Here is a 52,229-nt window from a genome sequence, read left to right on the forward strand (position 1 = left end):
GATTTTATTTGGTTTGGAAAAAAAAAAACGAAAGGCATGTTTGTTTTCGAAAAAAAATTTTCATATCGTGTGTATGTTTTTTGTGGGCCCGCGTGGTCACGTTGTTACGTTAGTCGCGGCGGGTTCGCTCGGCAGATGTAAGGGCGGTGCTCCATCATACCCTATCGGAAATTGGGGTGTGACACGATCGGGCCTTCTTGTTCTGATCTTGATCCACCCTCTCCTCATTTTTCCACCTCTCTTGTTGTTCAGCAAACCCAACCAGAGATGAGAAAGTGCAAGTAGGAGACATAGCCACGCAAAGACACGCACTTGATACGTGGTGCCAAGCCTTTCACTAAACGAGTCAACTTATGCTTTTCAGTCGGAATCATATATAAAGCATACTTTGACAGACGGGTGAACTCCAAACTATACTCACAAACTGACTTGTTACCCTGCTCTAGCTTTTCAAACTTTGTAGCCATAGCAATTCTTTCCTCATCAGACAAAAACCTTTCCATGAATGCCTCTTCAAATTCAGCCCAGGTCGGAGCTAAACCAGCGTTACCCCTCTTAGATTCCCACATCTCAAACCATACGTGAGCAACATCCTTCAACTGATAAGAAGTAAGCCTTACAGCTTTGGAATCCCGGGCATCCATTGCCCTCAATGCCTTAAAGGTCTCATCTAAAAAGTGTTGGGGGTCATCCATCTCTCGTGACCCCAAAGAACTCGCGGTGACTTCAAGTCAAGGAATTGCTTAAGTACGCATCTCCTCCACCGTGAGGTCCCCCTCCACACTGGCCCCCGAGCAAAGAACTAATGCAATAAATTTGAATAGCCGTTTGCATAGTACCAATCTCAGGTACACCCGCAATAGGAACAGCAGGAGCAGGCGGTGCTGGAGGTGGTGCTTGATTTCTAGCATCATTTCCATTACCAACATTCGCGCCCCCAAGATTTCAGTTAACTCCCATGGGACGTCCTCCATTACCATTTTTGGATCGCGTCAGAGCCATTTCTTCAAGGCACGAATTAACAAGCAAATTAGAACGATCCTAAAAAGACTTTAAGCTCTACAGCACAATCTAGAATCAAGAAGAATAGGAAACACCTATAAATGTCTTGGGAGTTTCTCGGTCATGCAGGTGATCAGGCTGCACAAGGAAAACTCCACTAGACATAGCTCTACAGACACTGACCATAATCCTAGGACGTATAAATCGAGGCTCTGATACCAAGCTTGTTACGCTCCAAAACTCACCCTAGACGTGCCGGCGTCCGACATCATGAACAACATCGGAAAAACCTAAACGACACAATAATAACACTTGAACCCGCCAAGTTCAACATTCGCCTCTAACAGTTTATAAAATAAAGGTAAACAAATTATGCATATATGAATTAAATCAGCGGAAGTCTTTAGTAATCAATACTTGTCAAACATAACGACGCGCCTGACAGTTAATCAATAACTCAACAACTACCCACAAGAATGTATATTATGGAGCTTCTAAGATAAAGAAATAATAGTTTGACTCATCGGGACGCAGCCCAAAAACTAATAATGAATGAACGAATAAATAGGGTGTCCCACGAATGACCGTGTGGGCTCATCAAATCAGCAACAACAACAAGTCCTTCCTAAGCGCCTGAAGTATCAAGAACCTGCTCTTCTCCGTTACCTAACATACCATAAAAAACAATAATGGTATGCCTGAGTACTTCGTACTCAGTGAGTGCCTCGGGGACAACAAGTAATATGAAAATAAATTATAATAATACATAAAGAAATCAGTCCTGAAAAGATAGTATAAAAACAGTTATTCCACTTTGTGATTCTTAATATCATTTGTTAAACAGTTTACAAGCCATTTCAAGATCCCAGCTTCCATTATGCTTTAAATCGATCAGGCATAAATACCAGTTCCATAATAAAGATGGATATCACTATCGTTCATATAGGCCCAGCTCAATATCAACAACACTGCGCAATACACCAGAATATGGATTCACGATGGCAACTCTTCCTCCCGAATAGCAAGGCCATTAATACAGCCTAGGTAGTAAACCCGGAAGTGGCCACTCTTCCTCCCGAATGGCAAGGCAATTAATACACTAGGATTCATAGTGGCTACTCTTCCTCCTGAATAGAAAGGTAAACACAACAACAAAGTCCATGGTATAGAAGCCGATTCATAATGCATTTGTAAGGTAGCCACATCATTAATTGTCAGCAAGGTTCATTATGCCATATCGAAAGAATAAGTCATTCCAATCAATGTTTTGAAAACATATAACTTCTTTACAAAATATTTCTATATCTCAATTCATCAATGAGAATGTCATTACCAACTCTTAACCATCATTATTAAGCATCTCTCATAGAGGAAAGCATTCATAATATCTTATACATATATAGGGTTTGTTACAATCTAGGTTTAATGTGGGTTTGTCTCCTCACACACATTAACCACCATTTAGACATGAATTAGAGTTCAAGAAACATGAAAAAATTACTTTTCCTTTCATTCATTAAAGAATCTTGAATAAAATTTATATTTCCAACAATAGTTTCAAAAAGTGATTTTTATTCATAATAAGTTTTCAAAAAAGAGACATACAAATCACCTTTATAGTCAAAAATGATTTTAAAAGAGACATACCTTAATTCCCGCTCAAGCGTACTTCCCACAATACAAAAATTATTCTACAATATTTTTAGATAGGAGAGGTTAGAACGCTAACCTATTTCCACCCATAAACCCTACTCTTTTTTTTTTTAAGTTAAATACCACTAAGAAACTTAGTGGATATGTTTTATTAATAAAAGCAAAGTACAATAAAAACAAATTTCCGACAAAACCAAATGAAAGCAGCAAACAATATAAAGAAAGGGATCGGGTTTCCTAAATAAACCCAAGAATCTCGGTCAAAGAAAGCATCTTAGATGCAACTTAGCTGCACTCCGCCTCTAGAATGAAAGATCGGCACACTTGGAGAGTTTTTTTTTTTTTGACGTTCATCTTCAATTGACTTGGCTTTTCCTCTCTATCTGAAGAAATCCTCGACCTCTTCATCTTCTTCATCAAGCTGATGTAACCTGTAAGTTGTCGCCTTTTTCGCTCCATTTCCTTAACTGAATGTTCCAACAAATGATGTATGCTTCAAGTGTTGTTGTAATTAGATTTAAACTGCCCTGTTTGAGTGATCTTCTTACTTATCCCCGTGGTTAATATCATGTAGAAGCACCTCAAGCTCTCACCAGTACTATGAATCTTAACCAAAATGAGTATCTCTCAAGAATTAGAAGAAATAAATCACTAATTGAAGCAGTAATTTCCAAATCCCAATCAACTCTTGCGCAAACTAAAACTTCAAACAGTTGCTGCTAGGACGACTATTTAGTAAGCTTTGCCATATATTGATAGCTATCCAATAGATTGGTTTGAGTTGATACTACACAATGAATTTCTGTCAACATACAGCAGATTGCTTACCAAAAAGTGTCCTTGTCCCTTAATCAATCTTGTTCCCTCCTCCGAATATTCCTATTCCTTAAATTAGGAACTTGAGCCTTATCAAGGTTTAAAATTGTTCTTCCTGCAGAGGGCAAGTCAGAAAAAGAATGGAAAGAAACTTCACCTGCAAAATCAAAAGCATAGTTAGTTAAAAGATCTGCCACGGTGTTGCCCTCCCTGAAAATATGTTGAATAAGCACATTGGCTGTGCTTATCAGCTTTCTGATTTTCTCCACTTCCACAATGATGCACCAAGGTGTTTCCCAAGTCCCCTCCACTACCTTCTTCATCAATAATGAATCAGTTTCCATAAACCCTACTTACCAATGAAAGCTAGGGTTTTCATGACTAGAACGTGTTCTTGAACACTTCATAAATCAATCATGGATTCTAATCCCATAGGACAACCTACACTAGTCTAAACCCTGTCAATAACATCACAAAAGTCAAGGATCATACCTTATTGAAGGAATATTAACTTCTACCAAACGTCCCTTGCTCCTCTCTTTCTTGGGTTTCAAGAATCTAGGGCTTGTGGAAGATGAACTAGTGCTAATTTGATGTTAGATTGATGTTGAAATGATGGGAATTGATCAAGAACATACCTTATATCTTTTGGGGATGTTTTAGGGTTGTTTCCTCTCAGTAAGTCGGCCAAAACGAAGTGCGAATGAATATAACCAAGTTAGGCCTTTATAAAATTCGAGAAAAATCGCTTCAGGCGTAAAATGGCCTGGTGCGTTGCCTGGTGCGTCGCCCAGGACGCCGCACACAGTGTATCCATTTCTGCGGCATCAAAATTTTGAGTTTGCTGAAAATTTGGCCTGGGGGGCCGCCTAGGGCACCGCGCACACCTAATTTTCGCACTGCACAGATGATGCTCAGTAAAATGGGCATAACTCCTAGTACAGAGCTCTGTTGGAGCTGGGCAACCTACCATTGGAAAGGTATTTTAAAGATCTCCGACGTTCATTAGGAAGTGTTCCCAAATTCCCAACCTATTGTCATGAAACTGGCTTAGAAGTCAGACCTACCAAAACTTAGGCGAATTTAAGAGCCCTTAAGATCTTCAATTATTGGTTTGACTTCAAAACGACCATCTTTTACCCGAATTCATCAAGAATGGATTCATATAGGTATAATATAATCTTAACACTAGATTTTTACATATTCACACCTAGTTAGAGTTTACGAGGCATTACAATAGTGTTCTGAGAGAAAAGAGAAAAAAAGGAAAGGGAAGCCAATGGTACTCTGAAATAGGTTTAGGGTTATTGTCCTATGAATGAAATCGTTCGAGGAAAGGATGAGGGTTAAGACGAAAGGAGGAACAAGGTTTGGTTGTGAATTATTAATGGACTGACTTTATACGTATGTCAGGACAGCAACAGATGGAATTGTATCCCCGGTGAGTTACACCGTAAAGGTCCCAGGGAGAGATTACTGAGAAAGATGAGCCAAGAGAGAGCGAAGTTGGGGACGATGTGGCATAGGGAGTATAGGGCGGTTATGAGCTACATCAATGGAAATGGTGACATACAGGACGGTCTCTGGGTATTGATAGAAGTAATGAAAGAAACATTGAGGTAAAGACAATTCCCTCATGGTTTAATAGCCACGGCGACACATTGGTAACCAAAAAGAGACCATCACAGAAGTAGTCTTCGATTTTTCGAGGCAACGTGGCTGCCGAAATCTTAAGAATGAGATAATACAAGATATAGGCCATAGAATGGAAGACGGGCGGAGAATTCAACATGGCATTTGTACAACAATAAGGTGGGTTATGAGTTAGAGTTAAAGCATGGGCATATGACAGAAGAGCGGTTTTAGCATCAAGAAGATACATCACGTGAGCCTTGCAGCTTCAGTTCAGGCGCAATATAGACAAGGATAAAACGGTATTTCCATACAATAGAAGCTCACGTGAATGATTTCACAGCGAAGAGATACAGGCGATGAGAGTAAGATTTGGATTAAAGGGAGAAGTGAATGGTGGACTAAGATGGGAAGTCAAGTGGAATAGCCACCGCAAGCAAGACACATAGATGCAAAGTTCCAATGTCACATAACGATTGGGGAAGCATTGCACAAGGAAAGCCTTGAAGGCAAAAATAATTGACTCAGAATTTGGTAATGTCTTGCTAATAGAAGGATGCGAAGTTAACAGGAGAAGAGGATTGAAATGGAGACGAACTATTTGAAAGCATGTGAATACTTAACGGTAGCAACCTACAATGAAGAGGAACAAATATGTATGATCGTTGGAAGAGAAAGTGTATGGGTGATACGAGAATTCCAAGCTTAAAGTACACAAACACGAAGGAATGAAGGCCGCATCGCGAGGTAAATACAGTAAGATGGATTTAAATGAGAAACTGAAAGCGAGAGGTGGTGGTGAAGGAAATAATAGGGAGTAAACTTGTGTAAGACAATTTCGTGACACTAGTCAAGAATGAGGATGAACCTAAAGCTGAGATGGAGGTTGCAATTGTAAAGAATCATATAAACTATCTATGGAAAAAATTTCAGGCTAAAATGCTTGGTTCCCTACCGGCACCTGAAGATCGATGCATTCCGAGAGATCTGGGAAAGATAGGTTCCCCATTCTGAGATGGGTAAGCGAATAGAGCTCGTTTTCTAACTTTCCAAGGAATGCTAGAAGCATGTATGTTAGACCTTTAAAGACCTGTCAAGATGATTTGGAAATGATATATCCAGATAGCCGTATGAAGCTTACAAGAATGGGAGAGTATCGAATTAGTGGAATGTGGAAATTTCATCTTGAAGCCAAATTTAGAAATATCATTAAAAGACTTTGAGAGGATTTCTTACTGCACTCCAAATGGTTCTGGGCTAGTGAAAGAAGAACAAAAAATATAAGCTTGACGAAGGTATTATGAGGGGGGGCAGAAGTAAAAGAGGTGCAATTGGAAGCGTAAGAAGATATGAAGTCCAAATACTAGTACTTATTTCCACCCCCAGCAGAAGTGCAAGATGAGACGCCATTATCCCCAGGTATGTAATGTTCTTTCAATGCTTTTAGGTCGCGTGTGGCCATGTCTTCTTGCTATTATTATTGTAGCCCTGTGAGGCGATGTTACTTTGGGTTGTTGTGACAGGATGATAGTGCCATATTACAGGGGAAACTCTGGCTAAATTTTTATAGAATCCCCAAGAACATAACATTCGAGGACGAATGTTCCCAAGGGAGGGAGAGTGTTACACCTCAAAATTTCGGGTTGTTGTGCGGTGAATAGACTAATACAAGTCAAGGTGTATATGATGCCTTACAAGTAAGAAGGGATACTTAGTGATTCTAATTAAGATTCCAAAGCCATTTGAGGCGAGAGAAGAAAGCTCGTTGGACAAAGTTAAGGTAGAAAGTGCCTTACCCCGTGTACAAACGTATCAGCAGGTATTCCAGGCAATTTACGGGGTTAGAAGCTGAACGAATCAAATCGACGCAATCGGAACGGATTCAAGAAATTCTGCAGACATCAGTCACTGTCGACGGACCGTCACTGTGCACCGTTAATATGTTTCTGCAGTCGGTGATCTGCAGGGGCAATTTGACGGAGCAAGTCGACAGACCGTCGAAACTTCAATGGATCGTCGACCCGCTCGTCGAACCACCTCTCTGGAATATTCCAGTCCGCCTATAAATAGACAACCCTTGTTCATAATTTTCAGATTTCACCTTCTCTACAAGTCTTGAAGACTCTAGAATATTCTCCATATCATGTTAGTACATATCCAAGAGAAAGCAAGGATTAATTAGCTTAAGTGTATGGGTGCTCACTAGGGTTAATGGAAGCTAGAAATTCCTTTGGAATTGAAGTTGAGCTTTTCTCCAAGTGGAGTTTGTTCATCTAAAGACCATTCCTATGAGATCAAAGGTGAGTTTCACATTTAATTCATGTTACTAAGAATATTGAGTAGTTGAAAGACTTGGATTATGGAGGAAAGTAGAGTATGAAGTTCAAATCTGAAAATAGTGGTATTCTTGAACATTAACTTGACTTGAATTATAGTTCTTCACATGTTACGAGTACAATCTTGTGGTGAATAATACAAATGATGTTAAAGGAGTATTATATGAGAATGAACATGGTATTATGTCATGGTTATGGTTATGGGTGACATTGGAAGGGCATTGTAAGAATTGAAAAATGTTTAACTTGAAGAAGTTTATTGATTATGATGTCTTGGGTGTTGTTAATGATATTTGGGAGTTGTTGATTATATGGAGAAAGTTGTAGGAACAAAGGAAATGCTGCCCAATTTTCGTAACCTTTTAGTGGCTTTAGTCTAGATTTAAGCATGTTCTCAATGAGCTAATTTTGTATGGATTCTCTTGAATGTAGAATCGCGAGCTTGGAAGGAGAACTCCTAGTCATTAAGATGACATAAAGGTATGTAAGTCTAGTCCCCTTCTTTCAAAGGCATGACTTCTATATTATGATTTCTTTTCCATACTCCTATGACCTTCTTACATTCCAAAAGATGAGACTTAAAGATTCTTAAGAGTTTCTTATGAGATATGTTCTATGATAGTGATGATGACAATGATGCTTTCACGAGCTTGATAATCCTATGTTTATGATTTCATTGATGTTATTCCTTGTTGTTGCCTCACATCATGATATTAGTTCTTTCAAGGCAAGGCGTAGCGATGATGATTGTGCCATAACATAATCGGCGGTTCCCGACCTTACGTCACTCCGATATGATTGTAGCTTTGATTGGGCTCATATGTATGCTTATTTTTATATATGATTACACCGCGCCTATACGGCCAGGCAGCACCACTACGCTGGGCATAGTGGGCGGCTTACAAATAATGATAATAACACCGTGTCTATATGGCACGGGCAGCACCACTAGTGGGCGGCGCGAGATGACTATCCCGGATGCGGTCTAATGATGACATATGACTCAGATAGCTTACTTATATTTGTATATATGTGTTATCATCTGGTTTTAAAGGTAAAAGTGAACATGCATGATTCTGCCTCAAGAGGCAAGCAGTTACAGTTATCTTTTCTTCTTATGCTTTCTATATTTCCTTATTATGTTACCATATATGCCTTACATGCTCAGTGCATTGTTCTTACTGACGTCATTTTTTTTTGGACGCTGTGTTCATGCCCACAGGTAGACAGGGAGATGGTGCAGACGCTTAGGAGCTTACTCAGCAGTTGTACAGGAGCACCCCACTACTCCGGAGGTGCAACCTATTGGTATATTCTTTTGTGTACATATTTGGGGCATGGCGGGGTCCTGTCCGGTCCTTATGACTTCAGTATTCCGGTTAGAGGCTCGTAGATACTTATGTGTGGCTAATAGATGTTATGAGACTTCTTTAGCCTATACTTTGCACATCGTTTTGTAGCATTATGGGCCTATGCATGCACCCATGTTTTGGGAGATATTTGGAGATTATTTCATGATGAGTCTGGTTTTGAGAATGATGTATGTTCAGGCTGAGTATGATAGACAGCATGATGAGTGGCGCTCGGTAGTCAGCTCCGGGTACCCGTCATGGCCTACTAGTTGGGTCGTGACACTACTCCCCGAACTTGTAAGTCTACAATCAAGATAACATAGGCCTCAATTAGACTATTTACCTCGTTTACTAACCATTTTTAAACACAAATAAAGCTTAACGAATTATGGACAACATTTCCCTTGTAAGCTTACAACCCTTCAACTTCCCATTCCATCCAACATCAACCCCATTATCCACAACAACCATGACAACACTTACATATCAAAATATACTCAAATCCGTTCCCAATCATCTTCTCAAAACGACCCCATAGTCACTATTTTACCCTTCAACAACTTACCACTTTCATAACTACCTTCTTTTTACTTAAAACCACTAACACTCTTAGTAATTAACTTAAGTACAAAGGTAGAAATCATTTACATACCTTGAGGGGTCTAAGATTCCAAGGATTAGCTTCAACTTCAACTTCCCAAGCTTCACAACTTTTATGAAACCCTAGGAGCAACCTTCTTCTTCACAAGCTCGGGTTTTACGGGGCTCGGATCTTACCAAATCTCTAGTATTATGATAGAAAAATATTGGGAGTAAATATACTAGGGTTTTCTCTGACTTGGAAGAGAGAAAATGAGAAATAAAGTCCTGGGGTCATATATTTATACTTGGAACTAAAAAGCTCCAGCGGTGAGGTTCGACGAGCGGGTCGACTACCCGTTGACGTGTCGACGGTACGTCTACTTGCTCCGTCGACCTGCGCCTGCAGATTCAAGGCTGCAAAAACATAACAACGCCGCAGAACGACGTTTCATCGACATGTCGACGGCCCGTCGACGATGACTGGTGTCTGCAGATTTTCCTGAATCAGTTCAGGTTGCGTCGATACAATTCGTTCAACTTCTAATCCTGTAAATTGCCAGGAATACCTACTGGTACCCTTGTACACGGGGTAAGATACTTTCTATCTCCAAAACTCGGGCTCAGGTCTCTATTCCAAAGGCATACCCGACTAGGAAACCATAGGTTCTCCTACGATGAAAACGAGAGGCATAACAGTTTGATATGGAGGAAAATCCAATTATCCTATGTTTGGTTGGTCAAAATTTCTTGGAAAACATTTTCTATAAGAAAACAAATTCCTTGAAAATGAGGAAATTGAGTTCCTTAATGGAAGTAGGGAAAACAAGTTTCACAAGTAACATTACAAGTTCATTGTCTCCTGCCTACCCACCCAACACCCCCAACCCCTACCCCTCGACCTTCTCATACCCCGCCACTCCCGAACCCCCTTTCCCCACCCCATACACCACCCAAACTACCCCCACCCCACCACCTACACAATCCCTACACCCCCACTACCCCCAGCCCACACCACCACTTAACCACCCCCTCCTACCCTAACCCCGCTACCTCCCTCCTCATCCCTATAACTATCTACCCCACCCCTACCCCTATCACCACCTATCCCCAGCCCCTACCTTGCACCTACCTCCCCACCCCTATAACCACCTACCCTATCACCACCCATCCCCAACCAGTACCTCTCACCTCCCTCCCCACCCCTATAACCACCTCCACCAACCCCTACCCCTATCACCACCTACCCCCAACCCCTACCTCTCACCTGTCTCCCCACTCCTATAACCACCTACCCTAACCCCTTCCTCTCACCTCCCTACCATACACACCCCTCCCCCCCCTCCCTTTCCTCTCAACTTTGCAAAACTAAGCACTTTGTCAAAGTAGTTACTTTCAAAAATAATAACTTCACAAAAGTAATCACTTCACAAAAGTAGTCAATTAAGAAAATAGTTACCGTTTGAAAGTAGATAAAAAAAATAGTCAATTGAAAGTACCCAATGTTCATAAATAGTCATTTTGTGAAAGTAGTTACTTTTAGAAGCTAACTACTTTGCAAAAGTAGCCATTTTTTAAAATAGCCTCTTTGTGAAGTATTAAAATAACCATTTTTGCAATGTGTCCTTTCTAAGATAGTGGCCAATTTTGTAAAGTAACCATTTTTTAAAAGTGACACAAAATGGCTACTTTTGTAAAGTGGTCATTTTTTGAAAATGACAAAAAGTTGCTATTTTGTAAATTTGCATTTTCGATCGTTTTGCAAGAAATATATTTTTTCAAAAATAGGCATTTTTACATCACTTTCAAAAAATTGGCAACTTTACAAAAATAGCCATTTTGTGTCACTTCTTTAAAATGGCTAGTTTACAAACGTAGTCACTTTTTTAAGTTGTCTTTCAAAGTGCAAAGTAGTCATTTTTGTGGTTGTCTTAAAAAAAGGCCACTTTGTGAAAGTAGCAGCTTTTTCAAAATGCCCGGGGTGGGGGGAGGAGGGAGGGGGGTTAGGAAGTGAGAGGTAGTGAGTGGGGGGTTGGAGGGGTATTTTCGTCAAACCAAACACTAGAAAATGTTTTTCATCCATAGGAAAATCACTTGTTTTCCAAGAAATCATTTTCTAAGAAAACATTTTCCATCATACCAAACAGACCCATAGGTGAAGTTATTTTACTTGAATTACAACTTATACTGCAAAATTTGTAGGTCTCTTGGAACTTTTGCTAACGGGCAAAAAGAGAAGATAAATTATCCGTTACTCCATCTTTCAAAATTTCTAGCTCCATGCCGTTGATATTCTACTAAAATAGTATTTTGATTTCTCCGCTCATATATTTAGATCAACTTTTTTTGGGATACATTTAGCATTTCTAAATGTAAATGCTAATACATTAGGATCAAGTTAAACAATCTTAAAACTAAACTGGAAATGCAATGATTCCTATACTAGTTAAAGCTAGTTACAGGAAATAAGCAACATCTTAGCGAAGCCTCCACACACCTCTTGTACTACATAATACAAACTGAGTCAAAGATGAGCACCAAACCAAACGAACAATAGCGAAAAGAAAAATGAAAGGGTGGATGCTCGGAAATTATTTCATTTCCCAGAAAGCAGATAGTAAGAGAATTAACAAGTAAACACAAGAAACAGTGTACATATGAGAGATATGATTAGATTAAATCTGATCAGCCAGGGAGATGAGGTACTCATAACTATCCAAGTGATAACTAGACTCCCTTGAGCAATGCTGCTTCTTAATAATTAATCATCTTCGAGATGTTGTTACAAGTGTCAAAGGTAGTCAGCTTTGATGGATCAAACTCGAAATTTTCAACCACCTTCTTATCTCTCTCCACGATTTCTAGGATTGATCAAGGTGAACCGAATTGCTGATGTTGTTACAAGTGTCAAAGGTAGTCAGCTTTGATGGATCAAACTCGAAATTTTCAACCACCTTCTTATCTCTCTCCACGATTTCTAGGATTGGTCAAGGTGAACCGAATTGCTGCTGAATGCATACAATCTTGAAAACCAACATAAAAAGGTGTTATATCCCGTGTTTTTGCACATTCGGGAAATTTGGACATAATTGTGATTTGTAAGAATAAGGCCAATGATTTGATTTTATGTGGTGTGTATGTTGTTACTTATGGAAATATTGACACGAGAACATCGGACAAGGCCTAAGGGCAAGTTTGGAATTTTGGAAATTAGTCCCGGAAATTTCTAAAATAGGATCCATGATGAATTGGGCCAAAAAAAAATAAGGGAAATGAGGCCCAAAGTATGGGGTGTGGCCGGCCAAGGCTACATGGCCCATGGCTCACATGGAATTAAATTCCATGTGATTAAATAAGATGGCCACCACATCATTCTTCATAATTCCTAGAACTTTCAAGAAAAAAAAAAGAAGAAGACCTTGGAGAGCAAGAGCCACTCCATTCGGCCACAAAAAAAAAAGAAATTTTTTTTCTAGTTCTTCAACTTTGATCCAAAAATCTCTTCCTTCTTGAATTCTTGATAAGTTCAAGACGCTCTCCGACGTGGTATAATTAGTTTAGCCAAAGAACCACGTTTGCGACAAGTTGGAATTTGAAGAAAAAGGTAAGAATTCTATGTTTTTGTGTTATGGAATGAGTATATGTGTTATGGTGATTAGAGTTGCATGAAAATCATGGAATTGTTGTGTGTGTATGGTGTACAAGCGTGTGTGTGTGTGTGTGTTATGGCCGTGTGGTGCCATAAAGTGAAGGAGATGGATTGAATTTATTTAGTGTATTAATTGTGTTCTTGTGTTCTTGTGGAGTAAATGGAAGGAGAATGGTTTAAGTTGGCATGAAAAATCTATTGTTAGGTTGTTGTAGGAATTATATGATTTTATTCTAGTTTTATGTTAACACGGAAATGAAATTGTTAAAGATTAAAAGTTTTGGATGCATTATGGCTTTGGTGGAAAGTTTGCATATATGGTATATTTTGCGAATATTTTGTAGAAATGATATGAAGTGTTTCCAAATCGTATTCGAATGGTTGTGGATTGGTAAATAAATATGAGAATGTTGACATGAAGTTGGAAAGGTGAAGTCGGAATGAAAGCTATAACAATATGGTGGAAAGAAGATTAGTTGTGTTATATTGTGATTTGTAGTGACTATTATCGTGTTGTTGGTATTGTTGTGGATGTTGTTGTTAATATTATGGCCGGGTTAACTCCCGGGATGTTGAATTTATAGGGGAAATGCTCGCCGAAATTTCGTAGGCAAGTATGGATTTAAACTTGAGTTCTTAAAAGCTTGTAACTCACCTTTGGTAACTATGACCAATCGAGATTTTGGTAGAAACGGGAGTGGAGCTCGTACGAGCGTAAGACGCGAACAAGGTATGTAAAGCCTACCTTTCCTTCCTTTGGCATGTCCTAGTCATACTAGGCGAAGATCGGAACCTCGAGAATAGTTCTCGCTCTTGGAAATCCGAGTTTGATTTTGCATACTATTCATTCAAATAATTGAACTAAAATCCTTATCTTTGGTCAAAAGAATGCTTAAACCTTGTAACGGTTGCCAATGTATCCGAATCGCTCCGAACCTTTATGGATGGCTTTAGGGAGCCTAATCTTTGTAATTCATGTTCGCCGCCTCGACTTGACCCGAGGTGGGCCCACGTCCCGAGACTCTTGTACCGCTCCATCCGACTTATTTTGGTACAATAATTAAAGGATGCTTGTTGAACTACTTCATTATGTTCTATAGTATACTTTGTCAGTATTACAACGTTACTAATATAATCATTACTTCGGTTTTCCAAAATAGCTTCTCGGAAACGCGTTTGTGGTTCACCAATGATTTTTTTTAAAAGAACTAGTTTTGTACAAGAAACATAAAATTGATTTCTTTCTAAAACCACTCCGAAGGGGGTGCGATGGCCTCGCCTATGCCTAAGTGTGTGCTATGGCCTTGGTTTGTATCCGAGCGAGCCATGGCTCCCGGGCACCGATCACCGAGTGTGCTATGGCCTCGGCCACGTCTGGGCGCGCTATGGCCTTGGCTTATGTCTGAGTGTGCTATTTTTCAAAACCACTCCGCAAGGGATGCGAGGTTTTACTATTTTATTTCATTTACTATTTATGTTTACCTTACCATTACTAATATGCCCGAAGGGGCCATTGTTGATATCGAGCCGAAGCGGCCGCCCGAAGGGGCCATGATTAATATCGAGCCGGAAGCGCCGCCCGGGGGGCTATCATTATTTCGCCGAAGCGCGCGTGTGATGTATTGTATTACTCCCTTAAAAGAAGAGTTCTAGATTACATTACTTACCTTGAAAACGTTAGTTGATTGCGGTTATTTATTTAAAGCCCGTTTTAGGCTCGTGTATTTATTTATGTTTTTTTTTTCTCAAGCGAAGGTCACAGTGTATTGGGTTGATTGTGATTTCTTCCCTCCTAAATTGCGCAAAGGCTATTATCTATCCTCGCTTTACATATTCGCACATATTCCGTACCGACCCCCTTTTCTTGGGTCGTTTTCACGCCCGTTTGTACAGGGACACGATTCGGCCGATCCACCGCTTAGGGGATTCGGGGCTTAGGAGTCGGACAACTCCACTCGTTCCGAGGTCGTTCCTATTTTGGTATAATTTTGTGTATATATTCGCAAGTTGTACTTTTAGACGCCCGCGAAGCCGTAGGTGTTACGGATAATGGATACCGTTTGGTTTTGTGGCCACTATATTGTTGAACGCAGGTAGCGGTAGCCTCCTCGCCCGCCTTGTCTTACGTCATGTATATATTTATATGTGTGTATATATATGTCAAGCACATTTTAAGACGCTTTAAGTTATGTATCGACTTTAGTATTTTATCTAGAAGTTCAAAAAAAAAAAAAATCTATCGATCGCCATGTTCGAGTGTAAGTAGCAAATGTTGAGTCCTCAGACAGGGTAAGCCTGGTCACTTGTCACGGCCCTAGGTTGGGTCGTGACAAAAGGTGAAACAAGAAAAGAATAAAAAATGTTAGCTTAGCAAGCAAAGTAGGATACGGCCTGATATTTTGGATTGATCATCCAAGTCCGGGATGATATTCGTAGCAGAGGCATACAATGATAGCTTCATCCTACAAGATAAGAGGGGAAAATTGCATGAAATTAAACATATACATGAAAGAAGCTCTTAAAGTAGTAATAGAGAAGAAGCATTACAAGAAATAATAGCTAGAGAGAGACATGGGAAGATCACTAAATTGCTATTTTAACAACTAACCAAACAGCAATCCACACTGGGAGTACTACTTTAATATAAAAAGTATTTTAAAGAAGAAAAGAGAAAGAAAAAGGAATTTTCTGGATAAAGACACTAGTATCCTTGGAACAGGATATTCTACAAGTGGTTATCCGTCTACAGAGTGTAAACCACTAATGAAAAAAAATTAACACGTCCGATAAGTTTCAATCCCCAGATGATGTTCATGAGGTAAAGCTGCAGCGGAAGCCGAGATTCTATTGAACAACTGCCTAAGTTTAGCTAACAACTAACATAATAGACAACTGTAAAAATTTAATTTTCAAAAGGAAAAGAAAAGATATATGACGATTCAGTTCCTCATCTTTGGCCTGGTGCAAAATGCTCCTCTGTCTCTCAGGTCTTGTTCGGTTGTCCTTAACTTTCAATTTATGCAGATAAGGGAATTGTTAAGAGATCGACTGAAATGGACTTGAAATGTCACAACCTTCTTGCATTTGATGGACAATCTTGAAAGAGAGAAATCTTTGGTGTTTCGAGAACAAGGTTGAACCCATCAACAGAGGTAAGAACACTTAGGTGCTTTCTTCTCATTTGCCAAACCCTTGGTGGCTAGAGTTACCGGTACATGTGCTGGTGAGAGGAGCGAGGTGCACGCAAGCTGGCCCGTACACCACAAAAAAAAAAAAAAATCAAGTATACCTGTTTGTGACTGATGTCCTTTAGGTTCATTACAGAATGATTAGATAGGGGTAAAACCCTCAGAGTTCATTAGTACTTTTCAGAATTAGAAATCTGTGGATGTAGTTGTCGTGGAATATCATACAAATGGTGGTCACCAAACACAACATTGGGAAATGTACTAGTGGCGTAAACCCTAGTGATTACTCCTGTCGTACAGTTTTTTTTTTACCCCTCCCAAGGAGCTCCCCCGTTTTGCTCTCTTGGTGACTCGAACCCACAACCTTAAGGTTGGAGGTGGAGGGTGTTTACCGCTTGAGCAACCCCCTCTTGTCTCCTGTCGTACAGTTTAAGCACCTTCCTGGTGCTATTTAATATTGAAATTTTTACTTTTTTTTTTTTTTTTTTTAAACTGCTAATTGTATCTATATTTCATTGGAGCAAAACATTACATGGGTTTTACGAAACCATATTTACATAAAAACTCCATAACTCTACTGTCCTGTTCCTATATTGAAATTTTTACTTACCTGCTCCAAAAAAGGACCTCATGACCACAAAAGAGACTTTGGAAGGACAATGATGCTGGTTCAAACGAAAATAAGCAATATTTCCATCTTCCAATGAAGTCAAAATTAATGAACATGAAAGGGAAAGGGGAAGAAAACCCTGGTTTCTTGCAGAGGCTGGCAAGTAAGGAAAGAAGAACCAAATATGAAACAAAGATTTTTTTACAGATAGACAGACAGACAAAAAGATGGGCTGAGATATCGTCTTTAGCAGCAAGTGCATAAAAGTCTGGTACATTACTCTTTTACCTGCTCTCAAGAAGACATAATCTCCTTTGGCATGCCTAATTGTCCACCTCCTCCTCTTCCCTCCCTTTCCTTGTACCTTTAAGCTCTTACTTCAACACAATACCCTTTTTCCTTGCCTAGGTATATTTCGATGTTCAATTGCAAGTGATCTTAATTTTCCTTTTCATTTCAGATTGAGCTACCTGTTTGACTATCTGAGGATAAATTGGATGTTTTCCCTAGATATAGTTACCTCTGGGTTACCACTAATATACCTAAAAAAAAAAAAAATTTAAATGGTAACATATCTGTATTTTTTTTTATAATGGCAAGCTTAACTATATATCCATGTGTGTATACTACATCAAAAAGAATGTAGTCCCCCTTTCAAAATGTTACACCTTACAAATTTTGATCTCCTATCTATATTCTTCCTTACAAGTAATCTAAAACATCAAAAATATCTTCATTAAGTTAAAACTTCCCGTTTACACCAAAAATAGTATGAGCTAAACAATTCATTTTAAACTTCGTAGGTCACTTTGTTTGCCCTCAAAACATCTCTCGATTTCTTTCTTTCCATACCGTCCACCAAATACATGCCGGGACAATTTTCCATCTCTCTTCCCCGTCTTGCAAGATTGCCATCTCTCGTTCCAAAGCCTAAGAACTCCTTTAATGCTCCCCTGTTTCACCCACCGATCTTCCTCGCACCGATGAATATCTTCCATAACCGATCCGCCCATTTGCGTGTAAAAAAAGATGGTTGATTGTCTCTCGCTTGTTCCCCACATAAATAGCATCTAGAGCACAACCGGAACCCCTCTTGTTTAAATTCTCACGAGTCAACACTACTTCCTTTACCAATAGCCAGAAAAATAATTTACCTTGTAAGGTATTTTAGTTTTCCATATCATCTTCCATGGCCATCCTACCTCCCGGTTGTTTGATGTGTTCGTGTCTCCGTAAGCTGCATTTACGTTGAACAAACCTTTGTTGTCTATCTTCCAAACCATAGTATCTCTTTCTCCCGTTAAATCATTGAATTGATCTCGTGGAGTAGAAGGTCGCTATTCTTTCCATTTCCTAGTCATTTAAATGTCTTCCGAGGTGTAAATTCCAACCTTGTCCCGTCCATAATTCAAAGAATCGTAGCTTGTTGTTGAAGGCATAATGTGTATATATCTAGATAGAGTTGCTTTTAGAGGTTCATGACCAATCCACTTGTCATCCCGTAAGGAAACTTTCAGGCCATTGCCAACTTTGAAATCGGATCTCGTTTATGACTAAAGGCCATAGATTTCTAATTGTTCTCCATACACTACAACCATATGGTATTGTCACCACATTTGTCATCCAGCCTATTCTCCATACCATACTTTGCGAGATGACCTCCTTCCATAGCATATTGTCATTGTTGCAAATTTCCATAACCATTTCATCATCAAACTTCTATCTCGCATTTTCATGTCTCTCGATCCCCACACCTCCTTCTTTCTTATTTACCGTTACTTCCTCCCATTGACCGTATGGAACTTTTTCTTTTCTTCATTACCCTCGCCGTAAAAAATTCCTTCTTAAGGCATCAATTCTTTTTATCACACTCATCGGAGCAGTGGAAAATCGACATCATGTAAGAAGGTAGAGCATCAAGCACACACCGTTGACCAAAGTTAGTCTTCCTCCCAAGGAGAGATATTGACTTTTCCAAACTTTGTTAATCTCTTCTCACACTTCTCCACCACCCCATTCCATATTCCCTTAGACTTTCTTTTTGCTCCCAAAGGCATGCCTAGATATGTTGTTGGAAGTTCTCCTACTTTACCTCCCAACTTTTCTCGCCAAACTTTCCACATCTCGTTACTTCATTGACGGGATAAATGAATCTTTTCCCCGCCTGATATGTAGCCCCGATATCGTTTCAAATATGATGAAGATGATCTCGTAACCAAAAGACCGTTCTTCCACCGCCTCACAAAAAACCGATGTATCATCTCGCATATTGCAAATGAGTTACTTCCAAGTTATTTACTAACTGTCATGTCCACCCGAAATCCCCCGACCCAACCTTTTACCTTTGTCGTTTGAATCATGTTACTCAAAACTTCCATTGCTAAGACGAAGAGAAATGGGGATAAGCGGGTCTCCTCGTCTCAAGCCCCTTCCGAGAGGGGAAAAGCCATTTGGGGTTCCGTTAATCAAGACAGAGAATCCGACCGTACTAATGCATTGCTTAATCCATCCGATCCATCCGGCACCAAAACCCATCTTCCGTAGCATTTGAACAAGAAAATTTCAATTCAAGTGATCATATGCTTTTCGTATATCTAGCTTACATAGAATTCCCGGTTTCGGCTTCTCTCGTCTAGACTCCACACATTCATTTGCAATCAAGATCGCATCCATGATCCGTCCGCCTTTGATAAAAGCCATCCGTCGTCTATCCACTAGCTTGTGAATAACTTTTTTCAATCTTTCACTAGTAGTTTAGCTATGATCTTGTAAACCCCCCCTATCGGGCCGATTGGTCCGAAATCATTTAACTCCATCGCTCCCTTCTTCTTTGGAATGAGTGCCACAAAAGTGGCATTGAGGCTCCTTTCAAAGATTCCTTCTTTATGGAAATTCGAAAAGCCGCAACTAGGTTTGGGCTGATGATTTCCCAAAGACCGACCGAAAATGCCATGGTAAATCCATCCGGCCCGGTGCTTTGTCACCGCACAAGCTTTTATGTCGTCCAGAATTTCTCGAGCTTCAAATGGTGCCCGCAAGAGGTTAGAGCACGCATCTTCAATCATGGGGCAATCTCTCATGTCTAATTGTGGTCTCCAGTCCTCTCGTCTCAAGTATACAATTTCTCATAGTAATCAACAATTTCCTCTTGCACCTTTGTTGTATCGTTATTGTTTCTCCTCTAACCCTCAACTTGTCAATTGTGTTGCTTCTTCTATGAGCATTAGTCGTTCGTGAAAAAAACTAGTGTTCCTATCCCCTTGTTTTAGCCAAGTTGCCCTCGATCTTTGCCTCCATTTTGTCTCTTCTTTTCTCGGCTATATCTTCAAATTCCATAGTGAGAGCTAGCCTAGAGAGGCTATCTCTTCTTCCTCTAAAGCTCTCTCGCTTTTGTGTTTCCTCTAACTTAGCTAGTTGGCTTAACACTTTTCGCTTTTGAATTCCCAAATTGCCTTGTGTCTTGTCTTCTCCATTCTTTCAATTTCCCCTTTAAAGCTCTTAGCTTTGTTACTGTAATGTAATCGTGTTTCCGCCGTGGTTGAAAGAATCCCACCACCCCCTTCACTCTTTCATTGAAACCTTCGTATCCACCACCAATTTTCAAACTTAAAGTAGGAATTTGTAGTTTCCCAACCTCCACATTGCAACATTATAGGCGAATGATCAAAGGTCACTCGTGAATAATGGATTGTTTAATATTTCGAAGTTTGCATCCCATTCTTCGAAAAGAGGAACCCGTCAATTCTTGCCGCTATTGTGAATCTTCTCCTTTCTTCCAAGTGAAATTTCCCCCGATAATTCCGCATCTATTAATTCCATATCCTCAATGAAATCGAGAAATCCGTCATTGCTTTACCGATTCTATTGCAATTTTTTTCTCCGAAGGATGTCCGACAATATTGAAATCTCCACACAAGACCCACGGGCCCGAAATTAACCCTCTAGTCGCTCCAATCTCCCACCAAGTCTCTTCCCTCTCCACTCTATCATTTGGTGCATAGACTCCGTAATATGCCGCCTGAAGTCTTTATCTATCCCCGAGAAACTCAGAAACAAAGTAAGCTCCGACACCGTCGAGTGTTCCTTCCCGTACCCTTCTATCCCACATTATAACAATTCCACCCCTAGTTCCACTTACCTCCAATTGTACATAACTCACCCATCTATTCCCCCATACATCCTTTACTATTTCGCAATTTCCCCTTCCACTTTCGTTTCCCCGGAAGCATACCACATCTCGCCTTCCAAGTAAGTAATATGTTTTTGATCTTGTTTCTTTTCTTAGCACAATTCAGCCCCTTTACATTCCACGACACTATATTTAGTTTCATTGATCCTTGATAGCCAAATATCCCCCCTACTCCTGGTACCATAACTCATGAATTTGGTATTCAACTCTAATCCTTTTAGCTCATTTATCCCCTTCCTCTTTATAATTTCCTGACCCTCCTGTTTCTCCTTGTTCTCCTGTTTATTATTGTCAATCTTCGTGAACAGCTCATTTGTCTTCTCCTTACACCCTTTGAAATTAACTCCAAATTCTGTACCCATACTCATTATATGTTGCTGAACCTGCCGAGTACTCAAAATTTGAGTGGTTCCTTCCCTGGTAATTGAATCTTCAATGGTACCGCATCTCTCGCTATGAAACTTGAATTTTCTTCTTGCGCCTTCAATTGCAAAACCCCAGTTTCATCTTTCTCTCTGTATCTTGTTATCTCCATTGGCGATTCCCCCTCTCTTGGTTCAAGTTGGTTGAAATCGATATCTTTTACTTCTTGTATTTTCAGACTTTGGAACCTATTACGCTTGTTAATTTGTGATATATTTGCCTGAATTTCGATATTTACCATGTCTTTATACTGGGCCTCAGAATTTAATTGTTTTGTCTGATCCCCATCTGTTGGGCCTTTAATAGCTAGGCCCATATATCCCCCTCTTTTAATTTGGCAATAAAGGTCCTTTCCCTTTTGCCTTCTGGTCACGTGCCACTCCATTTGAAATTTCCCCATCTTTCGAGGTGCCCACATGGGTTCCCTTAATATTAGCTGATTCTTTCACTAAAAAGGGCTGGTTTCCTTTATTAACCGCCGGGTCAAAAGCCTCATCTTCTCTTTCTCCTATATTAACCGCCGGGTCAAAAGCCCCACCTTCTCTTTCTACTTTCTCTTCTTTCACGGTCACGGAATTTCACACCATATCGGAATGGTGTATGTAAACCCTCGCCGGTTATCTCTATTTCTTTCGGCACCATTTTTCCGTCGCTTTTCACCTTGATACGAGCCCAAGGAAGATGGTTTTTGAGGGATGTCTCTTCTTCCGTCTCGATGAAGCCACCACACCGGTCTCCGATCCGTGAATATTCCCCGGGACCACAAATTCATGGGTAACCCAGAAGTCCGATCCATACCCAATCTCTTCTTATTTCGCACGTGGCCAAAGGCCTCGTAGTTGGGTTCCACCATTCTAAATGCAACTTTATCTTTTTCCGTACCCATTCCCCGACATTACGTGCTCGCCGAAACTCTTGACGGAAGTTCGAACATGAAATGTCCATCATTCATAGCAAAAATATTTACCCCTATGGCCGATTTCCGGTTGTTGCATGCCCATCTCCTCACATCATTCAAGGTTGGGGTCTCCTGTGGTGGGCTCGAATTTTCCGACGAGGCATCTCTCCAACAACATCTTTCTCCGATTTCGAAGTTCCGCCCGTGATCTTAATACGGTCATCCACTATTTGTATACGTACTCGTTTTGTTGCTCTCGTCGTCCATCTATTGCGATGCAAGCTTGTTTGAATGATTGGTCAAGCTGCTTCACGGTGTTTTGTTGAACTTGTACTTCTTCTGATTCATAAATAAAGTTTTCTATTTTGTGAGCAATGTTCCCCCAACCAGCATTGTATGTAGTTTCCGGTGTAATAATGATCGATTTGTTTTGTCCTTGAATGGCAATAAAGCTGATATATCCGCTGCTATCGTTGTATTTAAGAGTGCAGTAAAACTCTGAGAAATGGTCCTTCAACTTCCATCTCTTGATTGCTTTCCCCTGTACCTTCGAAGCTTCAATAAATACTGAAACTAACCATTTTAAAGCTTTACGGCTAATTTTAACTCTCCTCATTAAATTCCGATTGCGTTCAACCCACTCGTACCAAGATTCTGCTCCATTAATGCACCTAGTAATGTCATAAGACTTGAAACCTGCGTTGTAGAATATAATATTTTCCCCCATCGTACAAAATCCGGCCATGGCCAGCCGGAAAAGGACAGTTTTGACTAACTCTAGGCTAAAATAAGACTCTCCTCGTGGACCGTGCCTGGAAGCATTTTTTCTCTCTAAAAGTCAAAAAAAAGAAGCTACCTTGGTAACATATCTGTATTGAAATCACAAAAGTTTCTGAAGCCCATAATTACAAGGAAAGAGAGATAAATATAAACTACACAAAAATTCTACGATGGGACTGTTTCAACGAACCATAATAGAAGTATGTTAGAAGTAAATGTCTGACATAATCATAAAGATATTTAAGTACAAAAAGAGGTTATGATTACTTACTCTGCTCGAAGCTGATCTTGCTCAAAGTTCTTGACCAATTGCCTTTGTTCCTCAATAGAGGCTCTTTGATGATCCAAATCATTGATCTCATCGGTTATAATTGTGTTTTAGAAAAAAGGTGCCGATCAGTAAGCATAACACTAAATTATCAGACATGTATCTAAAGTTGTCAAATATACTTATCTAAGTTCTTCTCTTAGCAGCTGTTCTCTCTGGATCTCATGTTCTAACTCTTTGCAGCCTTATCTATATCAAGATCTCACAAAGTAGCCTTTAGATTGTGCTTCTGTTGTTCTCTGCTTGCACTATTTATCTTTTCTTGATAATCTGAGTATATGTAATGACTTGAAATTAATTATTTAATACTTTCAAATTCAGAAATCCGGACATTTCCAGTTACAATCATAAATTAATGCTCGAACAAAGCCACTAAATACCATGGCAACACAATTCCAAGTTATATAATAATAATAATAAAAGAACATGTATAACTGAGGGAGTTCATAGGCTCAGTGTTGTGTCTGTTGAGCTATTCATTAAACAAACACTAGACGCACATACTGGACTTCTGCTCTTATATTTGCATTATAATTGGCTAAAAGAACTTCATCTCAGAAACAAACTATACCAAAACTATTAGCACCAATTTTACACTACATATAATACATACTACAAAATCCCATGAGGGTTGGCATGAGAGCATCCAGATTCCAGCAGTAGTACTAAAGGTATAAAAGACAGACAGAGACTCCACAATTCCCGAAATGTAGTAATAAGAGAAACATCCGGAAATCACGATATTTTGAAAGACGCAATTTTGACCCTACACTCCAGTACACAAGCAAACAGAAAATGGTGTTTCAGTTCCATGTAAAGAGAAATATCTACTAATAAGAATCTTCCAGCAGCAAGAACATTGTGAAGTTTGTCTACATTGATTCAAAATTGCAATCTTTAGCCAAAGAGTTTTTGTTTTTTCACTACAAGGAAGATCCTATTGCGTAGTGGTGACCCTGAGTTTGACCTTGTGTGCTGTGGTTCGATTTATAGGCTTTTGGCAACAGGATGTCCCTTGAGAACAATCTTTAAGCTAACTAATCTAGAAAGAAGTTGACTCAATCCCCATTTACTCTTTTGTCAAAGAAATGTTACTAAATGAAACGTCCAGAAATAATGATATCATTAAAAAGCAAAATTTCAATTTTTTAACCAAATAATGGGTTTTCAGTTCCAAGTGAAAAGAAGTATCTATAAAGCAAAGGTGCTATGAGATAAAACTGCATCCAACAGCAAAGCACATTGTAAACTCTGTCTATACTATTTCAAAGGTTCAACCTTTAAGCTAACTTGTTCTTTATCACATAGTTTATGAGGATTAGGGAAAACAACGATTGATATTCAAACTTTAAGCCAAGAAATCCACAAAAAAATTTGAGAAAACTCCCACTTTCAATCTTTAAGCTAACTTGTTAAAGAAAACCCCAACGACCTCAGGCCACTGATATTCCAACTTTAAACCAACAAAAACAATTTCAGTAAAACCAAATATAGTATTGAGAAGGCAAAAACAAGAACCTCACCTTGAACGGAATCTTGAAGGGTCTGGTGCTGAGAATGAGAGTGTGATTGAAGAGCATTAGACTGCTCTAAACACTGTTTGAAGAAACAAACGTCTTTATCATCCTTTAAGAAATCAACGAGATCTTTACTAAACAACTTCAGTTTCTCCACATCATTGTTACTCCCTGTAGACACATAAATTTGATTGGGTTAAATTCATATAAAATTTGAATTAAATCCATGATAATTTGTCCTGAACAATTGATTCGGACTGCACAATTGAATACGTCCATTTAATTAAATTCAAGCCCAAGGTCCATTTCATCTTGAGGCCCAAAACTCATGCCACGTGTCAAGTGACATGGCATCCCAGTCAAATTCAAGACCAACAAAATGATGCCATGTGCTCAAATGATGTGGCAATCCTGGATAAATACAAGAACCAATCAAAAATTGCCAAGTGTCCAAAATGACATGTCTTGACCAATCACAAGCAACCTTATCACATAGCATTGTGATAAGATTGGTGATTTACATCAACCAATCAGAATGAGGCAAAAGAGTTCACCTAAACTTGGTTTGCCTACTCCCTACAACTATAAATAGGAGGTTAACATAACTTTCTGGGGGACATTCAGCAAGCATTGGAGAAAAGTAGCTACATCGACTACATAGTTCTGGAGTGTTCAACGGAGTTCTTCCCGGAGATCAACCAAACCACGAAGTACTGCTCGACATTCCTAGGGATTGAAATACATCTCTAGAAGATCCAAATCATCCTGCAATTCGAGAAATACGCTACCGAAGGCCCTCGAATCATGGAGACGTTTAGGAGAGAAGAATCAAGAGAACAACAGAATTGTACTCACAAGATTCATTTATAAAATTACATTTTCTTTTATTTTTTATTGTAGTTAATTTTCGGCACTTGAAAATTTGTTGCGAACAAATTTTGGCACGCCCAGTGGGACCAGTTCTGCTCTTCATCTCTTCCTTCTGCAAATTAGAAACTACAAATTCAATTACTACAATGGCGTTCAGAAAGACCAACAATGTTCCATGCAAGGACGCTGCTATTGCTGCATCAATCTTAGTCATGTTGGCCCAATCACTCATCGCAAGTTTAAGACTAGTGGCTTGGAGGGATCCGAATACTTCACCTCATTGAAGATGGCAAAAAAGAGCAATTCTCAAATGACGGTCTTAACTGCAATCCCAGGGGGCAACCTTGCATATATGTTGTTTGACGAACTTTCTCAAACTGGCTGCAACTTTGCTGAATCTGAGGATTCAACAGATTCTGCAATTTCAACGAAGGTCAACGCCTTGATGGCTGATGCAACGGATATGGACGAGAAGTTCGCAATGATGGAGCAAACTATTTAAGCCTTGCAAAAATCTATTGAAGATAAATAGCTTCAGATCGCTCAACTTATGAACAAGTTGGAGGCATTCACACCTATAGAGTCGAGTATCCCCACTAATGATCCGCCTGGTTTCACTCCACAAAACAAAGACGTAAAGGAATCACTTGCTAAGTCCAAGTTTCAAGAGGAAAAACAATCTGCTTCAGTTGCAGCGTTATCTGTCCAACAGTTGCAAGACATGATAATAAACACCATCAGGGCTCAATACGGCGGAGCGCCACAAAGTTCAGTATATTACTCCAAGCCTTATACTAGGAGGATTGATTGTCTACCCATGCCAGCAAACTATCAACCACCAAAATTGCAGCAATTTGATGGCAAAGGTAACCCGAGGCAACACATTGCTCACTTTGTTGAAACTTGTAGCAACGCTGGAACACATGGTGACCTTTTGGTAAAACAGTTTGTTCGTTCGCTGAAAGGGAATGCATTCGACTGGTAGATTGACCTGGAGCCCGAGTCAATTGATTCTTGGGAGCAACTTGAAAGTCAATTCCTCAATCGTTTTTACAGCACTCGTCGTATAGTGAGCATGTTGGAGTTGGCGAACACAAAACAAAATAAGGATGAGCCCATAGTGGAATACATCAATCGTTGGCGAACATTGAGCTTAGATTGCAAGGATCAACTTTCTGAAACTTCTGCAGTTGAGATTTTTATCCAAGGAATGCATTGGGGCCTCGTGTATATCCTTCAAGGGATTAAGCCTCGAACTTTTAAAAAATTAGCTACGCGCGCTCATGACATGGAGTTGAGTATTGCGAGCCATGGAAAGGCATCATATGTCTTTGATCCAAGGAAAGAAGCTACAAAATTCGAGGAGGCGTCAAAACACCAATCTAAGGAATCTATGGCGGTAACCGTGACTTGTACGAAGGCTTCCACAAGACAAAAGTTGAAAGAAAAAGCTGAAAATCAACATCTTCGAGAAGTGACAAAACCAACCTTGAAGGAGTTACAAGCAAAAGTATATCTTTTTCCTGACTCTGATGTTCCTGGGATTCTTAACGAGTTGCTATCCAAGAAAGTCATTGAACTCCCTGAATCAAAGTGACCTGAAGAATCCAACAGAGTCGATGATCCCAAGTATTGCAAATTTCACCGCATTGTCGGTCATCACACGACAAAATGCTTCATCTTGAAAGAAAAAATAATGGCACTGGTGAGAGAAGGACAGATCATCATTGATGATGGTGAGACAGCTGATGCAAACCATGCTAGTGCCAAATTTGACCACTCAAAAGGTTTAATTTTAGAAGCTCTACGACCAATGCGCTCTGTTGCATCACCAAAAATTGAAGAAGGGATCATCATGCTACAATTTGGGATCTTTGAACCAATTGAAGTTTCTGCCTTGAAGAAAACATCAAAAACGTTCAAGGTAGATGACCTTTCCAACAAAAATAATGGTGACAATTTGTCACACCCCGATCCTACTAGGGTGTGATGGGCACCCGACCCCATATTCGGAGCCGAGCGAACCCGCTGACTCTTATTACATACATACTTTCTTTGGATTCTTAGATTAAACAAAAATAAAATACATAGTAAGCCTTTCAAAATCTTTTGTCGTTTCCAATTAAACACAATCTGTAAACATAAGGGCTCTGTAACATAATGTATAATAAAAACACATCGGCTAGTGGAACCATTTTCAAGACTGACACACTATACCCACGACTCTGTCTGCAAAGTCTCTAACTCGAACATGACATCATAGCATAGGACTCTTGACCCGGCAACTCTCCAGAGCAAATGGAGATGCCAACTCCGCTGGAACATCTTCTATAATGGCTTCTGATCATCTGGGTGTACCTGCGCGGCATGAAACGCAGCCCCGAAGAAGAGGGTCGTACGAGCATCGTACCGAGTATGCAAGGCATGAATAGTAACACAATAGGAGATATAGCTATGAGTAGCAACATAGTAAAAGCGTACTCGTGAGTAATAACGAATGGAACCGTAGAACATATCATGTCTTGTAAAAATAGTTTGTACATCTGAGTGCCTCTTAAGGCGGAGTCATGCATGCTTATCGTTACTTTTATATACATACCTAACCTGTCTGGATCACATAGCATCATTAGCCCGCGTCAGGGACAACATGAATCGATATGGGATTTAATTCGAACCAATGCGGGATTTGCCTAAACCAATGCGGGATTTGCCTAAGGCAAGCCTTACACTTACCCCCCACTCTGGGACTCAGCGTTCTTACTGAGGTTTGCCCCACCATTGGGTTTGCCCCACCACCGGCTCTGATACCAACTGATCAGGTGGATAGCGTCTATAGCGCTCTGCCCTTTTTCCCATCTTCCCCATATACATGTACATATACATATATTTATACATATATCATGTCATAGCATGCAGGAGAGCCCGAAGAAAAGCTATAACTCTATCGGAGTGACGTAAGGTCGGTAACCTCCGATTATATTATGGAATAACCATGGGCGCTTGTCTCACCTTGAAGGAACAATTATAAGGCGAGACTATCAATCAAGGATAACATCACGGGAAAACATAAAACAGGATCATAACCTATCATTTCACATACTTTGAAACCTTTAAAATAGTCATTATCCAAAAATAGCTTAACATTTCATATCGTCGTATTCATGGTAAGAACACATCCTTAATATATTCATCATAGACGTTTTCTCATATCTGGCATCATCATTGTCATCATAAAATCATAGTCGTTGCTTTAATTATAAAAACTTTCAAAAATCGTAAAACTTGGATTTTGGAGAAAAATGAATATTTTGGGAAACATTTATAAACTTTTAAGAAGGAAATTATACCTTGGAACCATTACTTCCAACTTTTGGAAATGAGAACGTTATGGAAGCATTTATAAAATCTTACATACGAATCATGCCATAGAAAGAAAAGGGACGAGCCTTAACATACCTGCGCCGCACCTTATTAGCTACGCTTAATTGTCCATGCTTGTCGTCACTAGTATACATCCGAGAAAGTGCACATAATCGTTAGATTCATAACCATATACTTGTCGTAACCTTTCAAGTTCATTCACTTATGGTCTGCCGAAATTTCGGGCAAAAGATCTCCCCTAAATATACCACCCCGAGAATCTAACTCGGCTTATTTTTAATCAACAACAATCCGGGAATTCAACCCGGCCAAACTATCAACAATACCAACAATCATTCTAGCAACACTTCAATATCCAATTCCATCCAATTCAATTCAATTCAATTTAATTCCATTCAATTCAATTCAATTCAATTCACATATTGTTCCAACAACTTGATCAATATACTACTTCATCCGGAACCTTCAACTTCGACAACAACCATACATTTTATTATCATTTATCTATGTTAACTTCAACGACAACCTTCATTCTACATTACATGATCCATAACGACGACAACTAAAACGTCCAATAAAATCAATTTACACTAACTTACCAAAACACCTACTATTCGGTTACAACAACTTCATACACATTGTCATGAATTTCCATCCTTCTCTATACATTCCTTATCACATATAAATCATCTATAACAATCAAAACACTAAATAAAACTAATTCATCACATTCTACCATCATCACTTCCTTGCGACCATCACCCATTACACGCACCTTTCCATAAATTTTTATTCATTTCTTAACACAACAACAACAACCAACATACTACGTACAATTTAATCCATTTGTTCTACACAATGCATTACATGCATGACCAAACACCACACACACCCACACGGTCACAACACACCACACGGTCACAACTCCAACATGCATTTTTTCATGTTTTTCATCCACTTCTCCATACTACAACATGTACCAAACATCACAACACATAAATGAAGATTGAATACATACCTTTCTCACTTAACTTTCCTTGCTTGGTTAGACTCCCAACTTGCGCAACAAGGGTTCTACTTCCTCCAATAATCACTCCACGTTAAAGAGGACGTTTCAATTAGTAGAAAAGCTAGGAGAAATAATTTTTTCTTGAACATTTCCATGACCTTAAAATTCGGCCACCATGGCCGAATGTTGTTGTTGTTGTTGTTTTTTTTTTTTTTTTTTGTGTTCTTTCTTTCTCTCTTGAATGAAATGATGACCACCCTCACATATATATACATATAACTCCTACACTCATGTGAGGGGCACATGCCCTCTTTCTAAATTTCTCTAGAAATTTCTTCTTATTCTTTTTTTTTTTTGTTGAATTTATCAAAGATGACAAATTATTTGTCATCATCTTTTCTTCTTCCCTTTTTTTTTGTCACATGGCCAATATGGCCCCTTCTTGGAACTTTCATGAACCTTATGCGAAATTCCCATTTTACCCCTCGACTTTCCTCAATATTACCATTTTGCCCTTAGCCTTCCACATTATTTCCATAAACTCTTTTGTGAATTTCCATGTTTACCATTAACCTTTCTCAATATTTCCACACTAATGACACTCACAATTAATACTCATGAACAACTTGTGCATTAAACAAGATCGCGATATAACTTTGCCCTTAACTTCCTGCAATTATCTCGAATTATCCGAACGTACGAAATACGGGCTATAACACAATTGGACTTTGGTTGCTTGCAAAAGACATAAGCGTCAAGGGACTTCTGAAGTTCGGCTTTCGAAAGTCAACACAATATCTAATGCCGACCATAAAATCCAATACCAAAGAGAAATGCAACTCTACTTCATCACAAAGGGTTAGAAGGACAGTTAAATTACTAGAATTCTTACCCAAAATGCTCCTCGATGCACGAGCCTAAACTGCAAGTTACATCGCTCCTGGACGTATGAGCCTAAACTGCATGTTGATACACTCCTCAACACACGAGCCTAAACTGCATGTCATAAAGCTCATCAAATTCGAGCTAAATCTTCAAGTTAGAACGCTCCTCGATGCACGAGCCTAAACTACATATCATGAAGCTCGCCAAATTCGAGCCAAATTTTCAAGTCATGAAGCTCCTCAAATTTGAGCAAAGTCTTCAAGTTGTAAAGCTCCACAAATTCGAGCTTAAAGTGCAAGTTGCTACGCTCCTTGACGCACGAGCATAAACTGCACGTTACTCCTGGCCCGCATGAGTTTAAACTGTGTACGGCCCACAAAAAAAAAAGGTCCGCATGAGTTAAATAAAATGGGGGGCTCGTCATCGTTTGATCATCACAGTAATTCTTTTTAATACAAAGACATGCATCGTAGAAAGGATCAAAGACAACTTGCATCGAAATGTAAAAAATACTTTATTGCTCCAATATAGAAGAATTTTGATACATCAATTATCTAGTGAAAAAAAAAGGGGATGAAAATATTTGTACATCATCCTATACAGAAAATCTATCTCATGAAAGCAAGTGACGCCAAGGATTGTCGTCAACACATCTTAAATGCCTCTATCAAGTTGAAGTTATTTCTTCAAAAGATGACGCCACTGCAAGAAGTTTGTCTAGCAGAATCCAACAAGAAATTATGCCCCCATCTTCGGCATAGTTGTATCACTTGCAGTTTGAATTCTGGAGGATCAAGCAATTTGTGATTCAGATGCCCCTTAGCTCAAGATACGAATTTTTCAACGGAAGCGCACAAAGCTGGAAAAAATGAGCATGTTAGATGTCTGAGCAAAGTTTAGGGAATTATCTGTAAAATTCAGAAGGCTTTGTGCCATGATCTATACACAAATTTTAGTTCGGAGAGTTATCTTTCCAACAGAACAAGTGGCTGGTGATTTGGATACTCCTACGCCGAGTTATGAATTTTCTATCACAGAGGGGCAAAGCAGAAGAATCGAGCAAGGCAGAATCTGAGCTAAATTTGAGGCCCTACCTGTACAAATCCAGAAAGACTTTGGCCGTGATTTTTTATACTGTTTGTAGTTCTGTGAATCATCTTTCTAATGGAACAAGCGGCTCGTGATTTAGATATTCCTACGCCGAATTATGGATTTTCTACCACTGACATGCAAGGCTGTAAATTCAGCATGGAAGACTGCGTCACTAACTTCAAGAATTAATTTCTGCTGATCCAGGCGCAAATCTGAAAATTGACGTGGCAAAATTTGAAGTGAGTTTGAAAAAGGTATTGATGGAATTCTTCTTAAGTTGCAGTTCTCCATGACTAGTTCCTAAAGGGATCAAATTGCTTACATTCTGAATACTCTTAAAGCTGGCTAATAATGTATTTTCCTCCGGAAGTGCTGATCAAAACTGGAAGACTAATGCTGTAAAATAAGAAAAAAGATGAAGAAAGAAAAAAGCTTTATATGATGTCAAGTTTCACGTGACGTGCCAAGGCCTTCTTGCTGCAACTAGCCAGGGACATCATTTGCGAAGGGTGGAGTGACGAACACGCCATGAACTTCTTCGGATGAGTTGTTAAAGGAAGTTGCCCCACACCAAACGCCGCAAGGAAAGTGTATGCTTCAAGCTATCTCTTGCCATGGCAGCAAAGAAGGTTGATGTTTCAAATGCTCTTTCACCAAGTCCCTGAGGAAGGTGAATGCAGAAAATGATCTCCCGTTGACACGGTCAGGAAGGTAGTGCCCCAGCGGCCTCTCGCCAAGCCTTAAGGAGGTGATGCTTCATGACCACTCCAATTGAAAAGGACACAAGAATAAGGATATTCTAGTCTCTCGTGTGAGCTTCAGGGATATGAGATATTCAAGTTGCCAAAGCCACCACGATGAGTCGATGAGGATGCTCCATGTTGTCATTCCGCAAAGCCGCAAGGATGAGATGATCGTTCGCCAAGAGATGCTTATTCATGAACTTGCATATCAAGGCTCAAAGGAAAGTGAATGTATCAAGCTGTCCGCCACCAATGCCGTAAGGAGGGATAGTCCATGAACTTACTTACCAAAGTTTCGACCGGAAGGATTGATGCACTAAGTGACGCTTGCTCGCCAACGCCTCGTCTAGAAGGGTAGACACACCAAGTTGTTCCTCACCAATCATGTGGACTATCACTTCAATCCTCTTAGTCTGATATCAAGATGAAAACCTGCAAAAGAAAAAGATTTTGAAGCTCTTGATGCAACAACATGGCGTTTCTGCGGTACGGTGCCAGTAGCACGACGATTCATCTCGATTAATGGCTATCGGTGCCATCGGCATGAAGCTTTTGATTCTACATAGGTGTTCAACAGTAAGTTTCGATGTCAGCGGCACGTCGGCTCCCCTGCATCAGTAGATTTCTATTGTGCTTGAGAAGAATTCAATGGAACATAGCATCTACAAGATCATGAAGCATCAGCACCGGTAGTTTTGGACCTCCAACTGGAAAGGAGGAGAAAATGAATGAGAACTATGGTTTAGAGGCTAAGTTAATGATACAAAAAAATGGGTCCGGCGCACCTGTTTTTATAGGCATAGAAGTCCTAACTTGAGTTGTGTTCTCATCCAAAAGAGTTCTTAATTGATTCCGATACGAAAAGGCCTAATCGAAGTGGAATCGCTATGTTCACGGATTGGTTTGTAGATTGTTTGAATTTAATTTGATAGTGTATGTAACACACACAAAAAAAAAAAAAAAGAAAAAAAAAGAACGGACTTGTACCCGTGTACGTAGCTATATGCCACTATTGTTGGGATTTGTAACGTGTCTCCAAGGCATTATAGTTGCATGTGAAATCAAATGGAAGCCTAAGCAAATTGGGAATACAATGGTTATAATTTTCATTTTCTTGAACTAAGAAGAGCTTTACCAAAACACTACGCTTTGGTTCAAGATTTGTGGGTTTGGTCACGTGCTTTAGAAGTTACAACTTGTCAAGTGTTCCTCATTTGATATAAAAATGAGTTGTCTCCTATAATACTTCAAGCCTCGTCTCACATTCAACACATCTACACCCCGACAAGCCTTGAAGTAGGGGGCATTTGTAGACACATAAATTTGATTGGGTTAAATTCATATAAAATTTGAATTAAATCCATGATAATTTGTCCTGAACAATTGATTCGGACTTTACAAATTAATTTAGTCCATTTTATTAAATTCAAGCACAAGGTCCATTTCATCTTGAGGCCCAAAACTCATGCCACGTGTCAAGTGACATGGCATCCATCCAAATTCAAGAGCCAACAAATGATGCCATGTGTTCAAATGATGTGGCAATCCTTGGAAAAATACAAGAACCAATCAAAAATTGCCAAGTGTCCAAAATGACATGTCTTGACCAATCACAAGCAACCTTATCACATAGCATTGTGATAAGATTGGTGATTTACATCAACCAATCGAATGAGGCAAGAGAGTTCACCTAAACTTGGTTTGCCTACTCCTACAACTATAAATAGGAGGTTAACATAACTTTTCGGGACATTCGGCAAAGCATTGGAGAAAAGTAGCTACATCGACTACATATATTGCAGAGTGTTCAACGGAGTTCTTCCGGAGATCAAGCAAACCACGAAATCTTGCTCGACATTCCTAGGGATCGAAATACATCTCTAGGAGATCCAAATCATCTTGCAATTCGAGAAATACGCTACCGAAGGCCCTCAAATCACAGAAACGTTTAGGAGAGAAGAATCAAGAGAACAACAGAATTGTACTCACAAGATTCATTTATAAAATTACATTTTTCTTTTATTTTTGATTGCAGTTAATTTTCGGCACTTGAAAATTTGTTGCGAACACTCCCATCCACCATTCTACAACACGTTTAGGGCTTTTGTTTTTCTTTCCCCAACAGGTGCTTAGTAATTTGAAAAGAACTGCTAGTTAGTATGGACAATTTGCAGGATTGCTCTGCCAGGGATGGTCTTTAACTTTTGTCCCACAAATCGGTGGTTTTTAATTTTTATCTTCGGCCTTTGCAAATATATATATATATATATATATATATATATATATATATATATATATATTTTTTTTTTTTTTTTTTTTTTTTTTTGCACGGATTGTCCTTCATTTGGGGTGATCTTTAATTTTTGTCCTTCAAATTAGTGGTCTTTAAGTTTTGCCCTTCGCCTAATATTCGAAGTTGTGTGTTCGAACACCAGCTCAATAAAAAAAATCACAAGACGTAATTTTGCGAATATGCCTTAAGTCAGAATTTGGGCCTTAAGGCAGAATTTGCATGGACAGATTTCTGCCTTAAGGCAGAAATTTACAAATTCTTTTCATGTGCAAATTCTTCCTTAAATTTACATTTCGCGCAAAAGTTAAAGACCACCCGGCGATAAGGGCAATCCTGCAAATTGCCCGCAACATTTCACAAGGCATAATTTACATGGACAAAATTTGTAAAAATCGCCAAGGCGAGAATTTGGGCGAGGGGACTATATATATATATATATATATATATATATATATATATATATATATATATATATATAGGCGAATTTGCATGGGAAGATTTGCGAACGAGGATTAAAAAAGTTAAAGACCACCAATTTGGAGGATAAAAATTAAAGACCACCCCAAATGAAAGGCAATCCGTGTTAAAAAAAAAAAAAGAGTTAGTATTATATGTACGTAATATTTATACTCGTAACCTCTCTCTGTGTGTGTGTGTGATGCCACATTTTAGTCCTCTACTGAATTTCTTTAGTGATTTTAGTAAATCCTTGGGTATTTCATTAATTAACACAGAACATTTATTAATTTAAACCAAAATTCAAAAATCGTTGACGTTATTTTTCTTTATTATTCGGTACTGTTATCTTTTAGTTCAATTATTTTCACCACAACTCCTCAGACATAACAAATTGGAACATAAACATTACATTTTTTTTTATTAATTTCCACTAAGCGTACTTAGTGGCGACTTTTATATGTTAAAACAAAAAAGAAAACAAAAAGGATGTTCAAAACAAATAAAGACAACAAAGCTAAACTACCGAAAAAAACAAGAACATGGGATCTAGGAGCCTCCATCTCCAAAATCCCCCAAATCGCTCCCAATCTCTGTTGCTTCGTTCAATCTTCAACTTTTAATATTTCAGTTTCAGCTTAATTGTCTTCCTTGTGTGTCCTTACCATTTGACCTTTAACTTATTTTCGATGCCATCGATGTTGTGTTACATCTGAGCTTCCATTGCGGCTTTTGAAGAACAACAAGGATCTGGAACCATTAAGTGAGTACTTACCGCTGCTTATGGTAATCTATTTCTTATTGTTGTGTTGTGAGGGTTCCTTTCCTATCCCCAACTTCCTACGGTTTTTTTTTTCGTGACTTGTAGTTTTCAATCACAAAGTATTAGCCTGGTCCGTATCCTTAAATACGACATTGAGCTTTATCCATGTTAAGTATCTTCTTAGCTGCTGTTGGTAAATCTTTGAACTGATATGCTTGAAATATTCCATGTTGTCCAAGGAATAATTGGCCAAGCAATCTGCTAGTTGATTACCTTCTCTGAAAATGTGTTTTATTTGTGCTTGACGAGTTTCTATGTCCCTTTAAATTGCTTCTATCAGTTCTATGAGCTCTCATGGTGGTTTTCATTGTTTTGTATGATTTCCTAAAGAACCTTTGAATTTATTTCATATATGAAAGTCTGTTATTTGTTCATATCTGAAAATAATAAAGCTTGCCTGATTGCTACTGCCTCTATCTCTATATATGTTGCCATGTGGATTTCCTCTTCTTGTGCATATGTAAGATCACTATTGTGATTCCTTACACAGAATGCATATGATATTTCCTCTACTAGCTCCATTTGTATTGCATTTCAACATCTCATTCATTGGTGTGTTCCATAGTACTTTGACATAGAACAATCTAGCTTTGTCATTGCCCAAGTATTTGTCACGACCCAATTTACGGCTCGTGCCGGCACCTACCTTATTCTCACCTAGCAGGCGAACCCTTACTAACCAACTCGTTGTTAAAACTCATTTCTCAATTCAATAACTGATAATCATAACAATAAGTGAGGAAACATAAATGACCCTCTTTATAAATTTAGAAATTACAATTCCCGAGACCTAGTCTAGACATGTACGAGAGCTTCTACAATACAGAGGAGTAAACTCAAAATAAAATGACACCATTTTTGCATTGGAATAAGACACACAGAAGCTATAGAGAGATGTATGCCCCTTTCGCTATCGAAACCTTCAAGCCGTAACCTGAAACACATCTTCACCCCGAAAAGGATGTAGCAAAAGTAGTATTAGTACACCACACGCGTTTGGTAAGCATCATAGGCCGACTAAGATTAGTTCACGCAATACGATATAGAGTCAATCAGAATCAACAGATAAGTACAGTCATAACAACTTTCTAAATGCTACCCATACTTTACCAGTTCCAACATAAATATGCTCATATCCCTTTACCATGTCAACGCAACTACATGATGTAATGATCAACAGACAACAAATAGTTACATTCAAGACAGACTCTAAGACCAGCTAATCCACATCAATTTATAAAGAACAGACATCAACCTCCATATCAACCAATACTAAGTGGGACCACTAATTTTTACATTTTTTCTCCTTAATTTAACAGACTCGTAATTTGACAAATAGACACAACAACACGACAACCCACATCAGACATTAGTTATTAATCACTTATCAAATAGAAAAACTAAGCAAACGCAATAAAACCAACGACAGTATCTCAACCGTACTTTCAAACCTGAACCATGCTACATGAAATCACTCCAACACCACCTTTCCTCATTAGTCAACGGAGCAATGAAGTTACATGTAAACACAACCGCCCATAACCAAAATAACATCATTAAACAAGATCAGCCATTAACCTATCACAGGGATATGATAAGTCCAGTCATCAACCAAACACATGAATACTATGTTACACCTCATACTTTCGTACGTTGAGTTTCGTTGTGAGTTGGTCGTTATAAACTTAAAGAGCGGGATTATCTTTGAGGTCATATGAGATTAGACATGTCCATCCTAAGTATACAAGGGTTTAAGTTCATGTTTAGTAAGTATTGGAAGGGTTAGAGGTTAAACGAATCGACAAGAATACGTCTCGACCAAGATTAAAGTTGGAGGGGTGATATACAGTCCGTAAATGGGGATTTAATTAATGTGGGAGACAAAATGGTTTAATTGTGGGATAATTATAGTGAGAAACAAGATTCTCATATATGTATAAGTGGATAAGTCACTTTCCATGTGGGGCCTTTACAAATGTGCAACATATGACTCATAGTTATATTTGTCTATCTAACTGTGGCCTCTTTGTAGCCAAGACTTTATCACATAAATAATGTCTGATCTAGGGGGTCCCATGGTCCTATAAGTGATTACAATTTTAGATAATTCATTTTTCATAGTGACTCATCTTGCCAAAAACGTACCAGCAACCTTGAAATTCCATTTTTGGCTTAGATAAGCTCGTATAAACTTGTGCAGCAACCTCTCTTTCATTTGGGAAATAAAATATTACACTTTGATGAAGTAAAATGTTACTAGAAAACTTTTACACTTTGGGATGAAGCAACAATACGTTCTCAAATTATGGGGTTCATTCGAAGGAAGCAAATCAAACATCGGGAATCCCGTGATGCTACTGAGATTCGAGTTCTTGTTGTTGTTGTGGATTTGTAGGCTACTCCAGCTCGTGTTGGCTGCTATATTAAGTGGTTTAAGGTAAGATTATACTCCTCCTTTATGTATTTGATCTTGTAGAAGTTGTAGCTAGCTTGTACAGTTGAAAACCCGTGAAATATTAGTCGGAAATCGTAGTTGTGTTGTTGTTGCTTGTCGAACTGTTGGAGGATATTCTTATAGTATTTTATGGCTGGTAATTGATGAGAGGACTTTAGCATGTTGTTGTTGTGTTGTTTTTGGTATACTTAGTGAATTTGGAAGAAAGAAGTGTATTATGTATCGTATACGAAGCGTATATTGGGTTGTTTTGTTGTACATCTCTAAATGTTTTTGATGTGAGTTTAAAGAGGCTTATATGAGGTTATTGTTGGTTGTTGGATGTGTGGTAGTGATTAAGAAATAGGGGAAATGCTGCCCATTTCATTTTAAAACCAATTTATCATTTGATATACACGATATACTAGCGTCATCTAAGTTCATATAAATATTCCCTTGTTATAGGATTGGTGTAAGCATTACGACGAGTTTGTTGTTGGATTGTATTGAAGACTTGAGGTATGTGATGGCTATCCTTTCTTTTCTTGGCATGATCCATAGACAGTAAGTGCTTATCGAATCTTAAAGAAAGAGAACTATTGTTTAGAGCTGTCATAGAGGTGCAAAGTTTTTGTATCTTCCCAGGGATTCCTATCTGCTCCTTAGTTCATTGTCGGTAGATGTGTTAGAGAAAGGCTTGTTGACATCTTCATATATTTCAGTCTAGACATAATATACAGCATGATATATACATATATTTTCTTTAGCCTGGCCACTTGGTCAGTGAGACATTTTCTTTAGCCTAGTGAGACATTTTATTTAGCCCGGCCACTTGGTCAGTGAGACAGATATGCCTGGACTACAGGTCAGTGAGATAGATTTGCCTGGCCGACGGCTCAGTGAGACAGATTGCCTGGTCTTATGGTTAGTGAGATTTTACAGTTGTCTGGCCACTTGGTCAGTGAGATATACATTATTATTATATTGCATTTCATACAAAACAGGTCAGGTGAGGTATTCAAGACATTATTTGACCTCAATATTATTATGCTCTTAGTTCAGTTTATGTTTCAGTTATCTATTCCCTTACATACTCGGTACATTGTTTCGTACTGACGCTCCTTTTACCATGGGCGCTGTATTTATGCCAGTAGGTATAGATAGACAGACTGGCAGACATCTCCAGTCGACAGGATCTGATATCAGCTGTTCGGTGAGCTCCCTTATTCGAAGTTGCCAGGTCTTTTGGAGTCCTTCTTTTGCGCTTACAGACTTGATGGGTAGGCCAGGGCCCTGCTGTCCAACCATGATACAGTTATGTTCTCTTAAGAGGCTTGTAGACGAGTCCTTTATATACTGTGTCAGTGTGATATCCTTTCCGGCTTTTGTCACGACCCGACTAGGGGGCCATGACGGGTACCCGGAGCTGACTACCGAGCACCACTCATTATGCTAATCATCATACCTAACCTGAACATACACAATCTCGAAGGCAACACATACATATATATATAAGCCCTCACGGCTGCAAAATGATATACAAAAATATACACTGATGTATCCATGAGATAACTACTACCCACGCATCCGTATCTACGAGCCTCTACCGGAGTACTGAGACATAAGGACGGGACAGGGCCCCGTCATACCCAAATATATACACAAAAGAATATGACCATAAGTAGCACCTCCGGAGTGGTGGAGTGCTCCTGTGAATCCGCTGATAAGCTCCTACAGGTCTGCACCGTCTCCCTGTCTACCTGTGGGCATGGACATCGCATCTAGAAAGAAAAGACGTCAATACAAAAAATGTACTGAGTATGTAAGGCATGAGTAATACTGGCATAATAAAGAAATAATGAGACATGAGGCGAAGATATAACCTGCTTAGCTTTTAATGGAAAACACATGTTATGCATACCAAATATACCATCATCGTTAACCCGCGTCCGGGTAACTATCGCACGCCGCCCACTAGTGGTGTCATGTCCGGCCATCTAGGCACGGTGTTATCTCAAGCCGCCCGCCTTAGCGGTGTCATGCCCGACCATCTAGGCACTGTGTAGTCATAAGCCGCCGGCCTTAGCGGTGTTATGCCAAGCCATCTAGGCATGGTGTAATCTAACCATCATATACTCATCATAAAGCATGCATTAGAAATCCATTACATACTATAACTCTATCGGGGTGACGTAAGGTCGAGAACCCCCGATTCCATTATGGAGTAGTCATAATCATTATGTCTCACCTTGAAGGAACTAACATTATAAGGTGAGTTTAGCAACAATGAATAACATCAATGAATTGTAAAAGGATCATTAGCTTCGTAGGAATATCGTATCATGAGCTTTAGAATCTCTAAACTTAGACTCATCATCATCATTATGATATTCATAACATATCGCTTATCTTTATCTCATGAGAAGTTCTTAATAGTCATAGGCTTATAATTTCCGGAATATGAGAAAGTCATGGGAAGATAAAGGAGGTCATATTATAGGAATCATGCCTTAGAAAAAGAAGGGACTAGCCTCACATACCTTTTCGTCTCTCCAACTTTATCAATTAAACGCTTTCCTCCAATGTTCACGATTCTACATTTAAGAGAATTCGTACTAAGATTAGATAATTGGAACATACTTAGGCTTAAGCTAAAGCTAACGAACATTGGGCAGCATTTCCTTTGTTTCTACAACTTCCTCCATATGATATAACAGCTCCCAACCATCAATAACAACATACATAATATCATAATCAATAACTTCGACAAGTTCAACATTATTCAATTCCCACAATTCCATACCAAAATGATTCATGACCATAGCTATGGCATAACGTCGTATTCGTACTCATATAATACCTCCTTAACATCATTTGTATCATTTACAACAAGATTTCACTCATAACATCTCAAGAATCATGATCCATGTCAAACTACTATTCAAGAATACCACTATTCTTATATTTGTAACCCATTTTCTACTTTCTTCCATAATCCAAGTCTTTCAACCATTTAATACTTTTAATAGCATGAAATGAACATAAAACTCACCTTTGATTGTGAAGGAATGGGTTTTGGAAGGAATTGCTTCACTTGGAGAAAACCTTAGCTTCACTTCCAAGGAAATTTCTAGCTTCCATGAACCCTTGTTAGCATTCTTGCACTTGATTCCACTAATTATAGGTGTTTGATCTTGGATTCACCTTGAATTTATGTTGGTATGATATATGGAATGTTCTAGAGCTCTTGAGAAAGGTGGAGAAGTTGGGAAATGAAAAATAATAACTTGGATCACTTATTTATACTTTGAAAAAAAGCTGTCCCGATCGTGTTATACGGACACTTATACGGTCCGTATAACATTATACGGTCCGTATAAGTGACCGTACTTCACCATCAGGGATCTTCCCTTCCTATTGAGGTTATACGGACCGTATAAAGTTATACGGACCGTATAAGTGGTCGTATAACTCCACTTTTCTGAAATTATTTCCGTCGTTTCATTTGATCTCCAATCCTTATGGAACCTTCTTAGCACTTGTTTAGCACTTCATTAACAACCTAAGGAGCATTACAACTTTTCCTCAAGACATTATTAAATCAACATTAGCTCGGTACTTTGCAAACCCTTTTCAAAACACGGCTTATGCTTTACATTCTTCAACGAACTTTCTTCTCTTTCCTCGAATGTCCTTGGAACCTTAATTAGAATCGTTAAGTACCCCTTCTTACTTGTAGGGACATCATATACATCTTACCCTCTATTGGTCTATTCACCGTGCAACGACATGAAATTTTATATATATATATATATATATATATATATATTGTGTATATTTATGATATATATATATATATATATATATATATATGACTATGGTGTTTGACCTCGTCGGCTTGCTCAATTATATATGTTTGGGTATGTCCCCTTGTTGTCTTGTTGGTATTATCCGTGTGTAGGTATATATATATATATATATATATATATATGTTTGGGGTGTGACATAATATGAGTCCATATATAATAGTATATATATATATACACATATATATAATGTTTGCCCAATTAGCCATGACCTGCGGGGGGTGGTGTCCATATACTGTTGGTGACCTCGGATCACGCGCCTGTAACTAGGTCACATCTTCACCCCCTGTCAAATGTGCCTTATAATATTTGTGTATATATATATTTCTCTGTATCTATGTCTCTGTATCTGATCACAACATGAATCTCAACGTATTTCCAGTTCAACAGTTAATATAGAACAAAATCAGTCAATAATGTCGATGCCAAGAAATACAAGGTATCATGCCACAAGTCATAACAAGACTCATATGATTCAACTCAAGAATAACAAGAATATGCAACCATCTCAATCCACAAGAACAGTACCAATGCCAATGAATGGAAGACCCCAATTTCACAATTTCATGATAGACTCACAGAATCAACTCAACAACAGCATGGATACACAACGAAGTCAATTACATTCAAAGTAGGAGTCACCCCAGCATATGGGATAACATGACCCTATTATGGCCAGTTCAGTAATAGACGACTACCCCACACTAACTAATCCGCACCAAGAATATATACATAACACCTCCTTCTCCTCAAGCATAACTACTACACGTTTTGGTTCTACTTCTCATTTAATGGAAACTAGCCCACAAAACAACATTCATACTAGCCTAGATAATCTCCAACCGAACTCCGTGTTCGAAGACCTAGTCGTGCTTTCTCCCGTCAAATCTATATATATATATATATATATATATATATATATATATATATATATATATATATATATATCTTTCTGCTTCCAACTATCTATCTAAGAATAGTACGAATTCCTAAAACAAGAGTCAAAATAAATCATGCGCAGAAATCTAGATTCTATAGTTGACTATCCTTGCCTTTATATTCCCAATTCAAGAACTCCATATTTATTATCATCATGAGGTCAGACCTAACAGTGAGGGATTAACTGTAGAAAAGATAGCATAAAAGGGTTAGAAGGGTTACCTTGCTCAGGTCCCTATGCGTTCTGCCAAAAAATTCTCCAAAGTGACAGCTTAGAGAAGGTTTGGGGGAAAAGTGGGATTAAATATTGAAATAAGGAATATGCATCCACCGGGAGGTCTTGATCCACAAGAAGAGTACCAATGGCCAATATCCGGATAGTTTTTAAGATTCCTCTATAATCTAATTTACACGTAAAACTTCCCTGTGGACCAATCATATGGCAAATCAACTCGATTTTTATATACGTCTTTGCGGGAAGTCTAATCAATTCAATGTGTACCAAAGTCGATCATTCCATGGGAATATTACATACACAGGATATCTTATTTGTAAGTCAATTACATTTCTAAATATAAAATTATTGTCATGTTTGATTGCATTTCTTCTTTTACATAGCTCCCACATAACTATTGATGGAAGTTCTCCGAATATAACCTGCAACTTGGTATTGACATCTGCTGACCACCATGTTAAGATCACCTGGTGTAGATGCCTTCCTCCAATGATAAGACCCGCACAAGAAGCAAAATTTCTCCATAGCTTTATAGCTATGACATGGTCTCCACACATAACTAAGGGATGGAATTCTCGTTCTCTTAGAAATATCATACATATCAATCCTTCCTTCTGCCCTCAAGCAGTTAATCTTTTTTGGAACACCTTTTTTGTAATTAAATATCTCCTTCTTTCGTCTCTAATGGAAACTAGCCCACAAATTTTTTTTTTTTTATCATTGTCATACTAGCCTAGATAATTTTCCGGGACGATTCCGAACTATGATAAGTTAGGATTAAGACCATTCAAGACGAAGTCGAGACGTGTGACCTTCGATTTTGTCGTGTGACCTAAGTGTATGACGTTATTCTATGGAAACATCAAAGAAACTTCGGGACCAAAGATGGAATTTGAAAGTTGACAATTAAATCATAGGAAATATCATGAGGCCGAGCAAGTGGGCCATGGCCACATGGTTGGCCATTATTTGTAATATAAGGATGGCTCATCTTTCTTCTTCCAAGACTTAAAACAATCGAACCTTGGAGAGAAACATAGGGGCTGTTCGGCCAAGAATGAAAAGAGAATTCCTAAAACAAGAGTCAAAAAACCTACTAATTCAGTGCTTATTATCTGGATTCTATAGTTGACTATCCTTGCTTTGGACTTTATATTCTAATCTTGTTTTATGATATCAAGAATGTTGTTATGGATATTTATTATCATTATGAAGTTCAAACCGTGTGGTGTGTTGTGTAGTAGTAGTAATGGATTAATTGTATTTAGTGTGTTTGTGTGTTGGATGTAGAAACGGATGGAAGTCATGGAAGTTGTGTGAGATAGCATGGACAATTTTGTATGTTAAAGAAGGATTATTCTATGTAGTATGTTTGGTTGTTGTAGTGTGTTGAAATGAATAAAAGTCATAAAATGTTGGTGTGTTCTCCAAAATGAATTAGTTTTCTTGAAATTTTGGTTGTTGTTGTTATGTAGATTCTATGTTGGAAATAAGAGTTTAATGACTCAAATTGGTATGGAAAGTGTTATGGGATTAAATTTATGTGTAAATGATTTTTAGGTTTTATGGAAATGGCATGGTTAGAATGTAGATTGTTGGAGAAAATCATATTTTGAAATCAAGGAATGTGTTAGAGTTGAGGTTCTCGGGTTTGGAGATCATTTCGGGTGGAATGGAACATTTGTTGGATTATTGGAAATATTGTGTGTATTGTTTAAGGAGTTCTTGAATGTTGTTTGAATGGTTTTGGATTGATAATTGAATATGCGTTAGTTTGATTACATATTGGTTGTAAGTATGTAGTTATAGTAAGTATAATTGGAATATTGTTGGAATGTGTGGAGAAGGATTTTTAATGTTCGAATGGCAAATTGATCGATTTTTATATTGTTGTTTGTTGTGTTGTTGAATTTGGCGAGTTGAATTCTCGGGGTTGGTCCATTTATAGAGGAAGGTGATTTTCGAAGGATTATGTGTTAGTTGGAAATGAACTTCTAAATGCTTGGTTGACGTTGTTATTTGTTAATTCCTTGGGGAGTTGGAATATGTTTGAGTTGGATAACCAAGGATATCTTTTGGCATGTCTTGTATATAGGCTTACTATGATTCCATTCTGGTGTGCTATGAAACCCGATGTCTTTTGGTACTGCGTGTGTAAATATAAAATTATTGTCATGTTTGATTGCATGGTTTTTCTTTTCCATGTTAGCTCCCACATAACTTTTGATGGAAGCTCGGATTGCCTCGATATATAGGTTGTAACTTAGTATTGACGGGGCCCGGCTCGGACCACCATGTTAAAATGCACCGAAGACGTTTAGAAGAGTTTGGTATGACGATTTTCCCTCCAGTATGGTCATTTTACTTACTTTTTTGAACTTATGATGAATTTTATGCATAAAGTTTTCTCCAATGATAAGCTCGTGCGGTTTGTTGGTACAGTTCTTCATAGCTTTTGTTGTCGTGCGCACTATGAGATAGTGTTAGAGATCGCCATAGTGACATGGTCTCTTGTTGTGGGTTGTACGGCACATCACGGTGTTAACGTGTTATCGGAAGGGATGGAATTCTCATTCTCTTAGAAATATCATCTGTATCAATCCTTCCCTTCCATGCCCTCCACATAAAGAAGTTAATCTTTTTTGGAACTCCTTTTTCCCAAATGTAATTAAATATCTCCCTTCTTTCGTCTCTCTGCCTCATGAACTCCCAAGCTGATTTGACTGTAAAGAGCCCATTTTTTTTTTTATCAATTGTCACCATGCTTTGTTATTCTCTCAACCCTTTGTAGTTTGATATTTGTATACGCGTCCCGGTTGTGTGTGATTCGGGTTTGATGAATGTTGCGGGCACTAGTCACGGCCTACGGGGTTATGACATTGTCATTCTCTCAAGACAATATCTTGAATATGCGATACAAATCTTGCAAATAGATAATTTCTCTAGATTCTACATACCTACAACTACATTCTCCTTCACTTCCACTTCCTCTTCCAAAATAGTATCTGGGATCACATAGTATAGAACCCCTAGTTTGGTCCAATTTTCAAACCAAAAACTAGAGCTACCATTCTTTAGCTTCCACCAAATGTTGTGTTCAACATGTTCCCTAACTATGATCATCTTTTTCCATGCATTAGATCATCCCCTGCCTTGTGCAATAACTGGATCCAGCTTCTTACGATATTTATTCCACATGTATGCACTCTATAAGTTGTGTGAAGTTTTAAAACTCCACCACAACTTAGCAAAAAGAGCATTAAAAATATCATGTAATGATCTGAACCCAAGTCCCCCTTCATCCTTAGGAAAGAAGAGTTTGTCTCATGCCACCCAATGCTTATTTTTTTCTTCCTATGGCATTATTCCAAAAGAATTTTGCAAATAACTTGTGCAACTGATTAATAATCCCTAATAGTGGATTCATGGCAGATAGTTGATATATGGGCATGGTTTGTAAAACATGAGTAATAAGAATGCACCTACCTCCAAAAGATAGAAATCTATTCTTCCATGGAAGCATGATTTTCATTACCTTTTTCACCAAATCAACATAGTATATAGTCTTTCTTCTTCATAAAACGCAGGGCAACCAAAAAAGATGAATGGAAAGGAAGCCTTTCTCATATTTGTTATCCTGCGAATTCTCCTTTCTATAAGGTGATCCACCTTTTGATGTATGTAAAAAATGCTCCTGTCCATATTTACTATCTGTCCAGATAAAGCCTCATACTTTCTCAATCTGCTCATCATTAACTTTAATGATGTTTTATTTCCTGAACAAAACAAAGTGGTATAATTAGCATAAGATAAATGATTTACTGGGGGCTCTATATTGGTAATCCATATCCAGTAAACTTGATTTCATATGTAATGCCTTAAGACTTCTTGATAGGACCTCTGCTGCTAGGATAGACAATGTACGTGATAATGGATCTCCTTGTTTCACTCCTTTTGTTGATCTTCTGAAAAAATCACGGCTTTGACCATTAACTAACATAGAGTTCCAATTATTAGAAACAAATCACAAAACCATGCCTATTATCACTTCACTAAAACCAAACTGTCTCAAAGATTTTTAAGAATAACCAAGAAAATCTATCATAGGACTTAGCCATGTCTGGTTTAATAACCACATTAACATGGTTGGCTCTCAGCATGATATCCGTGATGACTTCTTTGGCCAACAGATCATTTACTCCTCCCGTTAACAAATCTAGTTTGTGTAGGAGATATCAGATCAAGTAGAAAACCTACTAGTCTCTCATGAAGGGCTCTTGATAGAATCTTGTTTGAAAATGAATTTAAACTAATAGGTCTTATGTCACAAAAAAGTAGTAATCTGTTCCTCTTTTTGGAATCAGGAACAAGTGTCACTCCCTAAATCTGGAGAGGCGTGGCCGGTACCGGATGCCATACTCGGCCCGAGCGAACCACCCTGAAATCTGTAACTTTGGAGAGGCAACCCTCAACTTAGGCCGATAGGGCCTACCTGCATACAGACAATACCAACCGTCCGGCAAGGCCACAATCTAGATAAACATAAACACTTTCTCGTTTGAACTAGGCCCACACACCCAAGCATGTATACATAACTGAGCAAGCCGACAAGGCTTCTATGATCGTACAAAAACAACAATACTAAAATAGGTATATACAATCCAGCAAGGCTATCACACTGGCACACCATCTATAGGTCTCGTCTACAAAACCTCTAAAGAAAGCATAATTGTATCATGGACGGGATAAGGCTCCGGCCTACCCATCAAGTCTGTAAGCTCAAATGAAAGACTCCAAAAGACCTAGTAACTCTGAACAAAGGGAGCTCACCAATCAGCTGACATCGGGTCCTGTCTACTGGGGAGGTCTGCCAGTCTCTCTATCTATACCTGCAGGCATGAATGCAGTGCCCCTGCAAAAGGTATGTCAGTATGAAATAATGTACCGAGTAAGTAAGGCAATAGATAACTGAAACTGAAGTACAACTAAATCTGAAATACATAAATCTGCTGAAATAAACAAGGATTAGAGAAACTTGAGAAATACATCTATCTGCCTCTACTCAACTCACAAGCAAACTGTACTATCGAGTCTACCCGACAATATCTAAGGCTCGATGCAAACTACCCCTATGCATGGCTCGGTGCATCTCTACCCGGCCATAGATGGCTCAGTGCAATCTCTACCCGGCCACCGGAGGCTCGGTGCTCTGTCTACCCGGCCGTACAGGCTCGGTGTCATTCTCTTATACCAATCCAACATGCTGTCAGCAACATCTATACCAAACTATCATAATTCTATTACACAACCACAAGATCTAGCACTGAAAGTACTCCCGACAAGGGACAAATAAGATAATAGCAATATAATTCTAAAGAAATGGAAGTGGAATTCTTTTGGAAAACAAGTTCTTTTACTAGAAATTTCTGATTCAAAACATGTCAAGTATGAACTGAGATATGTGAAGACAACAACATGTCTCTTTATACCTTTCTCTAGGATCATGAACACAAGAAGCTGATAAGAGTCTCTCAGAAATACAACACAATATTGGGAGGATATACGCCTCTAAGACATGCTCCAGTCGATAATCTCTCTTTAAGAAGTTTGATAAGCTCTTAATTTATAAATAAATCTCACTGACCATAAGGCCAGAAAAATCTATCTCACTGACGATAAGGCCAGAAAAATCTATCTCACTGACCCGTAGTCCAGGCATATCTGTCTCTCTGACCAACTGGCCATGCTAAAGAAAATATATGTATATCATGCTATATATCAAGTGTAAGCTGAAATATATGAAGACGTCAACATGTTTCTCTCTAACTCTTCTACTAGCAATGAACTACGGAGCCGATAGAAATCCCTCGGAAGATATAATTCCACATCTAGAAACGTTACACCTCTATGACAACTCTAAACAATAGTTCTCTTTCTTTAAGGTTCGATAAACGCTTACTATCTACGGATCATGCCAAGAAAACAAAGGATAGCCATTACACACCTTAAACTTGAATCTTCAATGACGACGATTTCGTCCTCCTCGTCATAACCGATATTATACAAGAACTACTCTTCTTCCACCTTACTTTATTTCGAAGAAAGCCCGGATTTAGCAACACGACAAATCGAAACAACGAGATCGAAGCGGTGGTCAAAACCCAATATTGTTCTTGAGAAAAAATATACATTTCATCTGAAAATGCAACGTCAAGTTGCTGCATATGAAAATAGTAGTATGTTGCTGCTACCTTTCTTGAGAAACACAATCGTTTAGCTAAAATAGTCTAAATTGGAAAGAAACATTGTTACTAATCTCAAAAGGGAGAATCAATGTTGCTGCTACATTTGTATAGCACGTTGCTGCTATAAAGGGAAATAATCATTGTTGCTACTAAGTATTTAGATGTTGCACATCAAGGGTTACTAAAATGAGAAAGAGGAAAAAGATCCTTCATTGTTTTCTACATATAGTTGCAGCCAACTTTTCTTATGAACTCTTTCAATTCCAGAAAATTGCTGCATATGTTTACATACTAAGAGAAAAATAAGCTCTCAAATGATGCCATATAATTATTGACTGTGGGGTCCACATCCTAGCAAGTTAAGCTCTCATCCTTTCAATATGCCACTTACTACCCATTAAATGCATAGTCACTTTGTTACTTTTCTCCCATGGTGACACGTGGACATGTTGTCCCCTCACCAATTATCTAAAAATAGCTTTAATTAATTCTTCTATTTTCTACTATAGTCCAATAGCTAACTAATTACACACACAATTAAAATACTAATAAATCAAAAATATCTCATAACACATATACTAACATTTCATAAATATGGAGATATCTAAAAAATATAATTCATCATATTATAATATTTTCAGTATTATATCAAAAGTACAAACTTTTGTACTATTACTTCTCAAAACGGTAAAAAGATAGCTTTGTTTTCTTATGCAAAAATAATTTCTGTCATCATAATAAAGAAAATCTCATTTACAAACTTCCTCATATCAAGTGTATAATTTAAACATATCTGTGAGTAGTAATAATAGTAACTACCCGAAATCATATTTATCAAATCTTTACCAAGAGGTTTTACTTAAAAGGATATCTACAACATATCAAAATAATATCTAATCGTATCAAGATTGTCAAACTTACAGGATCTTACAATAGCACAGTCATAAACCGTTTATAACTTCATGAATGACCTTAATCCCTTCAAGCTCATATGAATTTACTACGACAAATCCCAACGTATGAAAATACAAACACCAAGTTTTTGTATGTTATAAATTGTGCAAGTTCATACCCACAAAAAACTGCCTTACCATCAAAGTAATGTCATTACCAACTATGTCCCAACATTTCTTATAAACCGTCCAGTGAAACCATCTGGACTGCTTGCACTTTCTGCATTAAGGCCAAATACGGTTTCTCTAACCTCTTCGTTTTTAGGTAATTGCTCCAGGCTTTGATTCTATTCTACAGTGATCTTTCTGGGATTGTTCTTCAAGAAAGATAAGTTTATTGGCATGGTGTCTGTAGTCATTTAAATTTTATTAGATATAAATCCATAAATTAATTTGGACTATATTAAATTCAAGAAAATAGTTCAAATAATGTGGCTAATAGGATTGGAGTATTCATCTAATCCTAAATACATTGGGCTAGTCCATTTAATTGGGTTCCAAATAATGAGCCCACTTTAATAGCCCAAGGTCCAAGCCCATCTTAAAATTCAGGCCCATGCCACATGTCAAGTGAGGTGGCAATCCAAGTCAAATTAATGGGCCAATGAAATCATGCCAAGTGTACGGATGACATGCTCTAGCCAATCAAATTACAAAGCTACACCTTCCCTAAAACTACAAATAGAGGTTCTCATAACTCACAAAGCAGGAGGAATTAAGAACAAGAAGCAAGAAGAGAGCTCGTGGATCAAAGTCTACATGTTTCTCTACAAGCTACAAGTTCAAGCTCAAGTTCAACTTCAAGATTAAGAACGAAGACAAATACCAAGGCATTCAAGATCAAGTTACTTGTTCGTGGCAAATAATCAAATTCAAATACGAAGATTCAAGATCAAGCTGTTGAAGCCCTTGAATCTTAATCAAATTCAAAGTTTCAACATAGTTTACATTATTGTTGGAGAATCAGAGGATTATATAAAGATTGTAACACTCAATATTCTTGCAATCAAATGCTACATTTTTTTACTCATTTTTCCTGTCTTGATTATTTAT

At 38.4% G+C, this 52,229-nt stretch overlaps 1 long non-coding RNA gene and 1 pseudogene across 1 annotated transcript; one reads left to right on the top strand and one right to left on the bottom strand.

The window, feature by feature from the left end:
* Positions 1-11,951: 11,951 nt before the first annotated feature.
* LOC132045489 (kinetochore protein SPC24 homolog) lies at positions 11,952-25,136 on the bottom strand (annotated as a pseudogene).
* A 10,816-nt stretch (positions 25,137-35,952) lies between these two features.
* On the top strand, positions 35,953-40,551 carry LOC132045490 (uncharacterized). Its single transcript, XR_009412430.1, has 3 exons — positions 35,953-36,444; positions 39,404-39,457; positions 40,093-40,551. It is a non-coding gene; the product is annotated as an uncharacterized LOC132045490 (long non-coding RNA).
* The last annotated feature ends 11,678 nt before the right edge of the window (positions 40,552-52,229 follow it).

The sequence above is a fragment of the Lycium ferocissimum genome, unplaced genomic scaffold (assembly GCF_029784015.1).
Source record: "Lycium ferocissimum isolate CSIRO_LF1 unplaced genomic scaffold, AGI_CSIRO_Lferr_CH_V1 ctg6756, whole genome shotgun sequence".
Taxonomy (NCBI): Eukaryota; Viridiplantae; Streptophyta; class Magnoliopsida; order Solanales; family Solanaceae; genus Lycium; species Lycium ferocissimum.